At 40.5% G+C, this 72,089-nt stretch overlaps 1 protein-coding gene and 2 long non-coding RNA genes across 5 annotated transcripts; 1 reads left to right on the top strand and 2 right to left on the bottom strand.

The window, feature by feature from the left end:
- Window positions 1-404: 404 nt before the first annotated feature.
- LOC143746141 (uncharacterized) lies at window positions 405-937 on the bottom strand. The gene is made up of 3 exons (XR_013206454.1): window positions 806-937; window positions 644-717; window positions 405-539 (listed from the first exon to the last, which is right to left on the bottom strand). It is a non-coding gene; the product is annotated as an uncharacterized LOC143746141 (long non-coding RNA).
- Window positions 938-1,408: 471 nt separating this feature from the next.
- Window positions 1,409-1,950, bottom strand: LOC143746139 (uncharacterized). The gene is made up of 3 exons (XR_013206452.1): window positions 1,719-1,950; window positions 1,592-1,646; window positions 1,409-1,476 (listed from the first exon to the last, which is right to left on the bottom strand). It is a non-coding gene; the product is annotated as an uncharacterized LOC143746139 (long non-coding RNA).
- A 26,477-nt stretch (window positions 1,951-28,427) lies between these two features.
- LOC143746124 (diamine acetyltransferase 1-like) lies at window positions 28,428-62,999 on the top strand. Of its 3 annotated transcripts, XM_077237895.1 has the most exons (8): window positions 28,428-28,521; window positions 31,589-31,711; window positions 33,189-33,471; window positions 61,391-61,442; window positions 61,516-61,599; window positions 61,774-61,875; window positions 61,951-61,991; window positions 62,196-62,999. In XM_077237895.1, the coding sequence occupies exons 4-8, from the start codon at window positions 61,412-61,414 to the stop codon at window positions 62,400-62,402; spliced, it is 465 nt and encodes a 154-aa protein (XP_077094010.1). In that variant the 5' UTR covers window positions 28,428-28,521; window positions 31,589-31,711; window positions 33,189-33,471; window positions 61,391-61,411; the 3' UTR covers window positions 62,403-62,999. The 3 variants fall into 3 exon arrangements, with proteins under 3 accessions (XP_077094010.1, XP_077094009.1, XP_077094008.1); XM_077237894.1 differs by lacking the exon at window positions 31,589-31,711; XM_077237893.1 differs by lacking the exons at window positions 28,428-28,521; window positions 31,589-31,711; window positions 33,189-33,471 and adding an exon at window positions 60,426-60,585.
- Window positions 63,000-72,089: the final 9,090 nt, after the last annotated feature.

Genomic DNA, 72,089 nt, shown 5'->3' with positions numbered 1-72,089 from the left:
GGGTATAAACCGTAGTTTTTTTTGTGTATCCTGCCTTAATTAAGCTGAGTGTTACATATTGGTGGCCCGTACGGGGACCCTTTATTATTGTTCTTTGTGTGTTTTTTTTTAAGATGGATGTAAGGAATACTGATACAGTGACAGAAGTTGTTAATACTGCTGATGACCTAGTTACTTTTGAAGATGGCCAGAATGATATGGAACTAACAAATGTTCAAGAGATTCCCAGGTCTTTTGTGACTAGACGTAATCCTACTGCTGAAATAACTTCAATGCTTAGTTCATTGTACATTTCTGATGCTGAACAATCTGATGATGATGATGATGATGAGAGTTGTACACAAAATGTTGAGAGGGTACAATCATTGCAATCAGAACTGACTCAATGTAAAGTTGATTTATTGGCCCTTGATAACAAAGTACATACTTTAGAACAAGATTTCAAACAGTCAATGGACAGTACATTGAATCGGGAAACCAGTTTCAGACAGGCTGTAGATACTAGCTTGGCAAGGTTGGAGGATTATTTTGCAGATGCGCTGGAAAAATTAGAAAAGGCTGTGACAAATTGTTTTCTGAGGAGAGATGCGAAATGGGAAAGTCAAATGAGAAAAATGAGGCTCACTAGCACCCCCACACTCACCAGATTACAGGCCTATTCTCCAGATTCCTCCCGATTTTCCACTGTCCCTCAACCACTTACCCCAACTCTAGTATCTAGAGAGAAAATTACCACTCATAAACCCCTCAATGATACTTATGACGTTCAACATCCGATGTATGATAGACACTCTAATGTGCTTACCTCCTCAGTAGTGGCAGGTTCATCCTCATTCTGTGCCCGACCTCCTATCCGCATCGAATTCCCCTCTTTTGGTGACTCCTGTGATACGGCGGAGGTGCTCAACTTTATCGAACAATGTGAGAACTTCCTGGAGATCCGGCCCCTTCCCAGTACTGAACTCCTAGGAACGTTGAGCACGGTGCTGAAGGGACCTGCTCTGAGCTGGTGGAAAGCGGAGAAGGTCAAGGTAATGGATTGGAAATCCTTCAAAAAGGCATTTATGGCTGCTTTTCTTTCAGATGATTACCTCTCAGAAGTGGAGGAAAAGCTGAGGACAATGGTTCAGCAGCCACAACAGCGCCTGAGGGACTTTGCATATGACTACCGGGCCCTATGTCTGAAATGGAAGCCAGAGATATCTGAGGAGGACTTAGTAAATCGAATACTTAACAACATCAACCCCAGGGTTGCGGGATGTATGAGGGGAACCGTCAACTCGGTTGAGCAGCTGGTGAAGGTTGGATCTATGGTGGAAAAGGATCACATGGGAGCCAAAGACTACTGGCAAAAAGTCAGTACTCAGAGCAGCAAAGAAAAGACCAACAAAAAATCTGCTGAACGTACCTTTCCAAAAAACCTGGCTGGAGTAACACTAGCACAACCCCATCCCATGTCCTCTCTCCTGATGGTGCCTGTAAGGGTGAATGGCAAAGAAGTGAAGGCTGTATTAGACACAGGTAGCACTTACACTTTAATGCAAGAAAGCCTGTGGAAACAGTTGAAAGGTGAGATTCCCTCAGTTGTTACCTCCAGTCCACAGAGGTTCATAATGGCGGACGGCACGATTCACCAGTCCAGAGATCTGCAAAGGATTAAGATTCAATGGCATGACCAAGATTGCAGTTTGGATACTTATATCCTAAAAGACACTCACCTCGCATTTCCTCTTATTGCTGGTCTGGATTTCCTGAGGGACACTGGAGCGGTCCTAGAAGTGGGAAGAGGCCGATATGGGTTAAGATCTGAAAAAGGAAACAACTATTACCCTTTCTTGCCATCGCAGATTCCAACAGGTCCTGTGATCCCGGCTGGTCAAGATCTTCCTCATAGGGCTGCAAAGCTGAATTTATACTATGCCCTACCATCCACTGGTAGACTTCCAGAACTCTTGTCCATTTCCCCCGAGAGCACTACGTGGGACTCTGACAATCAGGAGGAGTTGTTGAAATTGAGCTCCGCCTGGCCACGCACCACCTCCAACAACCTGGGTAAAACCTCAATAGTACGACACAAAATCACATTATCTGATGACATACCCCTAAAATCCCGGGCATACAGAGTTTCTCCTCTTAAGAAGCAGATTATAGAGGAACAAGTAGATCAGATGTTGCGAGACAATATCATTGAACCTTCTTTCTCGCCGTGGTCTTCACCTGTGGTGCTTGTCCCCAAACCTGATGGCTCTCACAGGTTCTGCGTGGATTATAGGAGGCTGAACAGCAAGACAGTGGCTGACGCTTATCCAATGCCGTTAATTCACGACATCCTTGAATCCTTGGAAGGAGCCTCTTGGTTTAGTTCCTTGGACCTGAAGTCTGGATACTGGCAGGTGGAGATGGAGGACCAGAGTAAGGAAAAAACTGCTTTTATCTCCACCAAGGGGCTATTTCAATTCAAGTCAATGCCTTTTGGGCTCAGAAATGCCGCTGCTACCTTCCAGCGTCTGATGGAGAGAGTTTTGTCTGATTTGAGGGGGAAGATTTGTTTTGTTTATATTGACGACATCATCATCTATTCAAAGTCACTAGATCAACACGTTCAACATCTCAACATGGTTCTACATAGACTTACCCAAGCCAACCTGACGTTGAACATGAAGAAAAGCCACTTCTTCAAGCGACAGCTCAAATTCCTCGGCCATATAGTCTCTGAGAGGGGAGTGGAGATTGACCGAGAGAAGACCAGCGCTGTTGCAGAGTTCCCAATCCCGCACGATCTCAAAGCCTTGCAAAGATTTCTAGGATTGGCGGGGTGGTATCATAAATTTATAGCACACTTCGCGGACATTTCTGCACCATTGAACAACTTGAAAAAGAAAGGAGTCAAGTGGGAGTGGACCACAGAATGTCAAGCAAGTATGGATGCACTGAAGCTAGCTTTACAAAACTCACCGGTGTTAATACAACCCGACACCTCCAAAGACTTCCAAGTTCACACGGATGCTAGTGAGGTAGGACTGGGCGCCATCCTCACTCAACAGTCAGAGGAGGGAGAAAAGGTGGTGGCATATGCATCACGGACCTTAACTGGAGCAGAGAAGAATTACAGCACTTCAGAAAAGGAATGTCTAGCAGTGGTTTGGGCTGTTGAAAAGTGGAGACATTACTTGGAGGGAAGAGCCTTCAACGTCTTCACTGACCATGCGGCCCTAGCCTGGGCATTCAACTGCCCTAAAACCTCCTCACGCCTAACTCGCTGGACACTCCGCCTGCAACAGTTCAACTTCCAGGTCCATCACAGAAAAGGGTGCCTCAACATGGGACCTGACGCTTTATCCCGGGTCCAGGGTACGCCTGATGCTGATGTTGCCCCTTGTCTATCCATATCACACCATGCGTCTACATTACCGCACTCTCTGGAGGAGATTACTAAAGCTCAACAATTGGACAATACCATCACTGACCTGCAATCTAACATTCCCCCTCGATCAGTCAAGGATCAAGCCATCACCTTTGAAAACCTCCAAGGGGTGTGGTACCGCAAAGTTCCTATGAAGGATAAAGGAGAGAAGTATCAGTTGGTAGTACCACTATCATTAACCGCTGACTTCATGCACTACTACCATGATAATCCGCTTGGAGGTCATCTCGGACAGTTAAAGTCTCTGCTGAAAATCTTAGACGTGGCATGGTGGCCGTCCGTTAGGAAGGACGTGTGCCAATACGTCAAAAGCTGTGAGATCTGTCAGAAATACAAACCTAGCAATACAAAACCTTCTGGATTGATGCAGAGTACACAGATCACTGAACCTGGACACACGTTGGGGGTGGATCTAATGGGACCCTTCCCCGCCAGTAAACGACAGAACACATACCTCCTTGTCATTGTTGATTATTTCACGAAGTGGGTGGAAATGTTCCCTCTGAGAGACAGCAAGACCCAGAAAGTAGTGAAAATTCTACGAGAGGAGATCTTTACACGAGGGGGGGTACCCAAATACCTGGTGTCCGATAGGGGTCCCCAATTTACGTCCAGTCTTCTGAGCGATCTGTGCAAAACATGGGGTTGTGTTCAGAAACTCACAACGAGTTATCACCCACAGTCAAACCTAACAGAAAGAATCAACCGGACAGTAAAATCTATGATTGCTGCATACGTGGGTCAACATCATCAGACCTGGGACCAGTGGCTACCAGAATTCCGCTATGCCATTAACACTGCCCAACAAGAAACCACCGGAAAAACACCAACTGTGCTCATGCTGGGTAGACAAATTCTAGGACCACTGGAACGTCTTATCCACCGACCGCCTTCACCTGATCAAGCTGCATATTCCCTGGTAGAACGACAAAACATCATGATGGAAGAAGTGAGGAATAGAATGAGGATGAGCCAAGCCAAACAAGCTAGGTATTATAATTACCGTAGAAAAAATGCGCAGTTTCATACGGGTGACCTGGTTTGGATTAAAACCCATCCTCTCTCTAATTCAGCAAACAAATTCTCTGCCAAGCTAGCGCCCAAGTGGGAGGGTCCAGCTGAAATTAAAAGTAAAACAGGGCCAATAAATTACACTGTGTGCTGGGGCAACCCACCTAGAGTCGATATATTGAATGTGGTAAACCTGAAGCGCTATTATGGACGCTCTCCTCCGATGCCGCTGGCTGGGGGGGGGGGGGAATATGTAGCTAGGCCACATAAGGAAAGAATATTTTATATTGCTGTGAAGTATTTGTATAATTCTTACCAGACAGCTGTTCTTTTATAATTATTCTTCCTCGTTTGATTGCCCGGCCATGTGGTTGTGTTCCTGTTCTCTCACGCGAGAGTTTGTTCGCGGAGCTTCAGGGAATCCCCGTGACGTCAGTCTGATCAGCTGGAGTTATGACTTTCACTTCCGTTTAAAAGAGCCGGAAAGTCGGCGTTCGAGAGCAACGCTACTATTGCTCGTTTGGGACTAGCGATCGATCGCACCACACCTTTTGTTTTTGCTCGTCATTGACTGTGATTGTTGGACTCTCTTTGCGGAAATACACCAGGATTATTTCACCTTGGAGATCGCTTCACAGGACAGCGCTGTTCCTCTTCCTGTGCACGGACTTTGAAAGGCTTACCGGTGAGGCCGATTCAACGCACACACTTACACTGAACTGGAACATACACACACACTCACCGGACTTATTGCCTATTCTGTATATATTTATTTTTGGTGCTTCTATTGAATACACTTTAAGGTATTATTCCATCTTGTTTGTTGTGTTTATGTTGTGAACAAATAGAACATTTCTATTCAAAGAAAATCATATAGAGGGTATAAACCGTAGTTTTTTTTGTGTATCCTGCCTTAATTAAGCTGAGTGTTACAGTGCTATGTCTTTTCTAAGCGATCGGGTGTACGATGATCATCCGGCGGGCGATAAATCGGCCGAAAAAAGTCCCATAGACTTAACATTGGCACAAAATTTGTGAGATCATATCTTTTGACCAGGAGGTCATAGAGACTTGGGATTGGGCTCTTTTGACGCGGCATATCAAGAGGCCAATAAGTAGTGACATAATAACTTCATAGCCGTGCCCTAGCAACCACTTGGGGCACCCTAGCAACCATAAAACAACATTTACAAGCCATATTTCAGCTCCAGACAATAGTAGAAACATAGTCAGACTGTCAACTAGTCTTTAAATATCATCTCATAAACTGTATAAGCAGACCATAGCAACCATATAGAGTACCCTAGTAACCATACAAACACATGAAAAAGCCATATCTCAGCTCCACAATATCGTACACACATGGTTGTTGGCTTGTATGCAATAATGTACGACACTCTAGCAACCGAGAGGCGAGTTTTGCCACTGCAAGCACCACTTCACATTTTCTTCTGGAAATGTACATTCTAGTATTGTGATTACTATTCACCTAGACAAAATTTTGGCATGCTACTCCTCCCGCAGCTTTTGTCGTAGACCCATGAATGAGGTGTCAAATCGACCGGTTCATTGAGGAGAGGTGTGCTATGTCTTTTCTAAGCGATCGGGTGTACGATGATCATCCGGCGGGCGATAAATCGGCCGAAAAAAGTCCCTTAGACTTAACATTGGCACAAAATTTGTGAGATCATATCTTTTGACCAGGAGGTCATAGAGACTTGGGATTGGGCTCTTTTGAGTCGACATATCAAGAGGCCAATAAGTAGTGACATAATAACTTCATAGCCGTGCCCTAGCAACCACTTGGGGCACCCTAGCAACCATAAAACAACATTTACAAGCCATATTTCAGCTCCAGAAAATAGTAGAAACATGGAGTTTGGCTTTTTTTACTCAGACTGTCAACTAGTCTTTAAATATCATCTCATAAACTGTATAAGCAGACCTTAGCAACCATATAGAGTACCTTAGTAACCATACAAACACATGAATAAGCCATATCTCAGCTCCACAATATCGTACAGACATGGTTGTTGGCTCGTATGCAATAATGTACCACACCCTAGCAACCGAGTGGCGAGTTTTGCCACTGCAAGCACCACTTTACATTTTCTTCTGGAAATGTACGTTCTAGTTCTTCTTATTCTTATTCTTCTGGCCACTTTTTGACGCGCTACTCCTCCCGCAGTTTTTGTCACAGACCCACGAATGAGGCGTCAAAACGTGCGGCCTGTTCGGGAATGGTGTGCTATGACTTTTATAAGGGATCGGGGGTACGATGTTCGCCCCAGGGGCGAAAAACCGGCCGAAAAATCCCATAGACTTAACATTGCGTCAAACTTTGACGAGTCGTAGCTCGGAACGAGGATGTCGCAGAAACGTGTAATTTACCACATTTGAAGAGGCTGACAGACTCTGTAAGAACATACCACACAATGGGGTAAAAGTTGCACCCCTGGGGGGCAGGAGCTGCCCAAAGTTTCCCCATTGACTTACTATGGTGTAGGACGGCCCATGAAATGGGCCGTCCTACACCATAGAAACCGCTTTTATATTGAACATAACTCTGGATCACAGTGTCGTAGAGACAAAGGGGCGGGCTCATTTTACTCAGACAACCAATCAGTCTCTCAGGATCATTGTGAAGCTATCAAGCCACGCCCTAGCAACCATTTAGAGCACATTAGCAACAACTCCCATAGACTTCCATTGAAAGAGATCGAAGGGATATCTCTGGACTGAATTGTCATAGAAACATGAGGGTGGTCTCGTTTGACTCGGGGCAGCAAACAGCCAATCATGAATCACCTCAACACTTCCTAGCCACGCCCTAGCAACCATTGTCGAGCACCTTAGCAACCAAAATCCAAAGAGGGATATCTTCCATTCTGAATGTCACAGAGGCATGGGAGTTGGTTTATATCATTCATACTGACAAGCAGCCTTTGGAGTTTCATGATTGGCAGCTGCCAAGCCACTCCCTAGCAACCAAACAGAGTACCCTAGCAACCATTTTGCAAGACCTATATCTCTGCATCAAAACATCGTATAGAGATGGGGGTTGGTTTATACATTCACATTGACTTTGGAGCTTCATGATTGGCAGCTGCCAAGCCACTCCCTAGCAACCAAACATAGTACCCTAGCAACCGTTTTGCAAGACCTATATCTCTGCATCAAAACATCGTATAGAGATGGGGGTTGGCTCTTTTTACTCATGCTAGCAAACAGGACTTGCTACATGCTAAACATGCTAGCAGTGAATAGCTACATGCTAATATTGATTAGCTAAGTGCTAAATCATGCCAATAAAATGCTACAAACTCAACAGTAACCATCTTTGACAACTACCAACCACCTAGTAACACCATAGTAACCACCCAAATTACCCTAGCAACACCCTAGCAACCACCCAGAACACCCTAGCAACTGCCTAGCAACGCCCTAGCAACCACCCAGAACACCCTAGCAACCGCCTAGCAACCACCCAGGATACCCTAGCAACCGCCTAGCAACACCCTAGCAACCACTCAGAACACCCTAGCAACCACCTAGCAACACCCTAGCAACCACCCAAAACACCCTAGCAACCGCCTAGCAACACCCTGGCAACCATCCAGAATACCCTAGCAACCGCCTAGCAACACCCAGGCAACCACCCAGAACACCCTAGCAACCGCCTAGCAACGCCCTAGCAACCACCCAGAATACCCTAGCAACCGCCTAGCAACGCCCTAGCAACCACCCAGAATACCCTAGCAACCGCCTAGCAACACCATAGCAACCACCCAGAACACCCTAGCAACCACCTAGCAACCACCCAGAACACCCTAGCAATGCCCTAGCAACCACCCAAAATACCCTAGCAACCAACCAGAACACCCTAGCAACCACCCAGAATACCCTAGCAACCACCCAAAACACCCTAGCAACCACTCAGAACACCTTAGCAATGCCCTAGCAACCACCTGAACAACATGAATAAGCCATATCTCAGCACCAGAACATAGTACAGACATGTTTGTTGCCTAGTATGCAATCATGTACCACACCCTAGCAACCGAGTGGCGAGTTTTGCCACTGCAAGCACCACTTCACATTTTCTTCTGGAAATGTACATTCTAGTTCTTCTTATTCTTCTGGCCACTTTTTGACGCGCTACTCCTCCCTCAGTTTTTGTCACAGACCCATGAATGAGGTGTCAAAACGTGCGGCCTGTTCGGGAATGGTGTGCTATGACTTTTATAAGCGATCGGGGGTACGATGTTTGCCCCAGGGGCGAAAAACCGGCCGAAAAATCCCATAGACTTAACATTGCGTCAAACTTTGACGAGTCGTAGCTCGGAACGAGGATGTCGCAGAAACGTGTAATTTACCACATTTGAAGAGGCTGACAGGCTCTGTAAGAACATACCACACAATGGGGTAAAAGTTGCACCCCTGGGGGGCAGGAGCTGCCCAAAGTTTCCCCATTGACTTACGATACATTCTAGTTATTCTTCTTCTTATTATTCTGGACAAAGTTTGGCGCGTAACTCGTCCCGCAAATTTTGTCACAGACCCCCGAGTGAGGCGTCAAATCATGCGGCTCATTGAGGAGAGGTGTGCTATGACTTTTATAAGCGATAGGGTGTACGATGTTCGCAAAGCGAACGAAAAGCGGCCAAAAAAATCCGATTGACTTAACTTTGCGGAATGTTCAGAATTTCAAATCCCAACCGACTTTTTCACACACACAGACACAAAGGGCCTGACACCCCTGCATTTCTCTCCCTCTCTTTCTCCCTCAGAGGATTTATATTATCAAGCAGCCAATAAGTAATGGTCTAAAATCTTCATAGCCTCAATCTAGCAACCAATTACAGCACCCTAGCAACCGTAGGCCATAGGCATGAGGCCGCAGGCCACGTGCCATACCAAAGGCACTTTTTAATAAAGATTTTAAGAACGCTATAATAACTCTATAGTAACTATCTTTTACTATGTTGTAAAAAATACATGCTGACATCACAGACCCCTGAGAAAGGCGTCAAATCGTGTGGCTTATTGAGGAGAGGTATGCTACATCTTTTCTAAGAGATCGGGGGTACGGTAATTGCCCCAGGGGCAAAAAAGCGCCCAAAAAAATCCCATAGACTTAACATTGCAACAAACTTTGATGAGTCATAGCTCAGAAATCAGATTTCACAGAAACGTGTGATTTGCCACATTTGAAGAGGCTGACAGGTTCTGTAAGAACATATCTCACAATGGGGTAAAAGTTGCACCCCTGGGGGTCAGGAGCTGCTCAAAGTTGCCCCATTGACTTACTATGGTGTAGGACGGCCCATGAAATGGGCCGTTCTACACATTGCATAGGGATTTTGTATTGAACATAGCTCTGGATCACAGTGTCATAGAGACAAGGGGACAGGCTCATTTTACTCAGATGACCAATCAGTCTCTCAGGATCATTGTGAAGCTATCAAGCCACGCCCTAGCAACCATTTAGAGCACCTTAGCAACTAGTTCCATAGACTTCTATTGAAAGAGATCAAAAGGATATCTCCGGATAGAAGTGTCATAGAAACACAAGGGTGGACTCGTTTGACTCGGGGCAGTAAACAACCAATAATGAATCACCTCAACACTACGTAGCCCCTCCCTAGCAACCATTGTCGAGCACTTTAGCAACTAAAATCTATAGAGGGATATCTTCCATTCTGAATGTAACAGAGGCATGGGAGTTGGTTTATATCATTCATACTGACAAGCAACCTTTGGACTTTGATGACTGGCAGCTGCCAAGCCATTCCCTAGCAACCAAACAGAGTACCCTAGCAACCATTTTGCAAGACCTATATCTCTGCATCAGAACATCGTATAGAGATGTGGTTTGGCTCTTTTGACTCATGCTAGCAAACAGGGCTTCCAACATGCTACACATGCTAGCTGTGAATAGCTACATGCTAATAGCGATTAGGTAAGTGCTAAATCATACCAAGAAAGTGTTAAGAACTCCAATAGTAACCATCTGTGACAACTACCAACCACCTAGTAACACCATAGCAACCACCCAGAATACCTTAGCAACCACCTAGCAACATCCTAGCAACCACCCAGAATACCCTAGCAACCACCTAGCAACATCCTAGCAACCACCCACAATACCCTAGCAACCGCCTAGCATCACCATAGCAACCACCCAGAATACCCTAGCAACCGCCTAGCAACCACCCAGAACACCCTAGCAACCGCCTAGCAACGCCCTAGCAACCACCCAGAATGCCCTAGCAACCGCCTAGCAACCAACCAGAATACCCTAGCAACTGCCTAGCAACACCATAGCAACCACCCAGATCACCCTAGCAACGCCCTAGCAACCACCCAAAATACCCTAGCAACCAACCAGAACACCCTAGCAACCACCCAGAATACCCCTAGCAACCACCCAAAACACCCTAGCAACCACTCAGAACACCTTAGCAACGCCCTAGCAACCACCTGAACAACATGAATAAGCCATATCTCAGCACCAGAACATAGTACAGACATGTTTGTTGGCTCGTATGCAATCATGTACCACACCCTAGCAACCGAGTGGCGAGTTTTGCCACTGCAAGCACCACTTCACATTTTCTTCTGGAAATGTACATTCTAGTTGTTTTTTTCTTCTTCCAATTAGCCTAAGTTACTATGTTGAAAAAAAACGACGAAAACATGTTACTTGTTCAATTAATAAACAGTTTGTTTGATGACAAATCGCTAAATGTGAAATTGGCCTCCCTTTCTGTCAATGTAATTGTGCGTTTTATTTATTTATTTTATTTTATAATGTTTTTAGAACGATATTCGACTTTTGCTCCTCTATTGTCGAATGGCATTTTTGGCAGAAATTCACATCCCTACGCGAGGCGAACTATTCTCAAAGACTTACTTTTAGTCATTATTTGGGTAGCACACATATTCTGAATGCCTTCGGCAGAGTTCAAATGAGCCATTTTAATCTAGATTAATTCCAAGATTCCAGTGAGATTAATCTAGATTAAAAAATTAATCAATGCCCACCTCTAATTTTTTTCCAAAATAAGTGTTGTAGTATAACCATCAGGAAAGCAGTGATGTGTGAACTGAATTTGGCAACAATGCAGTGTATTACAGTGAAGTTATTGAATATTTTTCATGAATATAAATCATAAAAATTATGTAAAAATATTTTTTTTCAAAACAAGTGTTGTAGTATAACCATAAGGATAGCAGTGGTGTGTGAACTAAATTTGGTGACACTATAGTGTGTGACAGTGAAGTTATTGACTGTTTTCGTAGTAACGCTTTTCGGGGTTTGCACTTTGCAGACGGTCCCTTCGGATCTGTCTCTCAGCCGCCTGCGCATAGAGATCAATGTATTTTATCCACTGCGAAGGAAATTTAGATTGTAGCTGCTTGTCTACGTTACTACCAGTGCTCGAAGTGGGGCGGTACTCATCGGTACGCATGACCGGCACTTCTACATTTTACTCTTAAGCGTACCTGCACTTTTTCTTGCGTACCGCTACTTCTCGCATGTAGCCGGTACTCGACCACTGACAGAAAAAGCGCCAGTGTCACGCCCGTTAATATACTTCGTTTGCAGTGCGTATTTTTTCCGCACCCATGTTAACAGGTTCGAGCTTTCACACTGCAAGCGCATGCGGTCAGTCAATGCGCTCCTGCTGCTGTGCGTATACAGCAGTGCAGAGATCGTTCCGAGTGTATTTTTGCTGTGCTGCACGCGGTGAATTAAAGTGACAGCTCATGGTTCGTGGTCAAAACACAGATTGACATGAAAATATAATAATCTCACCATAAATGCATTTAATTAAATAAAATGTAATAATCTAAATGTATTTTTGGACTTGCAGACTTGGAGGAGTTCTGTTTTCGCACACACGCACGTGCACACACGCACGACTTGTTTTAATAGGCTACATTTATGTTGTTAATAAATAACGACTCGGTTACTTACGTAACCTCGGTTCCCTGAGAGGAGGGAACGAGTATTGCGTAAGTAGCTTACGCTATGGGAAAACTCCTTTTCTCGAGAATACTGAAGTCTTTATGTAAAACGCATTGCAGCTGCACAGCTGACAGCAATGAACGAAGGAAGCTCGGTCATTGGCTGTGCTGCGGCAACTTGCTCGAAACAATGACGGGGCGACTCTGAATGCGCGACCAATGAGCGCGCTTCGCGCCCGCGCGCGTCAGAGCCCGTCAAGATGGGCGTGGCCAAGAGCTATTTATTGGGCGCCCCGTCATGAGAGTTCTTTAGGTTAAAACGACTGAAGCGAACTAACCAAGCACAAGCACGGCAGCTTACGCAATACTCGTTCCCTCCTCTCAGGGAACCGAGGTTACGTTAGTAACTGAGTCGTTCCCTTTCGAGAGGTCTCTCCTATTGCGTAAGTAGCTTACGCTATGGGAACACCATGCAAAACGCCGTGCATGCTGAACTTCGCCTTATGATAGCCAGAGGCAGGTGCCTGAGCTGAAAAGCAAAGTTATCATCCAACTAGCCAGCAGAGGCGAGCTTTATATGTGGGAAAAAATACAGAGCGGCTAGAAGGCGCTCAGTGTGACACAAGCACATACATAATCTAGATACGAACTCGTAGTTCAACTAGCATCATGCTGATAGTACATTGGAATGCAATGTCGGGACCTGTAGGTTGTAGAACCTGATAAATGTGGACGGTGAGGCCCAGCCTGCCGCCGCACAAATATCCTCGATCGGTATCCCGCTCGACCATGCCCAGGAAGAAGCCACACTCCTGGTGGAGTGTGCTTTGACTCCCCAGGGGCATTGAAGTCCCTTAGCTTCATAAGCCAGAGCTATAGCCTCAACTATCCAGTGAGAGATTCTCTGCGGAACCTTTCGTACGGCCGCCAAAGCATACAAACAGTTGTTCTGTCTGTTTGAATAGGGCAGAACGCTCCAAATACACTCTGAGAGCCCTAACGGGGCAGAGTAGATTAGCGTTGTGTTCGTCTGCTGGAGACGACAGCGCAGTTAGGGAGATAACCTGTGCTCTGAAGGGAGTGGTGAGCACTTTAGGAATATACCCGTGTTTCGGTCTAAGGACGACCCTGCAGTCTTTAGGTCCGAATTCTAGGCAGGCAGCGCTTGTCGAAAGCGCATGCAGGTCGCCCACTTTCTTGACCGAGGCGAGTGCCAGCAAGAGCGCAGTCTTAAGCGAGAGCTGTTTAAGGTGCACGGTTCGGAGTGGTTCGAACGGGGGCCCCTTAAGAGCGTCTAGGACAGTAGCTAGGTCTAAGATCGGCACTGAGGGGGGGCGTGAAGGGTTCATCCTCCTAGCGCCCCTTAGGAAACGAATAATTAGGTTGTTTCTTCCCAATGGATGTTCCATGTTCCACAGGGTCGTGTGACACTGTGATGGCCGCCACATATACTTTGAGCGTGGAGGGGGTGCGGCCCGCCTCCAGAAGCCCTTGTAGAAAAGCGAGTACGTTCGTAATCTCGCATGTTTCAGGGTTCAGGCCCTTGGCATTACACCAGTCACTGAACACTTTCCATTTCTGAGCATATAAGCGTCTCGTGGAGGGCGCCCGCGCCTCAGCGATGGTTTTTAGTGCTCCGCTCGTGAGGTTCCTGGGAACCCGTTGAGGGGCCATGGATGAAGGGCCCACAGATTGGGGCGGGGATGAAATATCATCCCGCTGGCCTGACTGAGGAGGTCTGGCCTCAGTGGAATCGGCCGTGGTGCAGATTGCATTTGCATCAGATCTGGAAACCATGTTTGGTTCTTCCAGAGTGGGGCTATCAGAAGCACTGCGTTTTGCTCCTCTCTGACCCGACTGATGACCTGTGGCAGCATCGCGATCGGGGGAAAGGCATATAAGGGGCGGCTCGGCCAGCTCTGAGCGAGTGCGTCCGTGCTTTTCGTGAAGAAAAGAGAGCAGTGCGCGTTCTCCTTGGAGGCAAAGAGGTCGATCTCCGTTTTGCCAAAGGTTTTCCATAACCACTGAATCGTCAGCGGGTTGAGAGCCCACTTGTCTCTCAATCTTGTCTCTGGATAGCATGTCTGCCCCCTGGTTCAGGGCGCCTGGCACATGCGCTGCTCTCAGCGAGCGCAAGTTGTGCTGGGACCATAAAATGAGTCTCCTGGCCATTGAATGCATGGAGCTCGACCTGAGTCCACCCTGGCGATTTATGTACGACACTACCGTCATGTTGTCCTTTCGGACCAGGACGTGTTCGTTTTTTAGATGTGGAAGCAGGGCTCTGAGAGCCAAAGCGACCGCTTTCATCTCCAGACAGTTTATGTGTAGGCGCTTTTCCGGGTTTGACCAAAAGCCAGAGACAGGCCTGCCCTCGTAAAGGGCCCCCCAACCTATTTTGGAGGCATCTGTCGTTATCATCTTTCTCCTTGTGTTCACACCCAGACTCACGCCTGACTGGTACCAGTCGGCGGCTTTCCAGTGCGTCAGGGCTTTTATACAGCCGTGGTTCGCTCTGATTAAAAGGTGGCCCGAACGCCACGCGTGAGTAGGGACGCAGCTCTTGAGCCAGCGTTGGAGAGGGCGCATATGCAACAATCCTAGCTGGAGTACGGCCGATGCTGAGGCCATGAGACAGAGCATCCTCTGAAACCGCTTGACGGGGGTGCGCATGCCCGCCCTGAATGATGTTGCAAGGCGCCGGATGGTGAGCGCGCGCTCTGATGAGAGACGCGTTGTCATTTGCATCAAGTCTAGAACTATTCCCAGGAAAGAAATCCTCTGGCTGGGAGATAGTATGCTTTTTGCATAATTGATTCTTAGACCCAGGCATTCTAAATGGCTGATAATCCAAGATCTGTGTGTTATTAACTGACTCTCTGATTGTGCTAGGACCAGCCAATCGTCGAGATAATTCAGTATTCGCACTCCCCTTCGTCTCAAGGGGGAAAGTGCTGCATCCATACATTTCGTGAATGTACGGGGAGCCAGGGACAGGCCGAACGGAAGGACTGTGTACTGGTAAGACTGTCCCTCGATAGCGAATCTCAGAAACGGCCTGTGATGAGGCGCTATTGGAATGTGAAAGTAAGCATCTTTCAGATCCACTGAGAGAAACCAATCTCCTGGGCGTACTTGCGCGAGGATATGCTTGGTTGTTAACATTCTGAACGAGCGAATCATTAGTGCTTTGTTCAGGTGTCTGAGATCTAGGATGGGGCGGAGACCGCCATCCTTTTTTCGGGACGAGAAAATAGCGGCTGTAAAAACCTTCCTCGCTCATAGAGGGGGGAACAGTTTCCACAGCGCCCTTTTCTATTAGTTTGTGCACATGTGAACACTTCTTTCTCACTTTCGTCTCGACCACAGTCGTAAAACGTGGTGGTCTGCGAGCGAACTGGAGCGAGTATCCGTGGTTTACTATATCCAATACCCATTTCGGCATATCTGGAATGTTTTCCCATGCCGCTGCGTGTACAGATATGGGCTGAATACAGGCTAGGGGCGAGCCGCTGTGACGTAGGGACCCGACCAGCGAATCGCCTGAGCTCGTAGCTCTCAGAGGCGCGGGTACGCGCTGAGCAGCTGAGTGAATGGGCGCGTGTGTGATTACAACAGCGCGCGCCGTGTCTGTAAAACTCGCGGCCTGAGCTGGGGTTGTGTTTGACACTGTAAGGACAGTGTTTATAAGTGGGGGTGCATAGACAGTGGTAGGCACACTCGTCACTTTTATAATGTTTCCCGCTTTTACTAGGGGTGAATTTATAACTGTGTGAACAGTGCTTGTGTGTAGTGGTGCGTACAATACCGTAGGCACGTGATCTACATTCATGGGGCGCGCAGCCTGAGCTGGGAATGAATTTGGCACTGTTTTGACAGTATCTGGGAATGTACACTTTGTGGACATGTGAACCCTTAGTGACACAGGCAGAAAAAGACTCTTTTTGTGTTTTCTGTGCGTCGCCGTAAAAACGGCGCTTGTTTGCAGATGAGCGAGCTCTTTGACTGGCCCATTGACTGCTGTATGGACATATCCAGCCGCCTGTAAGGGGACTGGGTAATGTTTGAGCTTTTGCAGAGAGAGTGGTCCGGCTTTTGCGAGAAACGCAGTCTCTCTTCTCATTCCTGTGGCTAGGACGGCTTTCGAGGCTCAGCGTTCAGCACAATCTTGGGCCGAGGACCCCGTCGCTCAGACGGCGGCTCGGCGTGACGTCACTGAGCTCAGGTTCAGGAAGCCTCTGTGAGCAGCGCTTTTTCTTGCGCGGCTCAAACAGAGGGGTGGCGGCGATGGGCTCGCTCATGGCGAAAGCGGCGAGGCGAGCCCGCAGTGCGGAGAGACCCAGGTCATCACATTCTGGGCATCCGCCCTTGGTCAAAGCAGCTTCTGCATGGTCCAGGCCCAGGCAGCGAGCGCAGATGATGTGACGATCCCCGTCCGGGAGAAGGTCTCTGCACGACGCGCAGGAAGGCATTTGAAACAACGCCTCAGAAATTTGCTCTTTTACAAGTGTCGCGGGGCGTACAGATGTAAAGATACTTGCGTGCGTGGCACGCCGGATGGCTCAGTAGGATGGCGTTCGAAGGCGGCTGAAGGTGCCGGCGTCCTCGTAGCAATCCCGCTGGTATGCTTTTCGACGGCGGCGAAGGCTTCAATAATCCGGAGGATCCAGCGAAGAAGGTGTTCGCTGAAGGAGATTAAATCTAAAGAACTCTCTTGACGGGGCGCCCAATAAATAGCTCTTGGCCACGCCAATCTTGACGGGCTCTGACGCGCGAAGCGCGCTCATTGGTCGCACATTCAGAGTCGCCCCGTCATTGGTTCGAGCAAGTTGCCGCAGCACAGCCAATGACCGAGCTTCCTTCGTTCATTGCTGTCAGCTGTGCAGCTGCAATGTGTTTTACATAAAGACTTCAGTATTCTCGAGAAAAGGAGTTTTCCCATAGCGTAAGCTACTTACGCAATAGGAGAGACCTCTCGAAAGGGAACAACAAGTTTTGTTATAAGTTTTGTTTTTCACTGTAGAAATCTTAAATGTCATGATTTGCCAATGCAAGAGAGTACTGGCACCTTTCTTTTCCCACTTCAAGCACTGGTTACTACGATTAAAAAGTGGTGTCATTTGTGTAGTAACAACGTTTAGCTGAGGAGTTATTGACCCGGGAAGTTCGAATCTGTGAATTTATTGCCAACTTTACTCAACTAACCAAGTTTCAAACTCAGGTCTCCCAAAGCACAACAGCGCTACATGTACTTGCACTTGTCCAAGAGGCTATCGGGGCCAAATGCACATTAATAGACAAATAATACTTAGCTATATTTTGTACAATATACTATTGTATACTATAATGTATTGTTAAAGTATACTTTCAATGCATTGTTACAATGATCATTTCCAGCACTAAGGTAAAATATATTTTTAATAAAGTGCAAATAAATACACTTTAAAAAAATAAACTGAATCAATGTAAAATGTACGATGAAAGACATCCAGTTAAAAAGGTACTGGAAAACTGTTGGGAATATGTGTATGGAAGTATAAATAGTTTTGGTTGGGTAGAAAATAAGAAGAAAAACAGGAAACGAGTCTGAGCAACCGGGTCACACTAAATGCATCACCAGTGTTGGGGAAAGTTACTTTTAAAAGTAATGCATTACAATATTGCGTTACTGCCCAAAAAAGTAACTAAGTACATTACTTAGTTACTTTTTATGGAAAGTAATGCGTTACATTACTTTTGCGTTACTTTTTCTCACCTGCATAGGCTTGTTTGTTTGTTTTTTAATAACAGCTAAAACAATCTATTTTTGCCAATTGTTAAGGCCCTTTCACATCAAAAGTTAAATGAATAAGCCTAAGGCTGAAGGAAATGCGTATTTACTACTGTACAGTAGAGGGCGCCGCTCAAACAAACCTTTCAGCTGCTGCTGTTCTTCAGAATCAGAATCAGAATCAGAAAGAGCTTTATTGCCAAGTGTGCTTGCACACACAAGGAATTTGTTTTGGTACTGAGGCTTCCAGTGGACATATACAAATACAAATACAACATGAAACATAATACTACAAATTATAAGAATAAAAAATAAAATATAAATATATGAGAATAAAACTATCACAGTTGGGTTTAGTCAGAATAGACATTTTCAGATTTACAGATTATGAACCTATTTACAGTGTTTTGAATATTATAAATAAATAAATCTACATATAAGTATCACAATATAAATAACAATAGGATACAGGAGAAGGAAGTTCAACACTCTTATTTCTAAACCTAATCTAAAGTCATTTTTGCTTATTAGTATGGTTGAATTAGATCATTGTAGGTCAGCAGCAAAGACATTGGTTAATAAAGTGAGATTAAATACATAAAGTATATTTTTGTAATTTAACATAGTTAATTATAAAACTTTTTGCACAAAATTCTGAGATTGCATTTGACTGTTTTTATTCATTTTGAGGAATACTGAATGTTTTTGTGCAAGTGAGATGAGTAAATGCATGTTCAATGCAAATGCACACAACACCTCACTTTATTTCTCTCAACATGGGGACAGGAGAGCTGTCAGTCAATAAATGTGAAAAAGTAACTAGCGTTACTTATTTGAAAAAGTAACTCAGATATTTTGTTGTAAATTGAAAAAGTAATGCGTTACTTTACTAGTTACTTGAAAAAGTAATCTGATTACGTAACTCAAGTTACTCACTATATCAATGTTATATAATATATAACATTGATGTAAGTGATCACTGGGAATTAGACTTATATTGTATTTAAATAAAGTGTTCACATGCACTGTCGAGCTGAACTGCAGACCACGCCCTTTTTTTTTTTTGCATGGGTGTTTTGGTGCTGGGTGTGGTGCCGAGCTGCAGTCAACTAGTTAATCACCAGGTGGGAAGGATCTGGAAATTAGGGGATTTGGAGTCATTCAAAGGATAGTAAGCAGGCTGGGAAGATGTGTGGAGGAACTGGGAAAATGAGACTGCAGGATTAAAGCTTGTTTGAACAAGGAAGGAGCCGGTGAGCATTCGTTTGTGCAGTGTGGTGGATTTTAATATTAAAGTGAATCATATAATTATATTTGGGGTAAAATTGTGTGTATAAAATGATGTGGTTGAATTGTAAGCTAAAGTGTTATACATTTAACATCATGAAGATTGAAAGCATGGTTAAAAGTAACTTATTGTAAAGTTTTAAAAGGGTGCAAACTGGAAGTGTGGGATTGTGTTTGTAGAGGGTTAAAGCTGCTAAAAATTAAGGTTAAATCATTTGAGCAATGCTTTAAAAGTGTCTTCAAATTTTACTTATTTTTAAGACTGATTTTCTAGTGTTTAAATTTAAGTTTTGATTTTGGATGGTGATGCTTTATTATGGTTACTTGGGTTTATTATGTGTTTTCTTGATTTACTTGTTTGTGTTTAAGGTTTTTTACCTGCTTGTGGCCATGACAACTTTCAAATAAAAGAAAGAAAAGAAAGAATTGATTCCTGGTCATTGAGTAAAATCCAGTCCAAACCTTCAGAGGCAAGCATACCCTATCAAGTGGGGGAAACTGCAGGGTTGAACTTCACTAGAGTGAATGCACTTGACAGTAAAAAACCGCTGTGAAGACTGGAACAGAGAATCCTGAACAGCAACCAGCCTGGCCTGATAGAACAGGAAATCATCTCACCCAATCCTGCTGAAAAGAAGATGGCTGACTCAAAGACCCTGGAGCAGCTTAAAGCAAATAGGACATCCGCAAAGCGGCAATTCTCACGACTGGCTAACAACGTAGTCCGGATGCATGGCATCACACCTGAAGAGGAGCTCAGGGACAGTTTCAAAAAGCTCATAATTGAGGCCAACAAGGTCATGGAAGCCAACGATGATGTAGAGGCCCAGTACCTTGTAGAGGCAAAGCTGGATACTGATTCCGAAGAAGTTCCCAGGTTGAATGAGCAGCAAAAGGCCGACATCGGGAAAACTACAAGTGAGTGTGAGATGAGACTGAACGAGCTCAAGGAGCTTATTCAAAAGACACTCTGGGCAAACTTTGGAGAAGAGGAACTGACGATAGCAGTAAAGGTTGCAGAGGAAAAAGTAGAGTGTGTGGTGTCCTTCGGATCTGGTGGGAATAAAGAGAGTTTTGACTTCATGTTTGATTACATGGAAAAACTGGTTAAGAGGGCAAAAGAGCTGCACACGCAGTGGAAGTGTTGGGTTCCCCCTGCTGAACGGAAAGATTTTCAGCTGCGGGTCAGAAATCTTGAGCAGATCATCCCTGAGTTAATGTCAAGAAAAGCAGAGTTAATTCAAGCAAAAGCTGAAAAAGACGCCGAAAGAGTTGTGAGTGCAGCTTCTATCAACTATCCAACAGCAGTAGTTAGACTGAAGCCTACTTCCCTCCCTAAGTTCACTGGCATCAGGCGAGACTTTCATCGCTGGAAAAGGGACTGGGAGGCCCTCCAGAGGCAAGGAGAACCCACTGGTTCAAAAGAAGTTAAAAAGTTCCAGCTTCTTGACAGTTTGGATGAGAAGGTAATGAGAGATCTTCGATTGATGAATTATAACACAGCAGAAGATATCTTTCGTGTCCTAGAAAATCGGTTTGGGAGCCAAACTGCGATCGCTATTGAAATAGTAGAGGAGCTCCAGAGACTTCCAGCTGCCAGAGGTCACCAGCCCAAGAAAATGGTTGAGCTCATCCAAGCTGTGGAGAAGGCCCTTGAAGATCTGAGTGACCTTGGTGACGCTGGCGCTTTAAGGAACCCTCTGGTGACAAAGTCAATTGAGAGCAAGCTTCCGGATGCACTGAAGAAAAGAGTGGCTTCTCTATGCGGCTGAGAGAAGCAGTACTGACCCAGAGAAGCGCTTCGACTGTCTTCTGGCCTTTCTCAAGAGTCAAGAGAGTATCTATGAACAGCTGGATCAATTGAGGGATGAAGAGCCACTGAGGAAAGAAAACCGACCGGAGCAAAGGCAAGCTAGAACCACAGCCTCAAACCAGTCAAGTAGCAATCTCTCAGGATGTGTCGTCTGTGGGGACATCAAGCATAAGAAGAAGCTGTACTTCTGCAAACGGTTCCGTGTGCTTAAGCTCACAGAGAAGAAGGACGCAGTGCGGAAGCTGGGAGCCTGCTGGAAATGTCTGGAGGTCCATGACGAGGGTAATCACTGCAAAACTTTGTTTCTGTGCAGAAATCCCGATTGTGGAGAGCAGGGAGTCACAGACCATCACTACTATCTGTGTCCCAGGGCTGAGGCATCCAGAGACAGTACGGCTCAGAGGAGAAGAAAAAACAGCACAGTGGGAGGTGAGAGCTGGAGGAATTACACCGAGGCTCAGGAGAAATTCTTCAGAAAACTCTCACCTGAATTAGCTCAACAATGCCGGGACGCATTCTGTAATACATCAGCGAGCACCTCGCATATTGCAAAGAGTCATTCAAGTCTTCTGGTAGAGAGCGGGCTAGCGGAGTGGCCTGTCATCATGATGCTGTTGGAGGTAACAGCAAATGCTGGGCAGAAAATTGGGACTCTTATAGACCTAGCTTCTGATACTAACTATATCACCCATGAGGCAGCAGGTCGGCTCAATCTTAGAAGTGAAGACATCACGCTTGTAGTCCATGGTGTAGGAGGCATGAAAGTCTTTGTTAAGACAAAGTGGTACCTCCTAAAAATTCGGGTCAACACTTTAAGAGGCACTCTTAGATGCCATCAGCTGGTTTGCTATGGCCTAGATAGCATTGCATACATTCAAAGACATGTGTCAGCCAAAAAACTTCAAGAATTCTTCCCAGACATTCCACTCAGCGACCTGGCAAGGCCGAGGGAGATCCATCTCCTTGTAAGTCACAAGGAAGGCCAGCTGGCTCCGCAGAAAATCCGCACGGTGGGGGACCTTGTGCTGTGGGACGGACCAATGGGAAAGACAGTTGCTGGCACCCATCCTGAGTTGTTTGAGGCGCTAACTGTATCAGCTCATACATCGAGAACGCATTTCGCAAGGTCTATGAGAACTGCGGCAGTGAAGTATGAAGAACACACCTGCGTGGTCCCCATTCATCGTCAGCAAAGCCAGCAACCTCAGGGTTTCAGTTGTGTAACTACTACATCCAGCTTCCTCGAGTGGTGGAAATGGGATAGTATCGGTGCTGGCTGCATTCCAAAATGTGGGGGTTGTCGCTGTGGAAACTGCCAGCCAGGCGGCAAAGAAATGACCCTCTCTGAAGAAAGGGAGCTGGAGGTGGTAAAGAATGGGCTCACATATGTAGCTGCTGATGAGCACAGTGAGAGGCCTCACTGGCACGCCAAGTACCCCTGGGTAGAAGATCCAGCCACATTGCCAAGCAATAGGAGTGCAGTTGAGGCAACTTTCTTCAGGACTGAGAGGCAGCTGACCAGGGAGTCGGAGTGGAAGGCTGCCTATGCTGCTCAAGTTCACGAGATGGTCGAGCGCCGAGCCGCAATGAAGTTGTCTAAAGACGTCCTTCAGACATGGACTGGCCCTGTATGGTACATTAGCCACCTCATCGCACCCAACCCACACTCCGTCACAACTCCGGTGAGACTGGTTTGGAACAGTAGTCAGAAGTGCAGAGGGGTGAGTCTGAATGATCTCCTGTTAAAGGGCCCCGACGTCCTCAATTCTATTCGTGCTGTGCTTCTTAGGTTCCGGAGGGGAGGTTTTGCGGCTTTGGGAGACATAAGAAAAATGTACAATTCAGTGTGGCTTGAAGATCGGGAGGTGCATTTGCATAGGTTTCTGTGGCGTGACTCTGAGGAGGAGGAGCTGGGCGAGTATGCAGTCACAAGGGTAAACATAGGTGACAAGCCTGCAGGTTGTATAGCTCAACTCGCCATGAGAGAGACAGCGAATCTCCCCCAGTTTAGCCATCTTGAGGAAGAACGTCGAGTGTTAGAGGAGGACAGCTATGTCGACGATATCCTGACCTCTCATAACAACTTGGACCAGCTCAAAGTCATCACAGAAAATGTGGAGCAGATGCTGGGGGCAGGAGGGTTCAGGTTAAAGCCGTGGGTCTTTTCTGGTGAACGTAGGAGGGAGTCTTTTGGAAAATCGGAGCAGGTGGCTATTCCAAAGACTGTAATCCTGCCAAATCAGCTAAAGGAGGAGGACAACAAAGCTCTTGGCCTCGGCTACACCCTGGAGGATGACAGGCTTCATGTGATGGTTGGGATAAATTTCTCAAAGAGGAAGAGAAAGATGAGACTTGGCCAAGACCTTAAACTGGAAGAGGTGAGAGCTCAGACGCCAGACCCGCTGACACAACGAGAGTTGCTTAGCCAAGTTTCTGGGCTGTATGACCCGGTTGGTCTGACGACACCTGTAAAGCAGAAAGGAGCCATTTTGGTTCGGAGACCATTTCAAGAGGCCAAACCCAAATGTAGCACCGTCAGAGACACTTGGGACCTTGCACTATCAGAGAAGCTCAGAGAAGATGCGATCAGCCTTTTTGAAGAATACGCTGAGCTGAGCAAAGTCAAGTTCCCTAGAGCCCTGACACCAGTGAGCGGGCCAGCTAAGCCTGATGCAGTTACCTTTTCTGATGGCAGTGATGATGCTTATGGTGCCGTCCTGTATCTGCGGTGGGACTGTGACCAAGGTCCGATAGTGAGGCTGGTGGAGTCTAAAGCTAAGCTGGCTCCCCTAGACCACAAGGGGGAAGCAGTCAAGGCAGAGCTATGTGGGGCAGTATTCGCCGCCCGATTAAAGAGGTACTTTGAACGACATGGTCGAGTCCAAGTCAGACGGTGGTACCACCTTGTTGATAGCCAAACAGTACTTTGTTCAATTCAACGTGAGAGCTATGGCTTCCAGACCTTTTTTGGCAACAGGATTGGAGAAATCCAGACCAGCACACAACTTCAGGATTGGTGGTGGATTCCTTGATCTCTGAACATCGCTGACATCATTACTCGTGGGGCTGGCCCAAAAGAGTTGGCTGAAAATTCACCACGGCAGAAAGGACCAAAGTTCCTGAGTCTACCAGTTGAGGATTGGCCGATTAAGTCTGCAAAGGATGTATCCGCAGCTGCCAGAGAGAGTGTTGGAAGGATGCAGAAGAAATCATTTGCTGCGGCTCTCACAAGAGCTCAGGTGAAGAGGGAGCCACCAGATCTGGAGCATCGAAGGCCACCTGCTGGTGCTGCTGTCCGAAATCTGGTGAATGAAGGACGGTTCAGCAACCTGACTCACCTGGTTAAGACGATCGCCTGGGTCTGGAGGGCAGCAAAATGTTTTGCAGCTAAAAATAAGATCCTGGGAGATCCAAAGTGGGAGGCAGTTTCCTCAGCTGAGGTCATCACCACGATGGAGCGCCAAGATGCTTTAAGAGATATTTTTCTTGCCACACAGGAGGGGGTGACCTTTCCAGCAACCACAATAGACCGGCTGGTAGTCTTCAAAGAAGAAGGAACTGGTTTGCTAGTTTGTGGTGGGCGAGTCCAAGCCTTTAATGAAGACAGAGTTGGTGTCCCTCTCCTACCTTGCAGCGCCTGGGTTTCAACATTGCTGGTTCAGGAAGCTCACAGCAAGGGTCACGAGGGTGTGGCTGCGACTCTGATGAAGGTGAGAAAAAGAGCATGGGTCATCAAGGGACGAAGAATTGCTCGAAAAGTCATTGAGAAATGTATGGTCTGCAAGAAAGCCAGAGCGAGAAGATGTCAGCAAGTGATGGGAGATCTGCCTCAAGAGAGAACCAGGCCAGCATCTCCGTTTGAGTTTACAGCAGTTGACCTGTTTGGACCCTATCAGGTCAGAGATGATGCTAGGAAAAGAGTCAAAATGAAAGTCTGGGGAGTCGTATTCTGCTGTATGGTCAGCAGAGCAATCCACACGGAGCTTGCCAACACAATGTCAACGGAAAGCTTCCTGATGGCTTATCAGAGGTTCACAGCAATTAGAGGCCACCATAAGAAGATATGGTCTGATCCAGGGACTAATTTTGTTGGCGCCAAGTCTGTTCTGAAGGAGTTGTATCAGTTCCTGGACAGCCTGGATAGGTCTGCTGTGGAGGATACTTCAGCTCAAAATGGAACTGACTGGCACTGGAAAATCCTGCCAGCTGATTCACCTCATCGGAATGGCTCTGCTGAAGCAGCTGTTCGGATAGTGAAGAAGGCGTTCCAGAGTCTGGGAAGAGAGTCAGGGCTCTGTTTCAGCGAGTTTCAGACGACAGTTCAGCTCGTCGCTAATCTGGCAAATGAGCGACCCATTGATGCCAGGGTGCAGAGCCTTGAAGATACAGTGCAGTACATCACGCCCAATACACTCCTGCTGGGACGAGCATCATCAAGTGGTGATTGGAAAACATTTGACTTCACAAGTTATCCCTATAAGAGACTCCAGGAAATGCAGCATCAGGTCAACAAATTCTGGAGATCCTGGAGCCAACTTGCTGGTCCTAATCTTTTTGTGAGGAGCAAGTGGCACACTGCACAGAGGAATGTCGCAATTGGAGATATTGTGTGGCTCTGCGATCAGAATGCATTGAAGGGCCACTTTAAGCTTGGAAGAGTCATCAGTGTCAACCCTGACTCCAGAAACATTGTACGGGATGTGAATATTAGAGTTGTGGCGAGCTCCTGTATTCCGGAGGTGAGGCCTGTAACATTATCATCCAAATTTCCTGCATCCAAGCATCGCGTCTCCAGTATTCGGGGGGACCTTCAGTCCACAATTCTTCACCGGGATGTTCGACGGTTGGTGGTCCTACTGCCAGTGGAGGAGCAGGCTGGGAGTCCAGGAGGAAATCTCTGACTACTAGTTCACTGTGCGATCTTTCCAGCGGTTTCCGTGGGAAGATCGAGTGGGAGGTGTCGAGCTGAACTGCAGACCACGCCCTTTTTTTTTTTTTTTTGCATGGGTGTTTTGGTGCTGGGTGTGGTGCCCAGCTGCAGTCAACTAGTTAATCACCAGGTGGGAAGGATCTGGAAATTAGGGGATTTGGAGTCATTCAAAGGATAGTAAGCAGGCTGGGAAGATGTGTGGAGGAACTGGGAAAATGAGACTGCAGGATTAAAGCTTGTTTGAACAAGGAAGGAGCCGGTGAGCATTCGTTTGTGCAGTGTGGTGGATTTTAATATTAAAGTGAATCATATAATTATATTTGGGGTAAAATTGTGTGTATAAAATTATGTGGTTGAATTGTAAGCTAAAGTGTTATACATTTAACATCATGAAGATTGAAAGCATGGTTAAAAGTAACGTATTGTAAAGTTTTAAAAGGGTGCAAACTGGAAGTGTGGGATTGTGTTTGTAGAGGGTTAAAGCTGCTAAAAATTAAGGTTAAATCATTTGAGCAATGCTTTAAAAGTGTCTTCAAATTTTACTTATTTTTAAGACTGATTTTCTAGTGTTTAAATTTAAGTTTTGATTTTGGATGGTGATGCTTTATTATGGTTACTTGGGTTTATTATGTGTTTTCTTGATTTACTTGTTTGTGTTTAAGGTTTTTTACCTGCTTGTGGCCATGACAACTTTCAAATAAAAGAAAGAAAAGAAAGAATTGATTCCTGGTCATTGAGTAAAATCCAGTCCAAACCTTCAGAGGCAAGCATACCCTATCAAGTGGGGGAAACTGCAGGGTTGAACTTCACTAGAGTGAATGCACTTGACATGCACATTTGCTTCATGTATTTCCCCGGCGTCGACATCAGTGTCAGTGCAGCAAGCTGACTCATTAGCTTATGACTTCAAAGTTCTTTTGTACTCAACACAAAACGTCATCAAATAAAAGTCTTGAATCCAAAGTTCTTCGTTTGACTATTTTAAATATGAATTTCAAAATATAAAATATAAACACTTAGGATCTTTACTTTTCTTACAAATGAACTGTGTAGTTCTGTGTAGGTCAAAAGACTGTGTTGCCCCAGAGTCCAGTGGCTTCTGGCTGTTTCGCAGGGTTCTATTACTTTCATACTAAATCTAACAGCCAACCAAATTACATTATACTAGATCACTGGTCAACTGTTTACATTCCAATTTCTATGTTCCATTTGCAACACAGGTTTTCTCAGGTTTTCCAAAATAAACTCAAAATATTATTACTTCCATTGAAATGGCTTCAACAATCAGGCACATTTAAATGTCAGAAACATGAATCCTGCTGCATGTCAATATCCATGATCACTGGATCTTTGGTAAGTTGAAACACTACATCGAGTCCAATCTTTAGTTTAAACTGGTAATCGTTTGTTTTACCGGCGTTACCATAACAATGAATATTAGTCTTTAATTGAAAATTTGTCAAGTAACTGATGAATTTCATGTTGATGAGGTTCAGAATCATGTGTTTGTATTGACATGAGATGTTCTGTTCTTGAACAATTAAACATGTTTAGAAAAGCAAAAGACCAGATACAGGAGTTGAACTGGAAAAATTTGCTTCTACTAAAATAAAAACATAAAGTCTGTGTGTTTACAGCTGCATGTGTAAATCAAGTATTGTAGAGCAGATCTGATGCTTCAATCATTGATATTGCTATGAGGACATTTTCAGTAAGATTAAAATAGTTCATCTTTTGTTATGCATTTTATTTCAGACATACCAGAGGTTTAATATTTAAATTTCATATTTGACTGTTGGCAAATTTTATATACATAAATGTAAGTTTACCATTAACAAACAAACACATTTTTTCTGGGTTTTTGAAAGAATTTAAAATATATCTTACTACAATTACGCCTACATCGTCAGTAATGAAAGCAAGTATTTGTAAGAATTTTAATATGTACAATGTAATTGATTTATAGTTTAATATCTTACCCTTTTGTTCTTTCTCTTTATCTTCTTTATTGTCTTTTATCTTTCAGTTTTCAGCTAATCACTGTTAACTCTTATTTTCTCATTTGTATTCTGATGACATTGAACACATTACTACATTTTGTATACAAAGTTGTATATCATAAACATGTCATCTCTGTACTTTTTGCAATTAATAAAAGTGCTCGCTTCCTCGTTATCATGCATCACATGACAAAAGGAGTAAAATGAGTCTCTGATCCAAAACACACAATAGATGGCGCTAATTCGAGCCGCCAATAAAGAAGAAGAAGAAGAAAAAGAAGAAGAAGAAGAGTCTGAGGAGAGCAGTTCACGGTATTTCTCATATTTACACAACCATCACACACACTTTATAGAGTTTGATTAAGCGACAGACTCATTTTTGTATTGTTTTCATCGATCACAGCGATACTTGTGCGTCTTTTCTGCTGAAATACACATTTAGTGCAGCAGCAGCGAGCATGAGGAGAATATGTGGAGTTCATTCATTCCCCCTTCCATGTAAAGCGCTTTGAGTAGCTAGCCAGAAAAGCGCTATATTAAATGTAATTAATTATTATTATTCAGACCCAGTGGCGGCTGGTGAAAAATATCTGAGGTGGGGCTGTGTCATATTCTGTCGGTTTCAATAGTCTGGCTCTTCTTCAAGACATCCGTCCAACATCCACCCTTCTCTCCTTCAAAAACACATATTTGATCTAATTCTGTATACTCTTCAGCTAAATTAAACATTGGTTATTGATTTGCTATTTGTTTGAATCCCTCTATGTTTGTATCTTTAACCTAACTTTGTAAGTGACCTCTGTAGGCAGGTTCTCAATCTTTTTAGAGTTGAGAAGCAAAATTTTAAATTCAACTCTATATTTTACTGGTAGCCAGTGCAACTGCTGAAGAACTGGAGAAATGTGGTCAGTATAAGGTGTTCTAGAAAGAACAGGAACTCTGCAGCTCGTGTTCTTTCTAGAACACCTTATACTGACCACATTTCTCCAGTTCTTCAGCAGTTGCACTGGCTACCAGTAAAATATAGAGTTCAATTTAAAATCTTGCTACTCACTTATAAGGCACTTCAGAATCTTGCACTACAAAACCTTACTCAACTTCTCCATGTTTACACCCCTTCACGTGCACTCAGATCTTCATCTTCAATTCCTCTTGTGGTACCTCGGATTCGACCTACAAGTTACCGCCATGGGTGCCAGATCTTTTAGTTATGCTGGAACTCTCTTCCTCTTGATGTTCGCAATAGCCAGAGCTTGCTGACTTTTAAAACGCGCCTTAAGACATATCTTTTTATTCAGGCTTTTTTATAACATGTTTTTATTGAGATTTAACTGCACTTTACGCTGTTTAATTATTGTGTGTTTTGATTTGTGTAGTGACCTGTATATTTCTTGTGAGGTGACCTTGGGTGTTCTGAAAGGCGCCATGAAATAAAATGCATTATTATTATTATTATTATTATTATTATTATTATTATTATTATTATTATTAGAGTTGTACCCCATGAGGCTTTTAACATCTTGCGTACCCCCACTCTTCAGTCAAACCTTTTTCAGTAAGGGAAAATATTTAAATATAAATCGATTTAAATAAATAAAAAAATCAATAGAGAAATGCGCAATGATGGTAAAAACAAAGTGATGCTTTTAAATGTTAAATTAAAACTGCAAATAGGTGGTGAGTCATCGAGTCATTCATTCAGTAACGAAGCAAGTGGATGTATTTATGAATTAATAATTGAATCATTGACTCTAATGTTTCGTTCAAAGCCGCAGATTTGTTCACAAACACTGCTGTGTGCTGCAGTTCTGCTCCGGCTTTCGTTGGAGCTATTATTTTGTTGGAAACAACTGTGTTGTAGCCTAAATGAACATCACTTATTAATATTTCGTTTGTTGAACTGTTGTATAAAATCAATGTCACATTTGCAATCGTGTGGACCTTCATATAATGTGATCAACATTAAACACAGGAACTCACACAGGGAATGTGTCTGTATCGAAGAGAGTTTGAATCTTATGTCGATCTCCATGCACAGCCTGTGTCATCATTTGTTCTGCATGCTAGTAAGTCCTAAATCTCTTATTTTACAAAGGTACATTGTCTAGAACGATAGTATAGTGCGATTTGCCAAGGCATCAATCTGCACAAGGACGTCATGTATTTACAGAATTTTACCTGATAGAAAAACATGCTCAGTTTAAATCTTATTTTAAGGTGAGGTCGACTTAAATGAACGGCAAAATTCAGAATTTTGTTCCCGTACCCCCTTCTGTCACCTCGCGCACGTAACGTTACATACAACAGTTTGAGAACCACTGCCTTTACATATCTTTGTAAAGCGACCTTGGGTCTTGGAAAGACACTATATAAATACAAGTAATAATTATTATTATTATTAATAATTACCCAAACACATTTTAACACAAACTGCATGATACCAGTGCTTTGTGATAAAGTCAGTAATTATTTAATGCCATATTACAAGGCTGAGGCATTCTTACACAAAAACAAACAAATTGCACAAACTTTCCATTTGCATTTGAAATTTAACTCAAACTGTTTACTTTCTCAGACAGGTACTGCTTCCCTTACTCCGGTAACTGTCCATGCTGGATCGTTCACTGTTGTTTTAAAAAGTAATCACCAAAACAAGGCATTAGCATGACCGCATCCAGCTAACCAGTCCTTTCTAGTGTACAGCTCCGATAGTGTTGCTGCTGTCTGATAGAGATGTGCGTGCAGTTTGAGGCGATAAAAGAATCAGTGTTGCCAACTATTTTCAAAGTAAAGTAGCTAACGCCTTACCTAAAAGTCGCTAAATGTCGCTAGATGACGTCATACGTCAATTAGCATATTCGTGACGTCATCGCGTCGTACTTGCGTTCTGCTTGTCTAATGTGTTTTCTCTATAAATTAATGCTCAGCTCACATACTGTATTTAATATATTATAATATGATGTAAAATAAAGCTGTTCTCATTTCCTATATATGTTTTGTCAGACAATAGAACGAGAAGCTATGATATAGGCCTAGTGAATGACTAACTTTTTTATAGGCCAATGTGGAAAATTATCTGAATTGAGAGAGTTCGGGAGCCGGATGAACAAAAGCTTTGTGATAGTGAGTATTACAAGTAATACCGTAAGCACAAGAAAAGGAAGGAAGCTAAATTATTTAATTAAAATAAAAAAGAAAAGCAGATAATAAATCCGTGGAAAAACACTGCTCATTCACGTCTCTCAGCGGCCGTGCGCTCAACAGATGAATGTGCTGCTGCTCCTCTCAGTCATTTACTGAACAGGGTAGACGTAGCTAGAGTGAGTGACCTTTGAAAAGTTGCTAAAAATAGCGACTCATTTGCGCGATTCTTTTGCAGTTTGTACGCGGAGGGGTGCTCTACCTGCAGCTGGGAGGGGCTGCTGCGCGAGGACTGGGCCGCCTGTGAGTGCTTTGGGACGGGGGTGGGACCCACGGCAGCACCCGCTGCTCGTTGAGAAGAGTAAGAACGATATGTGCTTTCACGTCAGAGAGTCTCCAAAAGTCTCCAATAACACCAGAAAAAGTCAATAGATTTGTCGCTAGTCGCTTTTTTGAAAATGTGTCGCTATAGGGTTCTAAATACTCGCTAAATATAGCGACAAAGTCGCTAAGTTGGCAACACTGAAAAGAATCGCCCATAGCTGACCGGATTGGAGCTCGCTGATTGGCTACAGATGATGTCAAACATTTATATCTTAAATCAGCAATTGGCTAAACTGCTCCAGAGACCGCCTTTCTGGGGCGATTTCTCCAGCGCCCCAGAGCTGATCACGTGCACAGAGTGTAGAAAAAACAGACATTTTGAGTTTCTATCATATTTTTCACATATACTTGGTGCATTTAATATCTCAAACACAACACATATATTGACAATTTGTATATATTATTTATTTATGTATTTACATGTATTTATTTATGTATGTGGCTCATAAACTGTGGTCTGGCTCATGGGGGGGCGGCGCCCTCTATTGGCCAGCCGCCCCTGTTCAGACCTGAGAGATTTTGTGTTCGTTTGTGTGATTGTCTCGATGTTTGGAGTGAAACTGTTACTGAATGTCAAGACTAAAGTCAAAGTTTGAGATCTGTGAGATACTGCTGCCGTTTTATTTGATCTATATACAAATCAAATTTGTTACTTATTTCACATTGTTAAAATATACTGGAACATATACGGCTAAAACTTCACATTGAACTTATAATGAGTTTGTAGGATCGTTGTCAGCAGTTTTGAATAATGGTGCAATGAATGTAACGTAGAACAAAATCAAAATATATTTTAGATATTGACATTATGCTGCTGTAGTAATTTAGATGAGGTGGTTAATTAAGATGAATACCTGTTTTAGTGTTTGTTTTTATATTTTTTCTTATGTTTTATCCTTGTCATGTTGTGAGAAGCAACAGTATTTTCTCTCAATTTAGCAGTTTTACAGGCTTTTATCATCTATCTGTGAGATGAATAAAGTGAGAGGATCTGCTGATGATCCTGAATGTCTTGTTGAATGAGTGTTGATAGTCTGAGACTCATCAATATTAACAGATCTGCTGAAAACACTCTTTATTTCATGACAATAGTTCCTGTTTTCTCCTCATTTATTATGCTGATGTCTTCAGATCTCCTGTAAATTGACACTTAAAGCTCATTTCATTGGTGTCAACAGACTGTATTTGTTGCTCACAAATATACGTTTATTTCTGTGTCCATGCTTTCAACTTTTTTTTTCTGACAATTGTTAATATTGGCAAGACAGTTTATATTCCTATATTGCCTATATTGTAATGGAAGAAGCAGGAGAGTGTTCTAGTTAGCCATAAAATAAGTTATAGCCTACATCCGCATCAGTTACTTTATTTCAGACAGACAGACATAAATGCTTAGATGTGATATTTAGTATAAAAACAAATTCAGGAACTGATATTATTTTTTATTTTGACAGATCAGCTCCTCCCACTGCAATTCATCATCAGTGAAGCTCCTCCCACTTCAATTCATCATCACTGAAGCTCCTCCCACTGCAATTCATCATCACTGAAGCTCCTCCCACTGCAATTCTCCAATAAATGCTGTAAATTCCCATCAGCTACAAGTGAAGACGAGCATGAAAGCATCAGGAAGAGCTGAAATCTACAAAGACTGAGTGTATTAAAGAGGACAGTGAGAACACGAGTGATCCAGAACCTGCAGAATGAAACACACTGAAGATCCTGAAGAACAAAGAGGTTGGTGTTTATTCTTCATTCATTCATGATGCTGGAGAACATTCATGTTAGAAACATTCAAGCACTTCATCACATTTAGATAAACAGTTAGCCTAAACTATGAAATGGTACAAAATGTTTTTTGTTTGTTTTCAACAAATGGTGAGTAAAGGGAGGTTTGAGAAACTTAAGCAAAAAAAATATATATATATATATATATATATATATATATATATAATTCCGAATCTGGGCCTTCAGTAGCGATAGGCGATATATTATTACCTAGTGGACATGAAGCTGAGGCATGAGTTTATCACTAATCGAGGAACTACCTCTACAATCTGGAACTAGTACACACAGATATATTTTCAGTTAATGAAAATGGTTTTTCAGTTAATCTCTTGTGGCAACCTCTCAAAGAGGCACAAAATCTCTTTCTCGGACCTTTACCATGACTGTTCCCTGTTGGTGGAATGATCTGCCTAACTCAACCAGAGCTTCTGAGTCAGTAGCCACTTTCAAGAAACTACTGAAGACGTATCTTTTTCGGCAGCACTTGATTCAGTAGTACTAACACTTTCTCTTCTATTCTACTATTTAAAACAAAAAACAAAACAAAAAAACTGCACTAAATTAAACTGAGAGGGGTCATAGCACTTACGTATTGTTGTCCTACTGTTAGTTTAACTGCTTCTATTGTTCTCACTTGTAAGTCAGAAAGAGAAAGAGCTTTATTGCCAAGTGTGCTTGCACACACAAGGAATTTGTTTTGGTACTGAGGCTTCCAGTGGACATATACAAATACAACATGAAACATAATACTACAAATTATAAGAATAAAAAATAAAAATATAAATATATGAGAATAAAACTATCACAGTTGGGTTTAGTCAGAATAGACATTTTCAGATTTACAGATTATGAACCTATTTACAGTGTTTTGAATTTTATAAATAAATAAATCTACATATAAGTATCACCTGAGTTGTGGGATATCAAGCGTATATAAAAGCGTCTGCTAAATGAATTAATGTAATGTAATCTCAATGAATGCACGGTGTGTGACGCATACGTAAACGCTAGTGTGATGCGCACGCCTGGCTGTCGCTTTGCTAGAGCGCTAGTGTTTCTCACACACTTAAAGAAAGAGCGAGAGAGTCTTATACCACACAGAATTTACATGCTCGTTCATTTGGAACTAATCAGCCTTTTTGAGCAAGCAGAAACTAATGCACGAACGCAGACGTGATTAATATTCATGAACCCAGCAGCTCATCAATCCTTACTGCGGTCTATATTGTTATTAGTAGTAGTAGTATTATTATATTATATTACTATATTGTGAGGAATATTATCAGTATTATTTTGTTTTGTTTTTTTACATTTCAAACTTGTCATTGTAAATTGTAATTTATTACTGTGTGTAATTATTATTGTGTGATGTTTTTCAGCACAGTTGCACTATTTAAACATTATCTGCGCTTTAACAGAAGAAATGTACATCTGCATTTTTTTCCATTTCTGCAAGGGCTGGTGTTGTGATTTTTACTGTTTTTTTTAATTCTTTTATGTTATTGATATATTATAGAAGCCTATTTGATGATGGTACGTTTTACTTTAGATCACTGCTTGTGTTTCTGAGGCTGCTATCACATGTAGCCAAAAACAGTGGCGAATGGTACCATTTTTATATAGTCTTTGATATCATTATCGCAATAAATATCAGAACATATCGTGATATAGTTTTAAGTCTATATCGCCCATCCCTAGGTGCTAATGGCCCTTTACAAGCCTTTAAATGAAAGCGTTGATAGACCTCCTCCTGATATAGAGAGTTGTCCGCTGGGATGAGCGTAGTTTGTTCTCTTCTTGTTCTCCTCTGTTGTTGCGTCATCTTATCACAGCTAATATCCTCCACATTTCCATTTAATTCTATTTCCTACCTATTGGAGATAAAACGTATCATCGATAACATTAAATATTTTTTTTTTATCAGGTTAAGCTGTGATTATTAATAACTCAAACCCCTTTATCCTCTGTCGTTTGCACACATCCGCCATGTTTTGTAGTTTTATAACATTTTTACTCGTGTTTGTAATTCTGAACCGAATCCTCCTCCAAATCGCAATGGGTTGTGGGTAATATTAGCCTTTATAGTGAGCATGGATCCACACTTCAAAAATCTACCGGAAATAGTAGACCATCTGGGGAATTCTGGCATACTCTTTTCAACATACCATGCTTTGAGACGCACTTATTTAAATCTCACACACTATTTCGGATGGATATATCACATTATCATTATCAGATTCAGTTCAATTTGATATCTCGATGCATTACATGCACTGAATCCTCAATTTTCAATATTACTTCAAAAGTGATGTGTGCGTGCGTGCGTGTTCGCCTGTTCGTGAAGTCGCAGTGACAGAAACAGTGACATTCCAGTTTAAGTTTCATGGGACTAAAGTCTGTTCATGCTGTGTGGCCAAATGTTTCTGCATATTAGAGGTTTAAACCCCCCCCCCCCCCCCCCCCTTTGACGAAATGGAAATTTTACAAGTGTTGCATGTGCGTGAGCGACTTCAAGTGTGTCGTTGTGCATTTCATATTCATTTGTTTGAGCATTCAGAAGTATACATGTATGTTTGACTACTTAGTATGTGTATGCAAGTGTTTCATATATGTGCGTGAATGAAGTTTGATTTAAGCCCTAGACGGCGCCTCATATTGTCTTCTTTTTGCGTGAAATAAACCAAACGTTAGAGCGCTTCAGCCTCGATGCCATGTTTGCTGCGTTCTGAACCAAAACAACGCAGCGCGTGTGTGACGTCATGACACATTTGCAACGAGTTGAACCGATAAGCGGAATCGTTAAGCAGGCATACTAACGGTTCCAAGGAACTGGTTCACTGGGCACCGGTTCTGAAAAATACCCGGTTCTCGATTCCCATCTCTAATAATATTGTTGAATGTTAAATTTAATGTCCACAACTAAGCAAGCCAAGAGTGTAACTCTACCTCTGCCTTAACATGTGATGTGAATGTACATCATGCGCTAGGGCTGGATGATTAATCGAAAAATAATCGAAACCGAAATTCAGAGCCTATAACCGACGTAATTTTACCATGTCTGTTATTTCGTTTTTTTAATCCTATTAATATTTCCGCCCACTGTGTGTTAATGTACTTTCCCCTTAAAACATATTACCGCGTGTGTAGTCACGTAACTCCGCCCCGTCCAGTCTGCGACAAAGCAACATGAACCCCTTTCACACAGCGCGTTGATCCCGGGAAATTGCCAGAACAAACACCTTCTGTGTGGACGCAAACACGGCCCAGGATTGATGCCAGGTTGGGGACATAGTAACATTGCTGTGTTCAGTCCCGGAACGCGCGCTGTGTGAACAAAAGCCGTAATCAATGCCGTGTCGTGATGATGGCGCTTAAGCCGGGATCCCAGCAGGCACAGTACGTCAATGTGACGTCAGGCAGACGTTGGACTCCAACTAATCCAACGTCAGTCAGACGTCATATTTTGGTTGAAAATGAAAATCAGGTTGACGTCTAAACCCCACGTTTGTTTGACGTCAAGCTTCAACGTCACACAGATGTTGAATTTTGGTTGGAATAAACACTGCAAAAAAATGTGACATGTATGGCAGCGCATTAAATCTGTGAAGATCTCAGCAGAGGAAGAGTGAACATCTCAAACAGCATTACCAGCTTCACTTATTACTAACCAGACTCACTTTATTTCATTTCTGGTTTAATGAAATCAATAGTTGTATTTTAAAGTCACCATGATGGTGGTAAGTGTTTGCTTTAGTTGGACTCTTGGCCCTTGACTCTTTAGTGTAAATATTCTCTGGCTGCTATAATTGTGTGTTTTTATGAAGCACATTCATTGTGGCAAAAAAGCCTAGAGAAAATTAGATTAGGTGATGATGGTTGTTTATTGATGATGAAGTCATCATCATATAATTGCCTGAAAGTTTTGATAACTTTGTACTTGTGTTTTTAATGTTGTTTTAAAACAGAACCCATTTTATTTTACAGTATGAAAGCAACGTTATATCAAATAATATAAAGGATTGTAAAAAGATTTAGTGCATTAAACATTTTCTTCAACATTATTACTTAGACATCAAGAATCAGTGTATGACTCTCAACAATGGTGACAATAAATTAAATGCTTCATGCTGCAGTGCATGCTGGGTACCACCAATCAAAACTCACCCATATCTCCCATCATGCACTGCGGCATTAATAAATTATGCAGGATTTTTTGAGTTGATCTGATTATCTTGATATTTTGTTTGATTGTAACCATTGTTGAGATTCATACGCTGTTTCTTGATGTCTGTGTGCGTCTAAGTAATGCCATAGATTAAAGGTTTTTGTGCACTAAATAGTTTTTAAAAAACAAGTATATTCTATGATAAACAACACTGCTAGATATGCTGTAGAATCAAATGATTTATATTATGAATAAAGCAATATTAAAACCACAAGTCCCATTTAATCAATGCATTAGACACTGAAAAAGATCAGGGATTCAGGAAATTACATGATGATATCATCATCAGCAATAAACAGCCAACATCACCTGATCTCATGGCTTTTTTTAGCTACAACCATTGTGCTTTATAAACACACAATTATAGCAGCCAGAGAAAATCTGAGAAAATCTCTTTAAATTAAAGAGTTAAGGGTCAAGAGCACAACTAAAACAAACGCTCACCACCATCATGGTGACTTTAAAATACAACCATTGATTTCATTAAAATGGAAATTAAAAAAAGTAAATCTGGTTAGTTTTGAGTGAAGATAGTTATAAGTCTACGGCCATGCATTTCACCTTTTTGTTTGGTTTATTCCAACCAAAATTCAACGACTGCCCAACGTTGGAGCCTGACGTAAAACAAACATTGGATTTAGACGTCAACCCGACTTTCATTTTCAACCAAAATCCAACGTCTGGCCGACGTTGTAGTCTATATTCTGTGCCTGCTGGGGTGCCTGCTGGGCATCATCACCATCACCATCAACATCAACATCAACACCAGTAGAAACACAGGACAGTTTATGGGAACTTTTTGATACTCGTATCAAAATCGTATCCATCAAACCCAGATGATACACAATGCTACAGCTGATGCCACAGTGGAAGTGAAAAAATACAACAACGATGCGTTTTTGCCCAGAACTCATGATCCTCTAACTTACTGGAAAGAGAGAGCAGTAATCTTTCCTCATTTTTATGTCCCAGCTAAAAAATATCTTTGCATGCCAGCAACAAGTGTACCTTGTGAGAGGATTTTTTCAAAGACTGAAGAAATTATCTGTAAAAAAAGAAGTAGGCTAAGTCCTTCCACAGCAGAGAAATTAATATTTTTGAATAAAACAATATGTAAAAAAGTGAAATATTGTGGCTTGATTTATTTTATTATTATTCATTTTGCATGACCAAAATAGCATTATGCACAGCGAGAAGCCTATAGGTTGCACGATTCACAAATTAGAAAAGTACAATAATAAAAATAAAAAAGTGACCACTAGGTGTCACGGTTGAGACAGGTGACGGATTGATACGAAGCCTCGAAACAATATGGACCATTTGGTTCAACTGTTTCTTTGCTTCATGGAGCCTCAATCTGCACAAAACTAGTCATCACATGATGACTATAACATCATCAGTAAATGACCAATTTCAGCTGATTATGTCTCCTGCTTTCAATGCTATAACAAACATATGTTGAATACACAGTTAAAGCAGCCAGAGAAAAACTAATGGTATATATTAAAGGTCAAGAGCCCAACTAAAGCAATCACTGATCTCAATCATGGTGACATCAAATTTCTGTTAAAGTTTTTTGCACTTTATTTAAATTAACATATTTTACTTTAATTTAATGTTTTTTGTTTAGCAGCCGTAGCTGCCAGTCATTTGACCCTTTTTTTACGATTGTTTTTTTTACAATGAAGGTATTTGATCATAATAATGCAGGAAATACCTGTGAAATAACAGTGTTTTTTCAGTTTACTTAAATTTTAATATTTTACTTTAATTTTATGGTTTTTGTTTGGCAGCCATAGCTGCCAGTCATTTGACCATTTTTTAATGATTTTTTTTACAATGAAGGTATTAGATCATAATAATGCACAAAATACCTGTAAATAACAGTGTTTTTCAGTTGATTTAATTTATGACGTTTTACTTTAATGTTACAGTTTTTTTGAGCTGCCAGTCATGTAATCATTTAACTGTTTTGTTGCCGTTTAATTACATATTCTATTTGTAATTTTACATACATTGTTATGCAATTTAAGAAAATAGAAAAAATACTGTATGAAAAATACAATCAATTTCTGTAAAAAAAAAATGTGAATGACTGGAATTTGTCTTTAATGTAACAATACTTAAAATATCAGCTGCATTTTTATTTTGCAGATATTATTTGTAATTTTACAAATTTTATTTGTAATTGTAATGTTTTGAGTACAATTTAAAATGAAAGAAAATGATCGTCAAAAAATCACAGTTATTTTTTACAGTGTAGCCTTAAGATCTGCAATGGTGTATTTGTGATTTTTACACTTGTCAGTGAGGGCTAACTGCTCAGCTAGTAATTTATCTAGCTGTGTTTGAAGATCTTGAATATTTGCCTCTGCATTTTTAGAATGCACTTCTTCAAATGTAACATCCATAAGCAAAGATAGAAATGTTGTTGACTTATCTAGCAGTTTATAACTTATGAAGTTTAAAGCCTCAATTATTTGCATGTTTTGATTTATTCTGCTTACCCACTGTTTTCCATCAAGTGAAAATTTCATTGTCAACATAGCGTCCATGTTAAGACTTTTTTTTACTGAGTTTGTGTAGGCTTGACTTTTTCGTCCAATAATGTAAACAGGACAGGATCATTATACAAGTTCCAGTTTATATTTTGGGAAATTTTGTTCCCTGAAGCTTTGAATATGAAAAGGGTTTTTTGTTGCAGGATTAATGAGATGCGTGTTCACTGTTTCTGATTTTCAAATTCATTTTGAATCACATTGTTACTAATTCTATGTTCCTTCTGATGGTTTTACTGCAGGGGAATAGCAGAGTTTTCCACCAAGGAGACAAACAAATTCACATAGTCATGCGTGAATAAATTCAGTTTACACAAGATACATGAATAGAATGCAATGTATCTACAGCCTTTACCTAAGTCATATCATCCTGTTTTTCCAAATTTCACTTCTCATAAACAATGTATCGACCTGTCTTTATTTATAAGATCACGTGTTTTCCGATCATTTACAAACTTAGATTTTTCTTTCTGTTGTTTGCTCTTCACTTCACGTGTTGCTGGTTTGTTTCAACAAGCCAATAAAATAATGACGAAAACATGTGGCTGATTTTGAAAACTTTTAGGCTTTACTTCACAGCTCTTCATCGAGTACCAAAAAATTATTTGGAAGGTGTTGTTCGAATTTTAGGTTTCGTTTATTTTTGCTTAGGCAAACAAGGATATCTTTAAAATCTATTAACAGGGTTTTCATTCTTCATCTGCGCTGCCGCTATCACGTCCTCATGTGTTTCAGTTCCGGACTAAACCAAGGGCTTTCCGACCCGTAACAATGCAAACAACATTTTCTCAACACTTCTAAAAAAGGGCAGAAAAAGTTGACTTACCACAACGGCGGAAGAGAGAGAAGATGTTCAAACCTCGTGTTGATTTTAAAATCTCCATATTTGCTGGAACAGAGTAGACGTTGCTTTCGAAATCCATGTTGCGACATCACGTCCCAGGGTCTCCAATTTGTAAGGCCGTCTAATTTGATCCAATGGTGGTTTTCAATTAGAGGTGAAGTGTTCCGTCTTATCTCATGGCAAAGGGTCTTTTGATTAAATGCTTGTATTAACTCATTATTTCATCTGACTCTAGAAATGAAAAAGAAATAATTACAAAGTCTGTTATAATAAAATCAAATGTTTACTATTTATTATGTTGGGTAAATGTATCATGCCAATTTTATAATCAGTTCAAAGATAATCAATACAAAACATCAAATGCTCTGGAATAAAGAGAAGAAATGCAAACCCTACATTTTACGAAATAGTCATGTGAGCTGAGAGTCAGACTCTCAATCTCTAAACCCTATTACCTTATGTTTGGGAATTAGGCATCAACTCACTCTAAGACACTTATACTAAATTATACTAAACACAATATGATAATCATTCACATTAAACCATATATATATATTTTTTTTCTTGTGTGAGTTGTGTTACTGAGAGAGAGAGAGAGAGAGAGAGAGAGAGAGAGAGAGAGAGAGAGAGAGAGAGAGAGAGAGAGAGAGAGAATGTATATGAGGTGAGACTTTTTTCTTAAGGGAAGAGGGGGGAAGTGCAAATGTAAATTTCCTGCTAGATCCTTTGTTTCAATAGACCAGTGGTCAGGTCTATATCTTTAACCAGCTGATGTTTCATTCGTTGATTTCTCAAATCGACCATTAACCACATCTCAAATGTTAGTGTTCATATTTTTCATTTCCACAAAACTTGTGAAACAGGAACATCGACTTCTAGAAGGAACATGTGGGTGGATAAAATGCAAAAATGACAACCCAGCTAACAGACATTTGTTCAGAGGTGTATAAAGTAGAAGTAGAAAGTAAAAATCCTGCCATGTGTTAATTCCAGCCATGAACTGACGGACAGTTGATTTCAGCTGATTTCTGTCTCCTGACTGAAAAACTGCTAATAAGCAAATCCAGGTGATTGGAACAAAATACTGAGGAGGACATTTTTTTTCTGAACCTGGACTTTACTCCTCTGAGCAGAGAGATGAGCAGAAACACAAGAACTACAACTGACTTCAGACAGAGGCCTTGTCCACACGGACACGGGTACTTTTATAACCGGAGCTTTTCCTCCTGCGTTTAAAAAAAAACCTCCGTCCACATGGAAACGCAAAAACACGTTATCAAGCGCTGTCAAGAGCATGAAAAACCAGCAGGCGGCGATATATAAACCTAACCGTAAAGCCATGTTAGCCAATCAGAAGCCGTCAGCGGTGCAAAAACTCCGGTTTTACTGTCTACATGACAACACTGCAACCGGCGTTTCAGAAAATCCTCATCCTGGCAGGGGTTTTCAAAAATGTTCGGTTTCAGTGTCCTGAAACTGCGTTTCCGTGTGGACGAACGGCCAAACCGCGTAAAAAAGTCACGGTTATAAAAATAAAATAAAATGTCCGTGTGGACATGGCCACAGTCTTAGATGAAATCAACTGAGGAGATTATTAAATCAGGGCTGGGCGATATATCGCACGATATTGTTATGCGCATCTCGTCAGTAAAGCCGGTTCCTTGATTAGTAGTAAATCACCTTCACCTGCTTTCAGATGGAGCGGCATTTACTCTACAGCACAAACTCCAGTGTTAAATTAACACTCAAGAGTGTTAAAGTTAATGAGATAATTAAGTGATTAATTTAGTGATGTTTGAGCATTATTGAAGACACCTGATGACAAGCAGAATCATTGAAGGCAAAAATCACAAATTGTAAGCAACCGTTATGGCGATAAGTGTTTGCTTTAGTTGACCTCTTAACCTTTATACATTCACTTTAAATTTGTTTGTCTGCTGTTATTTTATAATAACATTCAGATGAACAAAGAAAAGTGTGATCTGATAGTGTTGGTTATGTTTTGACATAATCATGATGTGATCTGAAAATTGAATTTTATTGAGATAGTTTGGTTTAACTTATTGGCCTTTGTGATTTTAGAGCATATGTGAGTATAGGTATATTTCTTATAATCCAAAACATTTAATAAACATTGTTCTGATCAAAACACTTTCAAGTAAATTTATTTAGAAACACAGACATCAATAATCAGCCTGTGAATCTCAACAATGGTGACAAGAATAATGCATGTTGCAGTGGCTGCCACCAATCACAACTCATTAATGGCTCCCATCATGCATTGTGATATGAATAAATTATGATCTGAATTTTCGATGTAATTTACTTTTCCTAATTGAATATTCTACTCGTCAGCATTGTTGAGATGCATAGACTGAATCTTGAAGTCTGTGTATGCCTAATAGAAGGATTTTTTTTTTTTGAAAACAACTTTTAAGAAATCCTTTATATTATAGCTAAAATTCTGGATATTTATGCAGAATCAGAGTTATGCTGTAACAAACAACATAAATCAAAAACATAGTTCAAATGATGATTGTCATAATATAACCAACATCATCAGATCACTTTTTTTCTTTGTTCACCTGGCAGTTATGACTCAGATAAAGCAGCCAAACAAAATACAAAGTTAATAATATAAGGGTCAAGAGCCCAACTAAAGCAAACAATGATCGCCATAACGGTGGCTTACAATTTGAGATTTTCTCCTTCAGTGATTCTGCTTCAGGTGTCTTCAATAATGCTCAATCATCACTAAATTAATTACTTAATTATCTCATTAACTTCAACACTCTTGAGTGTGGACTCATATACACTCGCAGGAGTGTTAATTTAACACTGGAGTTTTTGCTGTGACAAAGAGCCGTAGTTAACTGACAAGCTGAGCCATATCGCATTAATTATCGCTGGTGATACGTCCGCGATATTAATGCGATATGGCTCAGCTTGTCAGTTAACTACGGCTCTTTGTAGTAAATGCCGCTCCATCTGAAAGCAGGTGATGGCGATTTACTACTAATCAAGGAACCGGCTTTACTGATTAGATGCGCATAACAATATGTGACCTGATCCAGCAAAATGAGTCACAGTGACCAAGAACTCAAAATTGAGATATTGCTATCTTTGGAAAGATGAGAACATAAGCTTTAAAATGATGTATTGGTCAAAGTCCTATCTTAAATGGTTATGAAGTTACATTAATTTGAATTATGGCGTGGCAGCACCTTTTTCCAACTGAAAACCCGAGATAATCGCATTTAAAGTTTTCCGTCCGTTTTTTGATGACCTCTTCAGTAATCCTTGGCATCCAGAGCTGCATCCAGTCTTTTTACTACATGATTTTACTAAAGGCATTTAGATACTTAAAAAAACCTATTAAATCAGACTGAAACATCAATTATTTAAAAATATTTATTACATATTATTCAATATTTATCAAATAATTCAATAATAATTTAAGGCGCTTTTTACAGAGATTCAATTCATTTAAATTCAATACAATTCAATTCAGCTGATTTGACAGACTCATGTCCAAAACCACAAAAGACAGAACAGATATATATATTAAAAAGGACAATAAAAACATAAGCAGATCAAATATCACATACAAACATACAGACATTTTAGCTACAGTAGTGTAGCTAAAATACACTAAAATACAGTATTCTGGATGTGTAACAGGAACATTGATGAATACCTCCAAAGATTTTACAAAAATACAATATTTTCGCTTTCAAGCCTTTGAGACAGTGCCACAATGTCAGTGTGTGTGTGTGTGTGTGTGTGTGTGTGTGTGAGAGAGAGAGAGAAAGGGAGACTGAGAGAAAGAGTGACTGAGAGAGAGTCCGTACAGACATACTAAATTTTTGCTTTAAAGCCTTTGAGACAGTGGCAAAATGTCAGTGTGTGTGTGTGTGTGTGTGGCAGAGAGACGTTGACTATATATACATGTATCTACATAGAGACAGAGAGAGAGGGAGACTGAGAGAGAGTCAGTACAGACATACTACATTTTTTCGCTTTAAAGCCTTTGAGAGAGTGGCAAAACGTCAGTGAGTGACTGTTCAGTGTGTGTGTGTGTGTGTGTCTGTGTGTGTGTGAGTGGCAGAGAGACATTGACTATATACATGTATCTACATAGAGAGAGAGAGAGAGAGAGGGAGACTGAGAGAGAGTCAGTGAGTTAGTGAGAGAGTGTGTGTGGCATAAACACAGAAATCATATTTCTTTCTCAGTGAAACAGCTCACCTCCCCAGCTGGTTTTGGGCATGTAATGTCCTTTGTATTGTCAGTGCAAAACTCACGAATGTGTTGGTAAAGATAGTCCTGACGTTTCAAATCCAAACCAGGAGGCTTGACAGCAGGGGGTCTCTGCATTGGTGGTGCATCCTCTTTGAGCAGACATATTCCACGTTCCTCAGAATTGGCAAATTCCTTGTAGAACACCCAGCCAGGATAGTCTTTGCTCATTCTGAAAATACAGAAGATTGAGAAAAAAAAAAAGAGTAAATCCTCCATTCTTACACACACACACACACACACACACACACACACGCACACACTTTAACAATTACCTACATATATCAGCACGTTATTGATGTAATCTACATACCTGTAATGCTGGTGTTTGGTTATACCAGGGAGAGGTCGGAAGAATGGCTTGAGGAATGACTTCCAGTCACGCTGATTCACAACGACTTTCCCATCTTCTCCCCCGACAAGTTGTGCGATGTTGACTCCAGTCTGTGTGCTACTTCTAACAGCATCTACAATGTCATTCAGACAGGAACCCATCTTCCTGTTTGTTTTACCAGCCCGAATGCCCAATCTGGTGCAAACTTTGTATGTCCTGCTATGAGAAAATTTAATGTGATTGTTTCATGCAAACCATGAGGCACTCTCCACAGCAGGTATTGCAGCACAGTGTTGTTCTTGTTTTGTCCTGTACAGTTGTCACAATGCAGCTCCACATCCTTTTCACCCATGCCATAATGCTTGAAAAAGTGGTCAATGAATGACACCACAGCATTCGCTCCTTTTGTGGTGCATACACATTCATCAATAAGGTAATTCACTTGTCTGGGAATGGCCTCACAGTTGATGCCAAACAAGCCACACTTGCGGGGTGTCAAAAAATACATGGGACCAGGCTGAAGAGGGTCAGAGGGATAATGCACCTGCTGTGCATAATCAAAGGAATAATGCATCGTGATGTCTTGGGAGCATGGATCACATGGGCAGAGTTCATGAATGGCATTGTTTTTCACGGTATCCCTAGCTTTCTGGACCATCTCTTGATAGAGTGAACGTTCTAGGGTGACTTTCACAAGGTGATCCTCCTGTTTTCTGCAGCGACTGGATTTCTCTGCCTCAGTCAGGTTAGCGGACTTGTAAATGATGGAGTTGTTCTTTTGGCATTGCCAACACAAGTCAGTCATTGGCTTTGTACGCACAATGTAGGGCACAAGGGTCTTCCACAGGCGTCGAAAGGTCACAAGACTCACCACACGATGTTCTGATAAAACAAAGTAGGGAAAGGCTTGCTTAATTTCTGTATCAATGCACTGTTTTCAACATCTCAGTTTTTTTTAATGCTGTTGTAATCAGTAAAGGTAGATCTACTTATGTTTTTTCAGCATAGGCTTATTTGCAGTGTAGGCTTATTTACATAATTTCAAATGCAACTATTAACATTGCCAAATCCCACTTGGATCCTGATTTAAGATTGAACCCGCTAAGTCCTGGAAACCATCAGACTATGATTAAGAGTAAGTTTACAAGTATACAGGCCTTACAGGATTAATAACACAGCAATAAGCTTCCATCATCAAACATGTTCTGCATGTCTTTTTAAACATCTGATTCTGCATAGCCTACTACATTTACCCCCCTCTTATTGTACCACTACGACATTGGATAACACCTACCTCTTGCCTTAATTGCGCTTTCATAAGCACGGAAAACTGTCGCCTTGGTGTGATGAGATGGCAGCAACTTCACATCGAAACGTTTATACCCGGGAATGCGACCAGGGAGAACCAATGCGTGAAGCTCTGCGAAGTACACGATGAACGAAACAACACGGCAGATGTCGTCATGTGTGAGCAGTCTCTGATCTCTTCTCTGGCGACCTCCAGACATTTTAACTCGTGGGCTCAAGCCTGTGTTCCTTGTAGTGTTTCAGCAGAGCTGTCAGTTTATTCTGGCTGATGCTGAAATTTAACGGGAACATCACATCACGTAAGCTACTGTCAGTAAAATCAAGAACATACTTCTGGTCAGTCGCATAAGTGTAATGGTTGTAAAGCTAGGCCTACTTACCAATGTAGGAACTTGAATGTTTCACGGCAAATTCTTTTTCCATCCAAGTAATATTCCGACCTTTGATGTTGACGCTCTCGCTGGATTTTCTTCGTCGAACACGTGAATTTATCATTCTGGAAGTGACAGCTGATCTTCCCCAGAAGAATTAGGTCTTTCTCGTATTCAGAAAGAGACGCCATGGATAATCGAATGTCGAAAACGAAGTCCTCCTCGAAAGATTTAAAACACTCTTGCCCATTGTTTAGTTTACAACCTTTGCAAGAAAACGCACAAATTTTTGTGATCTCATCTTCTCGGTTTTCATTCACCGTACCCACACACACTGCTTCACAGGTGGACATAACCCTCTCCACCGCCTATGTCAGTGACAGGCTGCTCGCTCGAGAAGTCCTCAATGTTGTCGTCGACGTCGTTGTCATCGCCAGTATGGGTAGCAGGCTCCAAAGTGGGTTGTGAGTCAAAGTCACTGTCTTCACTGTCTTCATCGCTGTCAGTGTCATCAGATGGCACATCACTACATCCAAAGTAGTCATTCACCAGCTTTATCCAGTCTTTCTGGCCAGCAGCAGAGCGCAAATTGGAGGCGTCAAGGGAGTTTAATGCTTTAGCTATTTCACTTTCTTTAGACGACATTACCCTAAACATTAAACACACGGTATGGCACACTACACTATAAAAATGACAAGGTTGAATACAAAGTATTAAGTGAAACGCAAACTTTTTAAGGAGATATTTTGGAGAAAATCTGACAGGATGGTAGGTGGACCAATCGCGTTGCACAAGGCTGTAAACAGGGCTTCCTATTGGCAACTGATGAGACTCTGAACATTTTGATAGGTTAAGGGACTGACGTTTTCACACCATATTTGGATAACTGAGATCATGACGTTTCAGGGAATACCAAAACATAGGAAAATCCTTGTGCGAAATCCTCGGTTGAGCCAGCTGTTAAAACAGCGTTATTCGAGATATTCTTTGTGAGATTAAGAGTTGCAAGTCAACTTAAACAGCCATTTAAGTGCATTTTCGCAATTACTGTGGTGATGAAACTTTGGGAGATTCATTTTGAAGACCTTTTCTTTCATATAAGGTAAAAAAAAAAAATCTATATTTTCAATGTTAATAACTGTAAGCGGCCATATCTCAAAATAGAACGTAGCGACTTCCGACTCATTTCGCCAGAGCGGGTCACATATCGTGCGATTAATCGTGCAGCCCTACATTAAATCTGAAGATCTCAGCAGAGGAGGGTTAAACAACTCCACAAACAGCATTACCAGCTTCACTTATTACTAACCAGACTGACTTTATTTCTGTCACACGTCTACAGAAGTTCTTATTGAGAATTAACAGAGGTTTAACTCTATTTCATTTGAAGTCACCATTACAATGATTAGTGTTTCCATTAGTCGGGGTCTTAACTATTATTATATATTTTATCTCTTTTGACTGCTGTGACAGTGTTTTTGTCAAACACATTTACAGGAGCAAAGTAAGTTAAACGGGATCAGGTGATGAAGGTTACCTGGTGACGGCTTTGTATTTCGTCATGAAATTGCCTGATTCACTGAGGTAATTAAATTTAATAATTATTTTGTCAAATTAATCTATTTTCACAACACAAAACCTGTAACTGCATCATGAGATCCAGCAATATTATAATAAGTTAGTAGACTTTAACAAACATAAGAACAAAAAAAGGCAGTTTATGATGATATACACAGACATCAACAATCAGCGTATGAATCTCAACAATGGTGACAAAAGGTGACCTCTGAACATAAGCTCATTATTTATTCATACAGCAATGCATGATGGAGCCATGAATGAGATTTGATTGGTGGCATCCAGAATACACTGCAAAATGCTTTATAATTGTTGAGATTCACAGGCTGATTCTTGATTTCTTTTTAAAAAAAATACTTTGTATGTGATTAAGTTTTAAGAAATTATTTGGATTACATTGTAAAAGTTACGAATATTATGATTTTCAAGGAAAGTGCTGCTATAATCAATAAAGTAAATTAACTCGGAAATTGGGCTCTACTCAGGTCAAATGATTGTGAAATAATGATAATGTTAAAACACAGCGAACTCCATCAAATAACCTTTTCTCTTTGTTCATCTGGCTGTTTTATCTCAGGTACAGAGGTGGGAAATCCAGGGGCCAAAGAGTAAAAGTCCTGCCATATATTTATTCCACCCATGAACTCAGTCATCTGATTTCACTAATTAGTTCTCTCTCCTGTCTGAATTAGCAAATCCAGGTGATTGGAACAAAATACTGTGGAGGACTTTTACTTTCTGAACCTGGACTTTACACCTCTGAATAGCAATGCCACATGCCAGCCAAGAGTAAAGAAATTAGGGCTGGGCGATATATCGCACGATATTGTTTTGCGCATCTCGTCAGTAAAGCCGGTTCCTTGATTAGTAGTAAATCGCCTTCACCTGCTTTCAGATGGAGCGGCATTTACTACAAAGAGCCATAGTTCACTGACAAGCTGAGCCATATCGCATCAATATCGCGGATGTATCGCCAGCGATAATTAATGCGATATGGCTCAGCTTGTCAGTTAACTACGGCTCTTTGTACACAGCAAAAACTCCAGTGTTAAATTAACACTCCTGGGAGTGTATATGAGTCCACTCAAGAGTGTTAAAGTTAATGAGATAATTAAGTGATTAATTGAGTGATGATTGAGCATTATTGAAGACACGATGTTAACAAGCAGAATCACTGAAGGAGAAAAACTCAAATTGTAAGCCACCGTTATGGCGATCATTGGTTGCTTTAGTTGGGCTCTTGACCCTTAAATTATTAACTTTAGATTTTATTTGGTTGTTGCATCTGAGTTATAACTGCCAGATGAACAAAGAAAAAAGTGATCTGATAGTGTTGGTAATATTATGACAGTCATCATTTGAACTTTATGATTTTGATTTATGTTGTTGGTTACAGCATAACTGTGATTCTGACTAAATATCCAGAATTTTAGCTATAATAAAAAGGATTTCTTAAAAGTTGTTTCTAAAAAAAAAAAAAAAAATTCTTTCTTATAGGTACTCACAGAGTTCAAGATTCAGTCTATGCATCTCAACAATGGTGACGAGCAGAATATTCAATTAGGAAAAGTAAATTACATAGAAAATTCAGATCATAATTTATCCATACCGCAATGCATGATGGGAGCCATTAATGAGTTGTGATTGGTGGCAGCCACTGCAACATGCTTTATTATTGTCACCATTGTTGAGATTTACAGGCTGATTATTGATGTCTGTGTTTCTAAATAAACTTATTTGGAAGTGTTTTGATCAGAACAATGTTTATTAAATATTATGGATTAAAAGAAACATACCTATATTCATATATGCTGTAGAATCAAAAGGTTGTTGCCAACAAGTCAAACCAAACTATCTCAACAAGTTTCATTTTCAGATCACAGAATGATTATGCCAGAACATAACCAACACTATCAGATCACACTTTTTTTTGTTCATTTGACTGATCAAATAACTAACAGCAGACAAACAAATTTAAAGTGAATGTATAAAGGTTAAGAGCCCAACTAAAGCAAACACTTATCGCCATAACGGTGGCTTACAATTTGTGACTTTCTCCTTCAGTGATTCTGCTTGTTAACATCAGGTGTCTTCAATAATGCTCAATCATCACTAAATTAATCACTTAACTATCTCATTAACTTTAACACTCTTGAGTGTTAATTTAACACTGGAGTTTGTGCTGTGTGTAGTAAATGCCGCTCCATCTGAAAGCAGGTGAAGGCGATTTACTACTAATCAAGGAACCGGCTTTACTGACAAGATGCGCATAACAATATCGTGCGATGTATCGCCCAGCCCTAAAAGAAATAAACCAGAACTGGACCTTATCTGATCCACAAAATCTGTGTATATTAAAAATGGAGTAGTTTCAGACACAGTCTTAGATGAAATCCACTGAAGAGAAAAGAAGACATTAAATCTTAAGATCTCAGCAGAGGAGGATTAAACAATTCCTCAAACAGCATTACCAGCCTCAATTATTACTAACCAGACTCGCTTTATTTCTGGCAGACTTCTACGAAGTTTTATTGAGAATTAGCAGATGTTAAACTCTGTTTAATTTGAAGTCACCATAACAGTGATTAGTGTTTCCATTAGTTGGGCTCTTAACTCTAATTATAAATTTAGTTTTTATGGCTCCTGTGACAACGTGTTCTAAGCACATTTGCTGCAAATTAAGCTAAAGTGGAAGGAGTTGATGGTTATATAATCATATTGAAATAGACTGATTTACAGATATTGAAAACTAACAATTTTGTTATCACAATAGTTTTTTTCACATCACAAAATGCAGTATAAGATCCAGCAATATTATAACAATAGGTTAAAATAGTTTAAGAAACATGAGCACAAAAAAAACTAAATTAATCTCAACAATGGTGACACTCAAAAAGTATTTTGCTGCAATGCATGCTGGGTACCAGCATAATACAAAACTCCCATCTTGCATTGCAACATGAATAAATTATGCAGCTGAATTGTCCTATAATTTTGTTTGATACTAAAGATTTGCATTTATTGTTTGCTGTTGTTTTGTGATTTAGTAGCTTTTCAGTGATGTTCTGAATTGATCTGTTTATCAATTTTTTTTTGATTGTCACCATTGTTGAGATTCATACACTGCTTTTTGATATCCGTGTGTGTCAGTGCAGGCCAATTTTTCTTTTACTTAATATTTGTTAAAAGATTTAAAGCTATTGTTATATTGCTGAATCTAATGCTGCAGTAACACAGGGTTTGTGATTTGAATATGTTAGTGGAACAATATAATTTTTGCATTAAAATAACCTCAGTGAGTCAGGCTATTTCATGATGATTAGAAATCCAGGAAACCATTATCACCTTATCTCATTTCACTTTAGCTTCCTTTGGTGCCGCAAATGTGTTAAACACACAGACACTGTCACATGAGCCAAAAACGACAAAATATATAATAAGAGTTAAGAGCCCAACTAATGGAAACACTAATCAATGTTATGGTGACTTCAAATTAAACACTGTTAAACCTCTGTTAATTCTCAATAAAACTTCTGTAGACATGTGATAGAAATAAAGTCAGTCTGGTTAGTAATAAGTGAAGCTGGTAATGCTGTTTGTAGAGTTGTTTAATCCTCCTCTGCTGAGATCTTCACAAATGTAATGTCTTCTTTTCTCTTCAGGTGATTTCATCTAAGACTGTGTCTGAAACTATTCTATTTTTAATATACACAGATTTTGTGGATCAGATAAGGTCCAGTTCTGGTTTATTTCTTCACTCTTGGCTGGCATGTGGCATTGCTATGCAGAGGTGTAAAGTCCAGGTTCAGAAAGTAAAAGTCCACCTCAGTATTTTGTTCCAATCACCTGGATTTGCTAATTCAGACAGGAGAGAGAACTAATTAGTGAAATCAGCTGACTGAGTTCATGGGTGAAATAAACATGTGGCAGGACTTTTACTCTTTGGCCCCTGGATTTCCCACCTCTGCTCTGGTACAGCAGCCAAACAATAATCTGAAGTTACTAAGTTAAGGGTCGAGAGCCCAACTAAAGCAAACACTGATCTCCATAATGGTAACATACTAATTACAATTTTCTCCCTCAGTGATTCTGCTTGTTAACATCAGGTGTCTTCGATAATGCTCAATTATCACTCAATTAATCATCTCATTAACTTCAGCACTGCTTCAGTGTTCATTTAACAGTCTCTGAGTGTGGACTCATAAACATTGAGCAATGTTTTTTTAAAAAAAATAGCAAATACCTCAGTGAATCAAGTTCTTTCGTGATGATTATAAAACCATCAACAGGTTAGGGCTGCACGATTAATCGCACGATATTGTTATGCGCATCTAATCAGTAAAGCCGGTTCCTTGATTAGTAGTAAATCGCCTTCACCTGCTTTCAGATGAACGATATGATGCAGATATGAGTGTTAAATTAACACTCAAGAGTGTTAAAGTTAATGAGATAATTAAGTGATTAATTTAGTGATCATTGAGCATTATTGAAGACACCTGATGATAACAAGCAGAATCACTGAAGGAGAAAATCTCAAATTGTAAGCCACCGTTATGGCGATAAGTGTTTGCTTTAGTTGGGCTCTTGATCCTTATACTTTAAGTTTACATTTTCTTTGTCGGCTATTATTGATTTATTACAGTCAAATGAACAAAGACAAGTGTTATCTGATAGTGTTGGTTATGTTTTGTCATAATCATGCTGTGATCTGAAAATTGAAGCTCATTCAGATGATCTGGTTTAACTTGATGGCAACAGTTTAGTGTTTCTACAGCATATGATAATTGTATTTTTCTTATAATCCAAAACATTTAATAATAATTGCCCTGATTAAATCACTTTCAAATGCATTTATTTAGAAACACAGACATCAATAATCAGCCTGTGAATCTCAACCGTGGTGACAATAATAATCCTTGTTGCCACCAATCACAACTCATTAATGGCTCCCATCATGCATTGCGGAATGAATAAATTATGATCTGAATTGTCTATGTAATTTACATTTCCTAATTGAATATTCTGCTCGTCACCATTGTTGAGATGCATTGACTGAATCTTGATATCTGTGTGTGCCTAAAAAAAAGATTTTTTTTTTTTACAACTTTTAAGAACTCCTTTATATTATATCTCAAATACTGAATATTTATGCAGAAACTCAGTTAAGCTGTAACCAACGACATAAATCAAAATCGTAAAGTTCAAACAATGATAATGATTGTCTTAAGATAACCAACAACATCAGATTACTTTTTTTCTTTGTTAATCTGGCAGTTATAACTCAGATACATCAGCCAAACATATTCTGAATTTAATTATATAAGGGTCAAGACCCCAACTAAAGCAACCACTCATCTCCATAATGGTGACCTGAAATTCCGGTTTTCTCCTTCAGTGATTCTGCTTCAGGTGTCTTCAATAATGCTCAATCATCACTCAATTAATCACTTAAATATCTCATTAACTTTAACACTCTTGAGTGTGGACTCATATACACTCACAGGTGTGTTAATTTAACACTGAGTTTTTGCTGAATACAAAGAGCCGTAGTTAACTGACAAGCTGAGCCATATCGCATTAAATATCGTTGGCGATATGTCCTCGATTTTAACGCGATTTGGCTCAGCTTGTCAGTTAACTACGGCTCTTTGTAGTAAATGCCGCTCCATCTGAAAGCAGGTGAAGGCGATTTACTACTAATCAAGGAACCGGCTTTACTGACGAGATGCGCATAACAATATCGTGCGATTAATCGTGCAGCCCTAGCTAGTCATCTAAAAACAAAAAGGAACACTTACCACCACAGCCGCTCCGCTTTGTCCTGTCAGTGCTATCGATGGGATGGCCGTATCCTTCAGCATACGCTTCATGGTCCGTGTGGCAAATTCCATTTTTTTCAAAATAGTCGTTCTCAGTGAAATGTACTGAGCAAACACGATGGTCCTTGATGATCTCTTCCGGTGTGTTTGGATCGATATCCTGAGCAAGTAGCATTGATTCATCAGCTCAGCGTTTTTGGTTGGAATTCTATGAAACATCATGGTATTACCTGGTCTCCCCTGTTTATTTTCGCAGCTCTTTACAATACAGCAAACACCCATGATTGTAAACTATGCATACTATCTGGTAATTGCTGACTCTATTATTTCAACTCTGAACGAACTCTCTGCTCCTCACCACGGCGCGCCTCAGGTGCTGCGGTAATCACTCCGCCCAAGTAGCAGTGCTTCGCCTTCTGAGAATATACACAGCAAAATCCCCAGTGTTAAATTAACACTGAGAGTGTTAAATTAACACTGAGAAGTGTGAATTATATAAACTCTGAGCAGAGTGTTAAATGAACACTGAAGCAGTGTTAAAGATAATGATAAGTGAATAATTGAGTGATGATTGAGCATTATTGAAGACACCTGATGTTAACAAGCAGAATCTCTGAAGGAGAAAACCGTAATGTTTAAGTCGCCATTATGGTGATCAGTGTTTGGTTTAGCTGGGCTCTTGACCCTTACATCATCAACTTAAGATTTTATTTGGCTGCTGTATGTGACTTAAAACAGCTAGATGAACAAATAGAAAAGGTGATCTGATGGTGTTGGTTGTGTTTTATCATAATAATTTATTGACCTGAATTGCTGAACTCATCAAGAGCATAAATTCTAGGTTAAATTTACCCTATGGATTTTAGCAGCACTGTTATTTTAGAACATACCATTTTTATCCTTTTCAATGAAATCCAAACGATCAATTAAAAAAAAGTCCATCAAACATTTTATGTAGGCACACATAGACATCAAGAATTAGCGTATAAATCTCAGCAATGGTGACAAACAGCTGAAAATCAGGTAATTATTTATTCATGCAGCAATGAATGATGGGAGCCATGAATGAGTTTTGATTGGTGGCACCCAGAATGCATGCAACATGCTTTATAATTGTCACCATTGTTGAGATTCAGAGGCTGATCATTGATGTCTGTGTGTCCATTTTTTTTTCTTTTGAAAAGAGCAACTTTTAAGAAATCTTATGGATAATTAAGTTACTGAAAATGTTATATTGTGTAATCAAAAGGGTAAACTCTACAAATAAATTTTGTGCCACATGAAGATTGTCAAAACTTAACAAACATCACATAATCAGCTTTCCTTGTTGTTCAGCTGGCTGCTATAACTCAGGTACAACAGTCAAACAAAAACTAACATTAACAGTTTAATGGTCAAGAGTGCAACTAAAGCAAACACTAATCGCCATAATGATGACTTAAAATGTGACTTTCTCCTTCAGTGATTCTGCTTGTTAACATCAGGTGTCTTCAATAATGGTCAACCATCACTCAATTATTCACTTAATTATCCCATTAACTTTAACACTCTTGAGTCTGGATCCAAATAAACTCACAGGAAAGTTCAGTTAACACTGGCGTTTTTGCTGTGGGTGGAATACAAATATGGCAGGACTTTTACTTTCTGATCCCTGGACTTTCTACCTCTGATGAATGTGATCAGTAAAGAAGAGATGAGTTCCTCTGCTAGCTGGCGGACTGATGAACTGCTGACAGCAGAATTGCTTCATTTTAAAATATATTATAAAATTAGATGGGAATTTGGCCAGTTTTCAATTGCACGCAAACAACACATCTGATCATCAACAGAACCAGTCAAATGAATGAGACTTATCACAAAATGTACTTGCAAACCAGTAAAGTAATACATAAACAGCTATCTGGAATAACACATAATGTACAGTCGGACAGTCATCTTAATATGAACCTGGACAGAAGAATCAGAACTGACTTAGATAATAAATATTGAGACACTGGCCCAAAAATTGTGGAGAAACAATGCATGTATCGTACATTAGCCTGATTACTACATTGATACAATTTAGTAAAAAAAAATAATAGATAACATTAAATATTGATTTGAGTTAAAATTATTTTATTACAGATCACCATAATGACAAAGTTTACTTTGATACAAATCAATTGGACAAGATACAAGACAAACAGTGTATTAGTCTTTCAGCATATACTCAAATGATCTTCTACAAACACAAAAAATAAAGTCAGATGATCTGTGAGCTTTTAATTATTAGCCTACAGTTTTTTTATTCCAGTTTTACTACATAAACAAACAAACAAATAAATCATCTCAAAAAAGAAAGAATTATTTGAGGAAGAAAGAAAAAAGAAAGAAATATTCAGTAAAACACACATTACATTTAGAAAACAAAACTTGATATTATAGGATTGAATCTAAGTAAAATATGACAGATGATATAAGTTGCAATGTTGACTTCAAAATCAGTTTGAAAATATTATAGACAAGTGTAGGTCATGAAGAAAAATATGACCCTGTCCATCACTCAAATTGGCATCATGTGGGATCTCTTCTTTCCCTTTTAAATGCTTGTATAAGCGTGTCTGTGCCGTTGCCCCATTAGTGCATCCTCACTTTAGAGCGGAAGAATTCACTGCAATGCAGCGGCAGGACACTGAGCATGCTGATCTTCTGTTTGGACTCGGAGTTAGGGATTTTTATTAGCCTACATAATATCGTTTTCCCCTCATGCTAGCTTTTTATTATTATTAGCCTATTATTCAGAAATAAGACAAAAATGCCATTATGACAAAAACAAACTTACTTTCAGAACAAATACACCGCATGAAGTGCCACCCATTTATCGACAGCACTTTAAAAAGAGATGTGGTAAAAAACAACACACATCATGTGCTGATGGTATTTTGACACATGTTGTGTAGATTTCTAACACGTGTTCAAATGTAACTGCAGTTACATTTTAACACGCAAATTGCAAACACAGCAAAATCCCCAGTATGTACACTCTCGGTGTACATATACTGTAGGTCCAACTACAGGGTGTTAAAAATGAACACTGAAGCAGTGTTGAAGTTAATGAGATAATTAAGTGATTAATTAAGTGATGATTGGCCATTAGTGGTGACACCTGATGTTAATAAGAAGAATCATTGAAGGAAAGAGAAACAACAAGAACAGAAAAAAGAGAAACACAAGAACTACTGACTTCGAGCCATTACACATTATTGTACTTATTATTACCAGTGTAGTTCTTTCATACATCTACACACATTCTTATTTATATTGAACAGAAGTTTAGATGGTAATGTTTTATGGAATGTTTCGTTTCATGTCACCATTATGGCGATCAGTGTTTGCTTTAGTCGGGCTCTTGACCCTTTGCTTTTTAGCATTAATTTTTCTCTGGCTGCTCCAACTCTGTGTTCATAGAGCACATGTGTTACTGCAAGAGAAACCATGACATGGGCTGTGATTCCCGAAAGCATCGTAAGACAAATTTGATCGTGCAGACCTTTTGTTGCAGTTGTTCTATGATCAGGTTTGGCTTAAAATGCTTTTGGGAAAACAGTCCAGGTCATGATGGTTATGTTTAAATGATGAAATTAAATATTGAAGTGTCCTGCTTCACTCAATTAGCATTATAAACAGGGTATACAAAGGTTCAATTTATTTTCATTACAGTAGTTCATTCCAGCAGTGCTTTACTAATTTGAAGTTTTTAAAATCTCACACAGATATCAAGAATCTACATATGAATCTCAACAATGGTGACAATCACACAATAGATTCATGTTGCAGTGCATGATGGGAGCCACCAATCAAAATGCATCCATGGCTCCCACAATGCATTGCAGTATGAATAAATTATGCAGCTGAATTTCCTGTAATTTTCATTGTTTTTCCTGTTTGTTTTTATTTTGCTATTGTTTTGTTATGACTGTAATTTTGCTTGTTTTGTGATGTACAGAGTTGATCTGTGTGTCACTAGTTTGTTTATTGTCACCATTGTTGTGATACATATGCTGATTCTTGATGTCTGTGTGTCTAAACACAAGAGCTCAAGTGAAATTTCAAAATTGTTCACATTGTTGTTGGATCTCAAACTGTAGAATCTCAGGGCTACAATCACCAATACTAAAACACAACATCACTCATATAGTCAAAGACTTAGACTCTGAATGACATCAGTGAATCAGGTCACCACGTGATGATAATGTCATCATCACAACATATTGTTAGCAGGTTTTCTCAGCAGTAACAAACGTGTTTTATAAACTCAATGTTGGAGCAGCCAGAGAAAAACGGGCAATGAAAAAGGTAAAGGGTCAAGACCCCAACTACAGCAAACACTGACCACCATAATGGTGGCTTGAAATGAAAAATTCCATAAAACATTGCCGTCTAAACTTCTGTTGAATCTCAATAACTTTTGTAGATGTATGACAGAAATAAAGTCACACTGGTAATAATAAGTGCAATAATGTGTAAAGGCTCGAAGTCAGTAGTTCTTGAGTTTCTCTTTTTTTCTGTTCTTGTTGTTTCTCTTTCCTTCAATGGTTCTGCTTATTAACATCGGGTGTCGCCACTAATAGCCAATCATCACTTAATTAATCACTTAATTATGTCATTAACTTCAACACTGCTTCAGTGTTCATTTTTAACACCCTGTAGTTGGACCTATATGTACACCGAGAGTGTTAATTTAACACTGGGAAGTTTGCTGTGCACTACATGTGTTAAATTCTACACATGTGTTAAAATCTACACAACATGTGTTGTCCCTGATCACACATACAACATGTGTTAAAATCTACACAACATTTGTTGTCCCTGAGCACACACACTACATGTGTTAAAATCTACACAACATGTGTCATCTTTAACATCTTTTTTTACACGTTGTGTTGTTTTTTTCACATGATTGTATAAGAGTGCGTTGACACTCACCATCACTGTGAATGGTATGCAGTGTTTGCTATGTTTGTCAAACAAACAGGTTTGAGTAAATATACATTATCTTTATACAATATTTTGTCAGTTGCAACATTTTAATCTAATTCAAAGTGCAACCTTGGTTAACTGTTTTCTCTTCATGAAATTTTGTCAAAAGCAGCATAATCAATCAAGTGTTGAAGCGTGAATAATGTACAGTACAGTGAGTCTGTCCAGTTGAGCTTGAAACATTGAAACAAGTCTGGTACTTTGTGTGCACATGCATTCTGTACTCGACTATTGATTAAATTATTCATATTTTTACATTTGCCCCTTTCGCTTTATTTTTTTTAAATGACACAATATGTGTGTTACAATGACTTACACATTTATTTGTGTTAAATTTGACACAACATGTGTTGTCCCTGAGCACACTCACTACATGTGTTAAAACTTACAGAACATGTGTCATTTTTAACACAACTCTTTTTAGAGTGTGTGAGCTATGTTGATTGTCCACCTGGATACATTGCAGCCTCGTTTTCTGACGAAGGCACTGAAAAGGCAAGACATCCTCTCCCCTCCTACTTCAGCTGCAGTCTTAAGTCCCTTGTAAGAAGCCCAAACTTAACAGCAGAGGGTGATATTCCAAGCTTCACTTCACTTATAGAGGACTAGTGAGAAGAAAGGGAAAAAAAGCAAAATAAGAAAATGGCCACTTTTAATTTGCATAAAGCGGAGCCCAAAGACGTGCCTGACATATTGCGAATGATAAAGGTAGATTTCTTGTTTATGCGTATGGATATTTTAAAGTAAGGTAAGAATATGCTTATTCGTTTATTTGGTGTTCTGTCAAACGGAATCATATTACAACAACGTCTATTCTGATTTTTATAGTAATGTTAAATTGTTTCAAATCAGTTTAATGACACTGATGAATTATCCAACATATGACCCTGCTTATGGCAAGCCGTTTTAACATTAAATCATTTAAATCTACTAGTCTCTATTTTCATGCCACTAGTATTTATTTAGTAGCTACTAGTGCTTATTCTTTATAAGTACTAGTGCCTTTTCTTTAGATACTACTGCTTATTCTTTAGGTGCTAGTACCTTTTTAAAGATACTAGTACTTATTCCTTAGATACTAGTCCTCATTTATTAGATATTCATAAGATTCTAGTGACCATTAAATTGGTACTAGTACTTATTTATTATATACTATTACTAATTCATTAGTTACTACTTATTATTAGATATTACTAATTCATTAGTTATACTTATTATTAGATACTAGTACTTATTCATTAGATACTAGTACTTATTCATTAGATACTAGTACTTATTTCGATAGTGACTATATCTATTGAACAAGTACAAGTACTTAATGCAATAGATAGTATCTCGAAAAAATAAGTACCAGTAGCATGAAATTAGAGACTAGTAGGTTTAAATGATTAAATGTTAAAACGGCTTGCCATACCCTGCTTGAAAACAAGCCCTAGGCCTGGGGGCCCATCAACTACAGAAGATGTTCAACATAGTTCAGGAAGCCATAGTTTTTCTTTACTATCTTCTGTAGGAACCCGCCAAGTATGAAGAAATGGAAGACCAAGTTATATTAACTGAGAAAGGTGAGACAACTCTATATGTCAAATGTGAAAACTCTTCAATAGTTTGCCCACAGTGACAAGTTTTGTTTTTTAGATCTGCTCGAGGATGGATTCGGAGAACACCCGTTTTACCACTGCCTGATAGCAAACGTGGCAGCCGAGCATCAGAAAGTCGAGGGTAAAACACCAAGATGATCTTTAATGAACTGTTGAATTGCTGAGTATAGTCTGTTCTTGAATGTGAAACGTTTGATCAGAAGTTACGTCCTAAAAAAGGTTTTCTTACATTCCTTGTTTAACATTCATACACAAATAATGCAATTGTGTAAGACACCAGTGTTCACACTTATAGGTTATTCTGTGATTGGATTTGCCATGTACTACTTCACCTATGATCCTTGGATTGGCAAACTGCTGTATCTTGAAGATTTTTATGTAATGAGAGAGTACAGAGGTAAGGATGTGTTATTAAGGGTGACTAAACTGCAGGCATTTCCTCAATCCCCCTGACTAATTTCATACTTTACAGGTTTTGGAATTGGGTCTGAAATCCTGAAAACCCTAAGTTATGTATGTTACCGGTCTTCATCTGTTGCACACATCATTAAAGACACTTATCCATACACATGTTTTAAAAATACAAAACACTGACACAAAATAGTATAAGCAAGTAGTTTCAAACTCAAAATAGACCAGAGATTATGTAAAAGTTTATGTTGTCTTTAGATTGTTTGTCGTTTTCACGCTACCATAAAGAGTTGTTTCCTCCTACAGACAGCGGTGAAGAATCGTTGCAGAAGCATGCATTTTATCGTGGCTGAGTCCAACAAGGCATCCATCGACTTTTACAAGCGACGTGGGGCTTTCGACCTCTCGCTGAAGGAGGGATGGCGACTTTTCAGGATTGATGAGGAGAATCTCCTGAAAATGTCTGCTGAAGAGGAAGCTGGCCCAAAGTTCCACTGTTCAATGAGGGAGTAGGGATGTCTCATAGCCATTTCTCAGTTTAAAAAAAGACTTTAATGACTTAAAATGTTTTAGACACCGTTTATTAATCATGTTAACATAACAATTTGGTCTTGAGAGTTATAGCAGTATAGTCATAGTTTGCATGTCAGATTAACTTATCAATAGTATTTTATTCATTGAATGCAATAAAAATAAATGAAAAATCTATATTATATGTATATAGTATATTATATGCATAAGATAATATCTTCAGGCATTCCTCCCACAACAAATGTGCAAGACATAACGGTAAAAGAGTAAAAGCAACAAAGAAATAAATAAAACACTTGTAAGGGATGATAGTGTTTATGATTTACCTTGGATACGAGCGAGAGTGAGCCTTTGTGCACTGTAAAAAGTGAAACATTGGATTAACTTAATAAAATTGACGTAACCATTCACAATAAAGATTTTACATTGACCTAATGTTCAGAAACCATTCAGTTCAAACTAATTTTCTGCATTTCATGCAAACTCTTTTCTGAATTTGGTGTAAATCAATATTTTAAATTGGCTTAAATAAAAAAAAGTTTTATTGGCTTAAAAATAAAAAAAGACTTTAAATATTTATTCATTGGAAGTAATATAAAAGGCTATATTATATTCTCTATATATATATATATATATGTATATCTTAAATGAGTCAGATCAAACATTCTTTTAAATATTTATTAAATATTGTATGAAAATCACTGTTTTTAAGATTAGACTTTTTTTGGCAAAACAAACATTGTTTTACAAATACAAATGTAATTCTGAGACAGTTCAAGTAATTAGTTCATTTCAAGTTGAATTTTTTATATAGTAGTATTACAATGTGAATATATTATATAAGAACAAATAATATCAAGAATAAGAAATAAGAACAAATTCCTAAAAACAATTGGTCTGCTTCTCTCAGGAATTAACATTTTTGGCAGAACACATTGGTCAAGAACCTGTGTGTTTGTGTGTGTGTTCATCAAAGCACTGAAATGGAGGCTGTCAGTCAGTCATTGACTATGCAGCAGAGGCGACATATTTTGGGGGTCATTTTTCTTGTGTCAAGTTCCATCAACACTTTCTAAAAAAAAACTCAAAAGTGAATTTCAATTCTTTTGGATACTTGAGGTTTAGCACATGTCAGTCCAAATAACAGCAGCTGCGGTTGAGGACACGTTACTGAGGACCTCTGTGCCCTCAATGAGAACCCTGGTGTCTGTCTCACTGATTAAGACGGCCATTGGTTGCTCCAGTCGATCACCTGGCATATCCTGGCGAGACAATACATAATAATGAATAAAGAGTGCTGACCAGACCCAGTTGAGTGTGTGAGAGACACCCCTGTGTAACGGGTGTAATATTTATTTAATAATTTCACTCAAAATCCCCCTTTCTTATTATCATTTGTTATATTTCTTTCATTATTTTGTATTTTGGAATTTCATTTATTCTTCTAATATTGATTTCTATTTAATTGAGATGTCATATTTCTATGGTTACATGGTCATTTTGTAGTATTGTTAAATGCGGTGCGTGGCTCCTTTAAGACTCATGTTCCGGTTCCGGTTGCTCTCTTTCAGTTCGCGGTAAATGCGACTGAAGAGAGGTGGGTTGTACTGACGCTCCGTCTAAAAAGTTTGATATGAGTTTTGTTTATTGTAATACAACATGTAATTTTGTTCTAAAATGCACTTTAATCTTATTCAAACATGTATAGAGTTTGTGTTAATAACGTGATGAGTCATAACATGTATTTTCGGAGAGAATTCATTAAGCATGAGTGTGCAAGCTCTGTTGGCTAAAATAATGCCTTTCACTAACAGGCTGAATCGCGAGAGAAGGCCACAGACTCGCTTTTGATATGATATTTCTTTTTATTCATGCAGGTATGTTCTCTTTCATGTTTATGTTAATATTGTTTTGAATTTATGTAAAATGCTTGTATTTTTTTGTGAAATCTTTTGAACCAACAAGATTTGATTATATGAGAAACTGAAATGCATGTTTATAAAAGTGTAAAATGTCCTGCAGTTCGCGGTAAATGCGACTGAAGAGAGGCTGAATCGCGAGAGAAGGCCACAGACTCGCTTTTGATGTGATATTTCTTTTTATTCATGCAGAATAAAATCTGTCTGGAGTACTTTCTGTTGCCCGGTCTCGTTCATCCACAAACACAACGCAGAGCTAAACGAAGACCGGTCACATTGGTGCCGTGACTTTTATTTGATGCAAGTCATCGTGGATCCCCTGTGATCAACATCAGCTTGGTCGCCGGGGTTTGCTGCATTCTGGAACGTCCAAATCTGCCTGTATCTGTGCCAAAGGAAAGACAGGTTGGACATTAGACTGTATCAAAAAAAGGTTGAAACTTCATATTTACAGAAAAAAAAGAGAGACAAAGAAAAGATTGAATTTGACATTTTTGTTTGATTATTTGATTGTGTATTACTCTTAGGTGTGTGTACACATGTGAACAGTTTTTTTTCTGTGGTCATTATCTGTTTTAATTTATTTTTGTTGATTTGTAAAACTCATGATGTCACAAAATAGTGAGAAGACAAGTTACACCCCTAATGATGGGTTTGAATTGGGTTTTGCTAGGGGCCGTATATTTGGTGAACTTGAACAGACACCACTCAGAAGGACAGTTAATATTGGCTCTCCTGATTTCTGTTCTACCCGTAATCCCGGTAGAGTGCATACTACTGAATCAGAAGAGTGTGAAGGTGCTGCTTCAGACAGCCGAGACTACAGTAACGCTGACTTGAGTAGTTTAATCACACAGCTTGCTCAACAAATAGGGCAGTCAATATCTGATCAGCTGAAAAAAAGCAGTGAAAAAAATGAGTGCCCTGATATTCAAACGCAGAGCATGGGGACGAGCCAGGTTCACATGGAGTCACCTTCTCTTAATTTCACTGGCATGAAGTTAGTAATGAAGCCTGATGTTAAGGCACCTCCCTGTTTCAGAGGGGATGGATCTGACAAATTGTCAATACACGAATGGGAAGAACTCATGGATGTTTATTTGAGGAAGAAAGGTGTTTCTTTAGCTGAACAGGCGGATGAGATCATGTCGAACTTAATGGGAAGAGCCAAAGATGTGATCAAGATAGCACTACGCAGCAATCCATCGCTGAAGCCTGAAACAAACCCAAGAATTGTCACAGACATACTCAAGCAACACTTCAGCGAACTGACATATTCATCTATGCCACTTGCTGACTTTTATTGCACTTTACCTGTAGCAGGAGAGAATGCAATGGAATATTGGATTCGGCTTAATAAAGCTGTTGATGTTGCTGACGAATGTTTGAGAAGGCAGGGCAGAAGTATTGAAGATCCTACCCGTGAGGTGACACAAATGTTTGTTAAACATTGTCCTGATCAATCTCTATCTGCTATCCTGAGGTTCAAGTCTGCTGATAGGTGGACGGCAGCTGAAATACAAGAACGTCTTGATGAATATCAAGCTGAGAAAAGAGCACAAATGAAGGCACAGTCTAATTGTTCTGCCTTTGAGAAAACTGTGGCTGCCAATACCCAAATGTCAAATTTAGATGATGGAATGTCTGGAAATGAGCCGAAAGTGTCAGCAGGTCAAGGTGGGTTGCCAGTTACACCATCAGCTCAGACAGGTGATAGCTGCACTCAGTCCCTTATCAGTTTGCTTGATCGTGTGCTGAAACAAAGCATGCAAACCCCCTCTGTACCCGTAGATTCATTTAGGCATGGGAATGTGAGCAGGAAGTTTTGCAAAGTGTGCAGAGGCATGGACCACTCTACAGTTGCACATTGTAGAAGAGACGGTTTATGCTTGTTTTGTTTCGAACATGGACACAGGAAAAGAGAGTGCCCGAAGTGGAGTAGACATGACAGTCTGGAGGTAAACTACTCGCCACGAGGAGCTGGTCCTTTAAACCATTAGACCCACATTTGGAGAGGGGATGTGTGGGTGATGATCAAACCATCATAAGTGATCTGGAGCTGCAGTATGAGAATGCATGCCATACTGCATCTGATGGTACTTGCGTGATATACGCACAAAATATGCAGACAATAAAGGCTTTTGATGAGCTTTTCTATACTTCTGTGATTTTAAATGGTCAGTTCCATATGAGAGGAATGCTCGACACTGGCTCCATGTCTTGTACCCTCAGTGAGACAGCTGAACAAAAGTTGTTGGCTGAAAATGTTGTTTTGGACAGGAAATCACTACCAGAGAATATCGTTCTTGTCGGTGTTGGGGGTAGGACCGCACAGCCAAAATGTTTGTACGAAGTTAGTATGAAAGTGTATGGCATCAGCTGTCGAGTTCCAGTTCTCGTTGTTCCAGGACAACACGATGATCTAATTCTGGGCACCAACCTGATTAAACATATTGTGAACCGAATGAAGAACACAGATGAGTATTGGGACTTCATATCGCAACGTGCTACACAGTTATCACCGGACGGTGAACACTTTTTGGATGTTATGTCAAATCTCACACGCTGGCGACATGATGAGATCCCTACCAAAATCGGAACAGTAAAGCTCCATCATGCTGTCACTCTTGCTGCTAGACAAGAGCATTTAGTGTGGGGAAGACTGCCCAGCAACACTCCATTGTCCCTTGGGAGCACCATTCTCGTTGAACCAACTACCTCCAAAACTATGCCAAGAAACATCATGGTAGCTCGTGTGATAACATCTATGTGGGGTGATCGGTGGGTACCTATGAAAATAACCAATTTGTCTGACCAACCTGTCACGCTAAGGAAGAATCGGAAATTGGCAGATGTTTCACCTTGTCTAGCTGTAGAAGATTTCCCAGTTTTCCAGGGCACTGGAAAGATGAAGGAAGTTAGTTCAGAGATGCAAGCTACCCCAAATGGTGCTTCAGATTTGAGATTGCAAGATGTTGGGTTAAGCGAAATTGACATTGATCTCTGCAAAGTCACTGAGGAATCCAAAGAGAAACTTGTACAGTTATTGGTGAATTACAATGATGTGTTCTCTAAGCATCCCTTAGACTGTGGTGAGGCTAAGGAATTTGAACACCGCATCCGACTTACTGATGAGAGGCCTTTCCGGTTGCCATATCGGAGGATCCCTCCTGCTCACTACCAGAAGTTGCGTCAGGTGTTAACTGACATGGAGGAGCAGGGTATCATTCGAAAATCTGTAAGCGAGTATGCATCGCCATTAGTACTTGTGTGGAAAAAGGATGGAAGCCTCCGCATCTGTACGGACTTCAGGTGGCTTAATGCGAGAACACTCAAAGATGCTCACCCACTCCCTCACCAGTCCGACTGCCTTGCTGCTTTAGGAGGAAACAATTACTTCAGCACTTTGGACTTGACCTCCGGGTTCTACAATTTGCCCATGCATGAACAAGACAAAAAATACACCGCTTTCATTACTCCTATGGGACTGCATGAGTATAACCGCATGCCACAAGGCTTGTGCAACAGTCCAGCTTCGTTCATGCGGATGATGCTTAGCATTTTTGGAGATATGAACTTTACCAGCTTACTCTGTTATTTGGACGATTTACTTGTGTTCGCGTCCACAGAGCAAGAGGCTTTGAGCAGGCTTGAAATGGTTTTTCAGCGACTTAGGTTACATCACCTTAAACTGAGTCCCAAAAAGTGTCATTTCTTGCGTGATTCAGTGAAATTCTTGGGCCATATTGTTTCTGGCCATGGTGTCTCTGTGGACTTTACGAAGGTGGATGTGATATCCAAAATGTCCAAGATGCAACTTATGGAGGAAGATGGTTGCACTCCATCAGCGCGAAGAATCAAGTCATTTTTAGGAATGATTTTCTACTATCAACACTTTATTCCTAATTGTTCTTCGATCGCTAAGTCTCTATTTGCTCTAACTGCGGGTCAGAAGAGAAGAAGCAAAGAGAAAGTAAGGAAGCCTGTTGGCACATTCAGGAAGCTGAATCCAAGTGATTGGACGGAGGAATGCGATATTGCTTTCAATACACTCAAGGAGAAGCTGGTGAACTGTGCTGTGCTTGCACATCCTGATTTCTCTAGGCCTTTGATTCTTTCAATTGACGCATCTCTGGATGGGTTGGGTGCTGTGCTATCCCAAGTTCCAGCAGGGGAAGAAATTGCTCGGCCAATTGCCTTCGCCAGCAAGACCCTAACCGTGTCACAGAAGAAGTACCCTGCGCTCAGGCTCGAGTTTTTGGCCTTGAAGTGGAGTGTGTGCGAAAAGTTCAGTCACTGGCTCAAGGGGCACAGCTTCACAGTTTGGACTGACAACAATCCACTTACGCACATTATGACCAAGCCGAAACTCGATGCCTGCGAACAAAGGTGGGTTTCAAAGCTAGCCCCTTATTCTTTCGACATAAAACATATCGCAGGAGTCAAGAACATTGTGGCTGATGCCTTAAGCAGAGATCCATTTGCAAGATCAATTGGTCATAGGCTCATGAATGAGAGTTACAACCGCTTACTTACCGAAGCTGATGCTGTATGAGAAGAAGGAATACAGGATGTGTTTCGTCTGAAGGTTGATTGCCACAAGATAAGTGATCTGGTTGGATGTCAATCGAGCTGTAGTATGCAGTCATGTGATCCAGTGGCCATCAAGACACTTTGCCATGTCCAAGATGACTGGGAAATGGCGACGGTGACACGAGCAGTTCAGCTGGTGCAGTTAGTTCAGCAGATTGCAGACACTAGCCATGGTGAACAGCCTCTGCCTATGTTCTCTCATGAAGAGTTGGAAAGAAGTCAAGAGCTCGACCTTACCATTTCCAAGGTTCTCCCTTTCGTGCTTCGTAAAAGACGCCCTTCAAGAAGAGAGAGGGAAAAGCTCGACTATAGATCTTTAGCCCTTGTCAAGCAATGGGATCACTTAAAAGTGTGTGATGGGATTATGTACAGGGTGACTAAGGAACCTATAAGCAGACAGAGAAGACATCAGTATGTTCTGCCTCAGAGCATGGTAGAAAAAGCTCTACACGGTCTTCACGATCTTGCCGGTCACCAAGGACAGGCTAGAACAGTTCACTTGGCAAGACAGCGCTTCTTTTGGCCCAAGATGGAGCGCGAGATCAGAGAATATGTGAAGTGTTGCAGGCGGTGCATTCTGGCAAAAACACCTGAGCCAGCTGCTCGAGCTCCACTGGAAAGTATTCAAACTTCTGCACCTATGGAGTTAGTCTGTCTTGATTTTTGGAGTGCAGAAGATAACAAACAGCGTTCAGTGGATGTGTTGGTCCTGACGGATCATTTCACTAAGCTTGCACACGCCTTTCCTTGCATCAATCAGACGGCTAAGCAAGTTGCTCGGAAGATATGGGACCATGTGTTCTGTGTGTATGGGTTTCCTGAGCGGATCCATACGGATCAAGGAACAAATTTTGAGAGTGAGCTCATTGCTGAACTGCTAGCACTTTCTGGGGTCTCCAAATCTCGTACAACTGCCTATCATCCTATGGGAAATGGCATCACAGAGCGGTTCAACCGAACATTGGGAAGTATGCTTCGCTCCTTGCCTCTGAGATCTAAGGATAAGTGGCCACAACAAATTCAGACTCTGACCTTCGCTTACAACTCAACAACACACGAGACAACGGGTTACGCACCTTTCCAACTCATGTTTGGACGTGTCCCACGATTACCTGTTGACATAATGTTCAAGCAAGTATCGAAGGATCCAGTGATTGTTGATTATAGCAGCTATGTTGCCACATTAATGTCCCATCTTCACGAAGCAGCTGAAATTGCTCGAAAACATGCTGTACAAGAACAGAGGAAACAGACCAAGATGTATAACCGAAAGATCAAGGGAGTACATTTGAACAATGGAGATAGAGTGCTCATTGCCAATAAAGGAGAAAGAGGAAAAAGGAAGTTGGCAGATAGGTGGGAACCTACTGTGTACACCATTGTGGATAATGATCCCCAGACTCACATATACAAAGTGAAGGATGACAAAGGACACATTAAAGTGGTACATCGGAACATGCTCTTAGACATCAGTTTCTTACCAGTGACATGTCCTGAGGATGAAACATGTGGATCAACGGTTGCAGATTGTTCGAACGATTCTGAGTGTGAGAGCCAATCAACAGATTCCACTGATTCCTTGGAGGATGAAGATCCTGAAAACAAAACACATTCATTAGTATTGAATGAGGATGTTTCAAAGAGTTCAGGAACCCTTGATGTACAAATGGAACAGGATACAGAGGAAAGTGATGACACTTACTGTGTTAATTCTGGTCGAGACAGCCAAGACCAGGTGCTCCCTGAAAAAACTTTGAGCACAGATACTTCCGATTGTGACAATGTATTGGCAACATTTGACATTACTAATTCAAGTATCGTTGACTCCGATTTACCTGTATGTGACGTGTCAATGCCAGGTCTTGAACAAGCGCAAGGCACAATTACAACACGGGCTGGTAGAGTAGTAAAAAAAGTCAACCGCCTGATTGAGACCATGGCTCAAAAGCCATTTAAAATGCCAAGCTTGTCAGACAGGTTCCGGAAAAAGTCACAGTCCCTTTTAAGCTTATTCTAATATTCTAGATTAGGCAGGAATTTTATTTTCTATTTCTTTTTGGGATACATTTTTCATTGCCATGTGATGTTAATAATAATGTGAATGAGGATTTGTTGCAAAGGTTACGTGTGGTATGGTGTATTTGGCAACATACTTTACTAAGAGGTTTTGAGGCCTGATCACCCTCAAATTTCTCTGTATCTGTCAAGACAGATAGCTTTCATTGCTGTAACTCTGGAATTTTTGCATTGTGATTCTTTAGGAAATCCTCTTTATGCGCATATAGAATTTTGGTGAAATTAGGGGAGGTGAATGTAACGGGTGTAATATTTATTTAATAATTTCACTCAAAATCCCCCTTTCTTATTATCATTTGTTATATTTCTTTCATTATTTTGTATTTTGGAATTTCATTTATTCTTCTAATATTGATTTCTATTTAATTGAGATGTCATATTTCTATGGTTACATGGTCATTTTGTAGTATTGTTAAATGCGGTGCGTGGCTCCTTTAAGACTCATGTTCCGGTTCCGGTTGCTCTCTTTCAGTTCGCGGTAAATGCGACTGAAGAGAGGTGGGTTGTACTGACGCTCCGTCTAAAAAGTTTGATATGAGTTTTGTTTATTGTAATACAACATGTAATTTTGTTCTAAAATGCACTTTAATCTTATTCAAACATGTATAGAGTTTGTGTTAATAACGTGATGAGTCATAACATGTATTTTCGGAGAGAATTCATTAAGCATGAGTGTGCAAGCTCTGTTGGCTAAAATAATGCCTTTCACTAACAGGCTGAATCGCGAGAGAAGGCCACAGACTCGCTTTTGATGTGATATTTCTTTTTATTCATGCAGGTATGTTCTCTTTCATGTTTATGTTAATATTGTTTTGAATTTATGTAAAATGCTTTTATTTTTTTGTGAAATCTTTTGAACCAACAAGATTTGATTATATGAGAAACTGAAATGCATGTTTATAAAAGTGTAAAATGTCCTGCAGTTCGCGGTAAATGCGACTGAAGAGAGGCTGAATCGCGAGAGAAGGCCACAGACTCGCTTTTGATGTGATATTTCTTTTTATTCATGCAGAATAAAATCTGTCTGGAGTACTTTCTGTTGCCCGGTCTCGTTCATCCACAAACACAACGCAGAGCTAAA

This window comes from Siphateles boraxobius, unplaced genomic scaffold, assembly GCF_051911475.1.
Source record: "Siphateles boraxobius isolate OS27281-9 unplaced genomic scaffold, OSU_SipBor_1 21, whole genome shotgun sequence".
Classification (NCBI taxonomy): Eukaryota; Metazoa; Chordata; class Actinopteri; order Cypriniformes; family Leuciscidae; genus Siphateles; species Siphateles boraxobius.
The sequence above is the reverse complement of the archived record's forward strand: the minus strand, read 5'-3'. Positions and strand labels throughout refer to the sequence as shown.

What these genes read in the sequence shown, in the direction of transcription:
- LOC143746124 (XM_077237893.1), top strand. Translation starts at nt 60,520, where the DNA reads ATGGCCACTTTTAATTTGCATAAAGCGGAGCCCAAAGACGTGCCTGAC. An exon ending in CGAGCATCAGAAAGTCGAGG is followed by an intron (nt 61,600 to 61,773) that starts GTAAAACACCAA and finishes TCACACTTATAG; the next exon opens with GTTATTCTGTGATTGGATTT. An exon ending in TGTAATGAGAGAGTACAGAG is followed by an intron (nt 61,876 to 61,950) that starts GTAAGGATGTGT and finishes CATACTTTACAG; the next exon opens with GTTTTGGAATTGGGTCTGAA.